The 72089-nt window shown below is 41.6% G+C and overlaps 1 protein-coding gene across 1 annotated transcript; it reads right to left on the bottom strand.

Annotated features, from left to right (window-relative positions):
• Positions 1-55604: 55604 nt before the first annotated feature.
• LOC147432937 (uncharacterized) lies at positions 55605-57999 on the bottom strand. Its single transcript, XM_086492680.1, has one exon. It carries the CDS (start codon positions 57934-57936, stop codon positions 56539-56541), a length of 1398 nt encoding a protein of 465 aa, XP_086348806.1. The 5' UTR covers positions 57937-57999; the 3' UTR covers positions 55605-56538.
• Between the last annotated feature and the right edge of the window lie 14090 nt (positions 58000-72089).

Raw genomic sequence — 72089 nt, 5'->3', positions numbered from 1 at the left:
TTTGACACTCCTCTTGAGATAATATCTGATAGGGGACCAGGTTTCAGAGGCCATCTGGTGGAAAAACTGATGAAAAATCTAGGCATTACACGCCGACATTCCACACCATACTATCCACAGTGTAATGGCCTAGTAGAAAAGGTAAACGGAGTGATATGCAAAATCATCACAAAGCAGGTGAATAACCACACAGGAGAATGGGATAAACTTCTCATGGCTGCTCTATGGGCCTACCGAACGACATTCCGAACATCATTAGGTTTCACCCCTTTCCATCTAATTTACGGAAAGGAGGCAATTCTACCCATTGAGGTACAGATAGAGAGCTTACGAGTCATGGCTAGCCAATTACAGCACCCAATTGTAAATCTCCGCAACCACATCCTGGATCTGGAAAGGCTCCAACTAGATAGGGAATATGCGATCAATCACTATGCAGCACAGGCAGAGCGACGCCAGCTCACCTTCAATTAAGGGCTTAAGGAAAAGGGCATGGAAAAAGGAATGCTAGTATTGAGATACGACAACAGATTTGACACCAGGAAGGACAAGAAATTTCAACCTCGATAAGAAGGACCATTCATTGTCAAAATGCACTATGACAATGGCAACTATAAGTTTATGGAAGCAGATGAGAGAATTCACAAGACTAGAGTCAATGGATGGAGGCTAAAGAGGTATTTCCTTAGGTTTGATCCAAAGATCATGCTAGATATTCCAGAAGAGGGAGAACCCTCCAACTCCACGACTAAAGAATCAAAGGTAGGGCTAGAAGCATGAATGCCTCTAGCTAGACGGGAGGGCTAATGTCGGCCAAGTTTCAAAACCGCGACCGCGAGAACCAAACCCCAAGAAGGGGAGAGCATATCAACAAGAAAAAAACGATAAAAAACAGTTTTTTTTTAAACATTCACCACCCCTCTAGGCTTAACCAATGGCGGGACGCCACCAATTTGGCCAGATCTCTCCATTATTGCCAGAAGACAGAGCCCTCTCTCTCTTGCTGCTCGGCTCTGCCAGCTCTCTCTCTCTCTCTCTCTCTCTCTCTCTCTCTCTCTCTCTCTCTCTCTCTCTCTCTCTCTCTCTCTCTCTCTCTCTCTCACCCTGCTTCGCCCAAGCGCATAAAACAGAGTGCCACTCTCTATATTCCCTTGGCAGGCCGCCACGCTTTTGTAAATTCTCTCTCTCTCTCTCTCTCTCTTTCATTATTCACAAGCTCTCTATCTCTCTCTCTCTCTCTCTCTCTCTCTCTCTCTCTCTCTCTCTCTCTCTCTCTCTAACAGCATCTCAAAACTGAAAAAACTGTCAAAACTTTGCGTTTTTGTTGCCGACTTGAAGGCAATGTCAGACAAAACTCGCAAGGGTGGAAAAGCCACACTCGCCATGGAGAATGATGCAAAATCTCCAAGGAATTTGGATTCTAATCCAACCACATCATCTACAACAATGGAAGCAATGATCATGGCTTACTTGATCTCGTTACAAGAAACCGTCAACAAACAAGGTGAAGAGTTGCGCGCACTTGCAATGGAGAATGGTACTTTAAGAGTTCTCGTTGTGGAGAATGAGCACCTCAAGAAGTTTCTTGAAATGCAAACAACACGCTTGATGCATCTTGAGAATGAAGTTCAAGAATGTAAACGCTCTCTTGTTGACATGAATGTATTGAAAGAGCGCTTGAGCAAAGTTGAGAGTGATCATGTATTGAAAGAGGAAACAGTAGATACAATACGACATGATGTATGTGAGATGAGAAATGCATCCAAATCATGGGCTGATATATGTAAGGATAATGTGGTTTCTACATCTCCTATCACGCAAGCCGTTGTCCAAGCAAAGAATGTAGAGAATGTGGACACTCAAGAATTGCACGAACGACACAAAAACGCTCAAAGAACATCGTCATTCGTGGAATCAAGGAGGAAGGCATGGAAACACCCCAATCTCTTGCAGTTGCTATTGAAGAGTTTTTTGCTACACACTTTGGCATGTCAGGAATCATGGCTTATGGTGCACATCGAGTTGGAAAACAAGGAGTCCCTCGCTCGGGAGAAAGACCTATTGTATGTACCATGGCTGATGAGGGAAAGAGAAAGATCATCCTTGACAATGGTTGGATCTACCTCAAAGGAACAGGTTGTAATGTATATGAGGATCGCACTATTATGCAACAAAATGTACGTCGCAAAGCATATGAGAAAAGAAGCAAGAAGGTTAAGGTATCACCTCAAGAAGAAAAGCCACTTAAGGAGGATGCAAGTCCACCCAACAAATAGGGACACATGATCTATGAGACCAACTCACGCTTGCGAATAAGCTTTTGGAATTGTAACGGGTATCCATGGAATGCGAGAATTGGCATTGATGAGCTTACCAATGACTCCGATGTGATACTTCTTGTCGAAACATGGGAGCATGATGCACAACGAATTCTTGGATTTGACAAATACGATGTGCATTCTTTGATGTGGGCCAAAAATGCAAAGCAACGAAGAGGCCAAGGAGGCGTAGCATGTATGACCAAAAAGGGTTTGAAAGATGTTTCCATTGTCAAAGAAGATAAGTATAAACGCTACTTATGGCTGAAAATCAGCCCACCAACTGGTCAAGTCATGTTTGTGGCCAGTTGCTACATTCCTCACTATGACTCCAACTTTTATGCTTGCTTGAATATGGATAGAGATCAGCCCTTTGTTGAACTAGAGGAAGACATTGCTCATTACAAGGATCAAGGTGAAGTCATTGTTTTTGGAGACATGAATGCTCGCACAAATATGCTACAACACGACACACAACAAGTAGACATGCCGCATGTCTCAAGAAGAATGGATGACTAATACATGTATAATCGAAGTTCTAATGATGCAAAAGAAGTGGATCACTATGGAAAGTCACTTCTACATATGTGCAATAGTACCGGAATGCTCATTGCAAATGGTGTATCTCTATGGCAAGGCACCAATGACTTTACATGTAGAAAGCACAACGGTGCTAGCGTGATTGACTATATGTTGTTCTCGGAAGCCACTCTAGAATGCATACAAAGCTTTACACTTGGTGAATGGAATCCGGAATCGGATCATAGGATGTTATGTATTGACCTCAAGTGTGGTAAACGGCCCGAGCATGTAGCCTCCAATCATGATGTGAATCATTTGTACCTACGTCTAGACTTCAAACGAGCACTTATATATGCTGATATGGTGGACCAAATGTTAAGCATGATAGAGCATCAAGAGAGCCCAACATTAGAATGCAAGTGGAAAGTTTTCAAAGAAGTAATTTTCTCTTGTGCGAAGGAATGCTTTTCGGTGAAACACATGTCTTGCAAAAGGTCTAAAAAGGGTAGCACCAAGAAGAAATGGTTTGACATGGAATGTAGTCAAGCCCGAAAACACTTGCTAAGATTGGATGCAATCAAAGACAAGGAAGTTTACTTGGAATGTTCACACACATACAAAGCACTTGTTCAAAAGAAGAGGAGAAGGTGCGAAGTCGAAAAACAACTTCTTTTAGCACAAGAGAAAGCACATGCATGTGGCAAGTTTTGGCAAAATCTAAAAGGCAAGCGCGTTGAGAGCTTTGGTGACTTGACTCTTGAGGATATGTATATGCATTGTAAGAATCTCTATGAGCAACCCAATGTTGATAAGATGGAGTGTTGTAGCTCCCTTCCGTTTATGTCTCCTTTCTTTACCATTGAAGATGTATGCCGCGCGCTTGAGAAACTTGCTACTCGCAAGGTAGGTGACCTTCAAGGTGTCAAGGCTGAAATGATTAAATGGACAAGCAAGAAAACACAATATTGGATATGCGATATGTTTAACCTTGCACTTCAGTATGGCATGCCTCATGATTGGAGTGCAAATTGGATCAAACCTTTGCACAAAGGAGGAGATGTAAACAATGTGAAAAACTATCGCACTATAATGGTTGGTTCTTTAATGGAAAAGTTATTTGGATGTATCATGGAGATGAAGATAAGTGAATGGGCTGAAAAGAATGGCAAACGTGCACTTGGCCAAGCAGGTTTTCGAAAGCATCATAGCACTATTGATCACCTTGTCACTCTTCGAGTTCTTATGGAAGCGTCTCGATTGAAAGGAAAAAAGTTGTATTGTTGCTTTGTGGATTTCAAGAAAGCTTTTGACATGGTACCGCGAGGAAATCTTTGGAGACGTATGCAAAGCCTTCAAGTGCCGAGAGAATTTATGCATGCAGTCTTTTGCATCTACCAAAAAGTGATATGTCGATTACGTATGGGAGATGGAATTTCAGAATTTTTTGCAAGCACTATTGGTGTCAAACAAGGATGCCCACTTTCCCCAACCCTCTTTGGGCTACTCATTGATGAATTGGAATGCATGGTTCTTGACTTTATGCAGCAAGAAGGCATAGAAGAGGTTAAGATTGGAAATGCGGTGATCATGCTTTTGCTTTATGCCGATGATGTAGTGCTCTTGGCACATACCTTAGAAGATGCACAAAAGCTTATGAGTGTCTTGGAACGCTTTTGCCTACATAGCGGGCTGATCGTGAATGGATCCAAAACCAAGGTTATGCTTGTAAAGACCCTCAATGATGAAAATCCATGCATTGTATATAACAATGAGAAACTTGAAGTGGTAGATCACTTCAAGTACCTTGGCCTTGAGGTTCCATCCAATCATAAATGGAAGGATTGTGCAATGCGTCGCTTGGAAGCCGGAAAGAGGGACTATTATGCATTTGAGAACATGTGCAATGCAGGAGAGATCAAGTGTTGGGCTCTCAAAAAGTACCTCTTTGACACATTGGTGACACCGGTGCTTCTTTATGGAGTGGAGGTGTGGGGTGGAAGCATCGGGAAGTCTACTTGGAAAGAGTTTGAGAATGTCCAAAAGCGTTTTCTCACCAACTTTCTCCAAGTCAAGACACAAACACCCTACATGCTCTTACTTCTTGAGTCCGGATTGCTTCCCGTTGAGGTCTTGGGCATGCAAAGGGTTGTGGAGTACATGCGTAAGACACAACGTAGCCCTTTGCATCGACTTCCTAGAATCGCATATGAAGCAAGTCAAATGGTTCAAAAGACATGCAAGAGCAAAATACTAAGTTCGGGGTGGATGCTTGATATCAAGAAATGGTTTGGAAGATGGAATGCATGTCACTTGGTCAAGGATGCATCGATCGACTCCCAAGTTAATGAGGCCTTCTTACAACGCCAATGTATCACGGCTTGGGAGAAATCCGAAGGTTCTCGCTTCAGCCATTACACCACACACGTTGCCCCAAACTACAAATCTCTCTTCTTCTCGGAACGAGGTCACCGAACCCATTCCTACATCCTTGAGCCCATCCCGTTGAGTGCGATCCGCACCATTGCCTCCATTCGTCTTAGCTCCCATTCTCTACGCTGCGAAACAGGACGTTGGGGCACTGGCGAGGAGTGTCATCGACTTTGCACCTTATGCCCTCGTCAAGTGCGAGAGAGTGAGTACCACACACTACTTGAGTGCTCAGCTTTTGACCACATTAGGTCCTCTTTTCCCCATATATTCAGCCATGATCTCTCCCTACATACCTTCCTCTCCCAACCACGATGTGGACTCTCTATTGCGACGCTCATTTCAGCCATTTTTGAGCATCGAGAGTCACTTATGAACTCCACTCACACCACGTGACATGTTCATTTGGTCCCATAGGTCATATTTGACCTCCCAGGACGATAACAAAACTATCTCTCTCTCTCTCTCTCTCTCTCTCTCTCTCTCTCTCTCTCTCTCTCTCTCTCTCTCTCTCTCTCTCTCTCTCTCTCTCTCTCTCTCTCTCTCTCTCTCTCTCTCTCTCGTTGAATGGTGAAGTGATCACTTCGTTTGTATCCGGATAATCATTGATACGATCTGGCACTGAGACTGCATTGCACGTTCTTTGGCAGCAGATTTCAACAGCACGTCTCCAGCCGTAGTTCCTTGTTGGTGACGAGCACAAGATATTGTGAAGTTAATATGAAAGTTTGAGGATTGAAATCTTTTTTTTACAACAAACAAAACAGAACTTATCTTTTGTCTTCAAGAATCTTTTGCTGAGATAGCTTCGTAGGCCTCCAGGATCAAAAGTGGCGACTCGAGGCTTACACCCCATAGGGCAGCACAACAATTTTGGCTTACACCCTATAGGGCAATGCAACAAGGCTTACACCATATAGGACATCGCGTTTGCGATTGTTTGATAGCCCAAGATACTTGCCCTCTCTCGCAACAGAGTCTCCTCTCTCTCTCTCAATCAAGTATGGCCCATGAAAATAGCTCTCTCTCCGTATGGTCGGGGATGCCCTCCTGGCAGCAAGAGCTTCTCTCACTCTCTCTCATTCTCTCCTTTCTAGGTTCCAACAAGAGAAACCCTCTCTCTCTCTTCTTTATCTCAACGAGAGAAACCCTCTCTTGTTCTCCTCACCACCGAGAGTCTCTCTCTCTCTCTCTCTCTCTCTCTCTCTCTCTCTCTCTCTCTCTCTCTCTCTCTCTCTCTCTCTCTCTCTCTCTCTCTCTCTCTCTCTCTCTCTCTCTCTCTCTCTCTCTCTCTCTCTCTCGACTTGTAGCAACAACAAATCGCTCTTTCTCTTTCAATCCTCCTCGATTCCCTTCCTGTGGGAGCACCCCTTAGTTAGCTTAATGAGATTTCTTTTATTTATTTTTTTCGATTCCCTACAGAGAGCAAGATCAAGCTCTCTCTCTCCTCAATTTACTCAGAGAGAATCTCTCTCCCCGGCTCCTTGCTCACGACAAAGCGGGCTCTTGGAATCTCCTTTTCTTGCTCATTCACAGCAAAGCGGGCTCTCTCTCTCCTTGCATCTCATACTCAGGTCACCCTTAGCACCACGCCCATTCATCCCCTTCTCCCTTAGCCTTAGTAGCACGAGCAGGTTGTGATCTTCCCATGATCTCTTCCTCACTAACCCTCTACAACTGGTGGTCTTGCGTCTCTCAATCGACTGGTCCAGCCACCCTTCACCTACTCCTTAAAAAAAACACCAAAACACTTCCGTTTTTTCTTATTTAACCAAGACTCTTCAAAGCCCTATTCACACCCTCCCCTATTTTCGTCCTCACTGCATACCCCGGCCACCCTCAACACGGCGCTCTTAAGCATGGCTTTGGCCCGGTCTGGCTTGCCAAAATTGCAGTGTCTCCCCAATCCCAATTGACACACCCTTTAGGTAGTCTTGCCACCCCTTGACATTGCTCATTCAAAAAATCCCTATTAAAACAACTTTTTATCAATTTAACAAAGGCCTCAAACTCCAGTTCACACATGGAGATGACATCGTCCGTGGAAAGTAGCATATAAAGTATGATCATTGCTCGTCGATAATCAAAGCAACATGCATCCTTCATTGATGTCTTGCAACTTCTTTAGGACCACTTTCCAACATTTCATTCTTGACAGTTAATCTTCTTCAAGGAAAACCGAGTGAGAGTATTATCATGATAATGTTTCATAAAATGATATTTCAAGCTCGCAAAAGCACATAGGCTGTCATACAAATGCTCCTTCCCACTCAAAATCCCCATGCTCTTGGCCAAAAAAAAGTGCAACAATATGGCTGCGGCAACATAGGGCATAGTGGTGTCGGATGATCTCCTCCACATGTTAAACATCACCTCAAGGGTGGTATTTTTTGGTTTAGAATTCCCAACTTTGGCCCCATTCTTCTTGAAAATTCTTCCACAAGCTCGTCGATGTTCATTGACGTTTGTTGGCATTGTGTTGTTTTTGTAATGCTTGGTTCACTGGCTGCTGATCTAGAATCTGTTGATCCTACATCCACATCCCTTGACACTTCTCCATATATCTAGTAGTTGTCGGCTAAGTAGACGGCTTCCTTCATAATCGCATCTAGAGTCCTACACTTTTTCAAATGTAAATCCTTCTTGAGGTGTTTGTTCTTAAGCCCTTCTATGAATAATACTACGTGGCAATCTTCTTGAGGTTTTTCACGTGGTAAACACCTCTCGATGTATTGCTTGAATTGCAAAGCAGCTTCTCAAACTTTCTCTCCCTCCTTTTCTTTGAAGAAATGAATCTGTGACACATTATTGTGCTTGATTCCCCTCATGGAAAACTCTTCCATGAAATCTTAAAGCAATGCATCTATATTCCCATAATCTTTCTTTTCCAAAGGTTGGAACCAATTGAGTGCAATGCCTTCCAAAGTTAATCCAAATCCTTCAAACGAGATGTGAAAATATTGTGACGTATGCAACTCTCAACACCTGTTTGGAAGATGCTGAGTGCACATGGGAATCCCCTGATCCATTGTATTTTGAAACCATGCATTTTGCAACTTGGGATGGCCGCATGGGTCTTGTCTCAGTGACATACCTCATCATTCTAGGAGCTCATGCAAAAGCTTCCTCATAACGAGAGGTTGTCATTCTAGGTGTGGCTCTAGGTTCTTCCCTGATATGTACATCTGGCCTTGCCCTCTCAATGGGGTGTGGTTTACATGACCTTGTAACGGTTGTATGACCACCTCTAATAGGCTCTGGTTTTAAAAATCTACCTCTTCTCATCCACGGATCTAGAATCTCCGTTATCTGTCCTACGAACACTCTCTACATGGGGTGGAATTTCGATGACTCGATCCATGAAACTCACCTCTTTCTCTCAATTGTCTTTTTGAGGGCACTTTGATACAAATAGATGTCAGAGAATTGTTCTCCCCAACAAGAAAGATTTTCCATTTTTTCCATATATGCATACCTATACTCATGTCCGTTGTTGTCTACCAAAATAAGCCGTTTCCCATGTCAAGATGGTAAACATACATGTACATCCGCTTGATGTCAGTGAGTTCCCTCGAGCCCTGATGTAATAGATATCCCTTCTTTGGTCACTAAGTTGTATAACCCCACTTGAGGGTCATCTACAAACATTTTCTCTAGCTCTTTCATCGACACAAATATCGCTCTTGGGTCATTCTCCAAAGAAGGTCTCTCAATTCCCTTGTAAACTTTATCCTTGGTTCCAATCATCCACATAGCATCACCAAGGTTAGGATTATCCATCCTAAGATAGGCAACCCCTCTCTCATCGATACATTGGTCTTTGTAGTCAATAGCCTCAACTACTTCATGGAACTCAGAGTTCCCCAAGTCCTCTTGAACATAACACTTATGATGGTTGTCTACATAAATTCTGAATCCCTTACCATTAGTGTAGCTGTAGTGCATGTTTTATGTGAGGGGAGTTCAGGCTTTTGTGAGGTTCCCTCTCCATGTTTCTCACTGTGGTAACTCATTTCAGGTGCTTTCTCTTCCATAAGCACGATGAAGACTGGCTCAAAAGAAGTATCTGAAATGGCCTCCTCCTGCACCGTTGCTAAGGGTTCTATTGTTCACTTGGTTAACACTCCCTTCAATGGATCCCCTACTCACTTGGTCTCTGGGTTATCTGACACTTGATCTCTTGATCTCAAAAACATGAACAATCTAATAATTTTCAACCCTGACCTTTACCTGGAAGTGTTTAAATTCTCTAGGCTTCCTTCATTATTCCAACGTCTCTCTTGCAACAATCATCCTTCTTGTACAAGGCTCAATAAAAACTTGAACATGGAAATAGTTAAGTCAAACCAAGAATTGATGCACACACAAAATTTGTCAATTACAGGGTATCATGCACAACTTCAACGATTACAGGGTATCATGCACAACTTCAACGATTACAGGGTATCATGCACAACTTCAACGATCTTTAGACCTAATAATCCCCTACAGGTCTTACTCATAAGGTGGAACCATAGTTAATTGAAAATTTTAGACCCTATCATTATGTGGGCAAAAATCATTCTTCTTGCCTATAGTCTTTTGAGGTGGTTTCCCTTCCAATTGTCTCAAGGACTTTGTACCCAGTAAAAACAACTGGTATTGGTAATATATTCAAGGTTTTTTTTGTTTGATGGTCTTAGGAGTCCCTTGATCTCCTCTTGGCCTGGTTTCAGAGTGGAGTTTATCCTATTCTCATGCTCAAGAGCGTAACTCTAGATTTGGCTATGCAAGTGTGCTACGTACCTTGAGGACTTCCTCTAATGCAAATATGGCCTCTTCAATCTAAGTGTGCTTAGGATCAAGTGCAAAAATCATGATTTTTGGACCCCCAAGTGGAATAATGCACTTTTCCCAATTCTAACCTTATGGATGTCTTGCACTTCTTAAGAGAAGTGCCTGGTATCAAAATTATCCAAAAAATCTTCCCTATTAGAAGTTGATGCAAAAACTATGATTTTTGCATTGACTCGTGCTTTTGGCCATTTTTTTCAAATTTTGACAAGTCCCAAGTGATCTACCCTTCTTCAATAGTTCTTTTGTTCATTTTCACCACAATTAGGCAACTAAAATAGTCTCAAGTCCTATTTCAACACTTTTCTAGCAAAAAGACCAAGTTTTGCCTCCAGACTCACTTCTTGCTGTTTAGTTTGTACCAAACTTCACACACTAGCTTAAACACATTAGTCAAAGATATTGATGAGGTATCATGCGCATTCTTGACTTTTGGCTTCACCTACAAGAGAAAATCACAATTTTCTCTCACGGATGCTGATTTAGAGTATTTTGGGTTTGAAGAGTCGGGTGCTCCCACAGCTTCCATGTGGCATGGTATAGTCTCACATGCGGGAATGTGTAGTAAAACATTGGGCTATAAAGCCTAGAACATGAGCCATTTGGAGGTCACAAGAGTGGAGAGAGAGGAGCTCCTTGCTCCTTGGCGATGGCATCCTCCTTGTAGCTTCTCCACATTAGTGCCATCTATTGGCATTGAAGCCAGTGATAACATGGCAATTTGGTAGGTAGTGTTCCCATGCCCAAATGGGTGCATCATTTTTTATTGAGGAGAGGGAGTCCCACCCCTTGTCATGGCGCCATGATCCCACGTGTGTTGGAGCCCAAGTTGCTGAGAATAGCTCTGATGCACATGCAAAAGCAATTTAAAAAAAGGGGGTCCATTTTTTTGTGGTCCTTTGAGATTTTTTTGGACAAGCTTGTGGGCAAACAAGGGCACCAACAGGAGGAGTTTTTTCTAGGCCTCTCAATGAGGAGATCCTCACAAAGGTTGCCAAAACTTTTTGGGCTCATCACCGCGTGATCGTATCAACGAAGCCCCAAGACCATGACCCACTACTCCGCTTCGGTGTAGGTCACCTCTCCAGGACTTATTACCCTACTTTCAAAGTAAATAGGTTTATAGCTTCTTCGCACCTTCTGCAACAATACTGCTCCAATAGCCATTGTACCTACCATCATGGCGTCATGGAAACAAAAAAATCATCTTCTCAATTGGGAGGTTACACCATCGGCAGCTGACTTCAATTTATGCACAAATTGATGCCAGGTCTTGAGCATTTGAGGGAGGCTCCATGAAAAATAGAGCCTTAACCTTTTCTGGATTGGCTTCAATTCCATTCTGCGACACCACAATGATGCTCGAGCCTGTGCTAACTTACACTTCTTGGGGCTCAATTGACCTCAATCTTCATCAAGCCTCTGAAAACATAGCCACAGATTCAACAAATGATCCACCCTTGAGATATAGCACCCAACTTCATCCATGAAAACTTTGATAAACCTCCCCAAGTAGAGACCAAACACCCTATTCATCCAATCTTGAAAGGTGGCATAGGCATTCATCAATCCAAATGGCATCCTGTGGTAGGCAAAATACCCCCATGGAGAAACAAATGTTGTCTTTAGTTGGTCCTCAAATGAAATCCCTATCTGAAAGTACCATGAAAACCCATCCATGATGGAATACCTCTCATGACTAACTACCTGGTTTAAGATCCCATCTTGAAATTGTAACGGGTAGTGATTCCTTTTGGTCACCGCATTCAATGGCTTATAGTCGATGCACACCTGCCATTTCCCATTATTTTAAGAGTGATAACCATTGGGGGAACCCACTCAAACTCCTTCACAGGGTATATACTATGTGCATCTAACAACTAGTTGATCTCATGTCAAAGGGCTTCCTTTTGAATTTCTCCCAATCTCCTTAGCTTCTGCGCTTTTGGTTTGTACCCTTCCTTGAGGATAATCTTGTGCTCACTTGGCTCCTCGCAGATCCTTGTACTCCGTCGTAAAATTTTTTTGGAAAGAAGGCACACAATTGGACATAGAATTATTTCTCTGGCTTTGTCAAATCTTCGCTCAACATATTGGCCACTTCTTCCACACCTATGCCATGAACCTATGACTGCACTTCCTCCTTTGCATGGGAGTCCTCCACAGTGACTCCAAACAAATTAGCATCAATGTTTAGCATATCATCCTCACTTTCTTCCCCTTATGTATCCATATAGACTTCATCATAGGAAGTTTTAGTCTAATACTCATAGCTTGTGTCATCCTCGTCTCTTGCCGCCATAGGATAGAAATGGCTCTCTTTGGTCTTCAAATCTAGCACCACCTATCTTACTCTCTCTTTATTAGAAGAGGTGAACACCCTGCTTTCCCAATCCTATTTAGCACCTATTGCAAGCAGCTACGCCCTACCCAAGATGATAGGGTATGCATTATCACCTACTTTCATTACAAAAAATTTGATTAAGGATTCAATGCCCATCACCTTTACCCTTACATTTTGAGCCACACACAAACACCTAGCTTTAGCATGGTTAGCAACTACTTTAACACATGTTTCCCTCATTGCAGTTTCCGTCATGATGCAAACCTGTGCCCTACCATCTATATAGGCTTGAACCTGCATCCTCTTTCCAATGACAGCATCCACCAAAGGAAGAACATTGGGCTACCCACCCTGAGTGCCATATTTTGCACTGCATGCACATTGCCCTTAGCTTCTCGTAGCCTCATGTTCACACTCATAGACCAATGTTTCCTTAGTTTAGGCTCAAAGCCAAATAGCTAACCAAAAGTTATGCTAGCCATTTGACCTTGCACATCACTTATCAGATCATATTCGGGGTAGTCGTGCTCTAGTTGGAAGTCTGCTTGCTTGATCTTGCAACACCTTCTCTTCTTGCTAGTTTTTGGCTTCTCTCTACCCTCATATACTTTCTCTTTGCCTTAATACGCTCTAGTCTCCCACTCAATTCCTGTTTCCCTTTCAAATCTTTCCCTTTTGTTGGCCAAAACTTTGACATCCTGCTTGTCCACACCTATGATGTTCACCCTAGAGACTTCACCGCCATCCAAAGGAGCTGGCTGCACTAGATTCCCAACCACTTGATCTCATGGGCCATTAAACTATGCTTGATCTCTTCCCCTACCAAACAAAGGGTAGATACCACCTCTTTCCCTTGACAGATGAGGACAATCCGATGCATAATGCCCTTCTTCACCATAATTATAGCACCTGCAAGGCAACGACATTGCCCTGCCCCTTGCTCCTCTTGGCTAACCTCGATCCATCACGCTTAGCCATGATTCCTACATTTTCTCAAAAAAATCATGTACAGTTTGCACCCAAATCTGTGGCACAACTTCTACACCGTGGTTCCCATGGTTTGCCTTGTGAGAAGCATCCCTTGGACCCTGTGGTTGAGTAGGAACCACTGCTTCATAGCCTGAAACTCCCTGCTCAATCTTCTTCTTTATTTTCTTGCTCTTTGCCTTTGCAATTTCCACTTCACCATTATAGTTCTCCGGGCTTTCAAAATCTACTTTTTCCCTCACTTTAAGATGTAGGCACGCCATGAATTTGTCCAGCTTAAAGTAGTTGCCATTATCCAACTGCATGGCTGCCGCTAACTCTGCTCGACAAGCTTCAAAACGATCCAAAAACAAACCAAATTCTCCACCTACATCTTGTTTGAGCACCTTCAGTTTGGCATCCATTTCAACGGGGGACGCTTCCTTGCAGAAATCATGTACAAAACGCGCCCGTAGAGTGGGCCAAGCAAGCCTTGGCTAACCTTACAACACTTTCTACATACTTCTTTGCAGAAATCATGTAGAAAAGGCGCCCGTAGAGTTGGCCAAGCAATCCTTGGCTCACCTTCCAACACTTTGTACCATACTTTTGCTTTGCCGCGCATCACCAACAAAAAAGTCTGCATCTTGTTATCCTTGTTCGGCATCCGTACCAAAAACATATACAATTTGAAATCCACAATCCACTCGTCTGGACTCTCGTCACCTGTAAAAATTGGACCATAGCTCTGAGATGCCATCTTTACCAATGCGACAATCTATTTCTCTTCACCGAATCAAGAGCAATCAGTGTCATCCTCCATGGGGCACCAGAAGATGAAAAGGGGGAAGGGGGTACACATCCAGAACACACAATGTGCACCTCTCTATAGCCCAAGGTAAACACAGCATCCCAATCCATTAGGATTGCACTTCAAAATCCACACAATTTCACCTGTACACTCATTTTGCCACTCCAACATGCGCACACACACTTCACGGGAATCTCCTGTACCTGTCACATACCCAACACCTCTATTCCACACTGCAGACTCTACAAACCTCCCTCTCTCTCTCTCTCTCTCTCTCTCTCTCTCTCTCTCTCTCTCTCTCTCTCTCTCTCTCTCTCTCTCTCTCTCTCTCTCTCTCTCTCTCTCTCTCTCTCTCTCTCTCTCTCTCTCTCTCTCTCTCTCTCTCTCTCTCTCTCTCTCTCTCTTCGTATACTCGGACCTCGGTTTAGGGTTGCACTCAACCACACCGCAACCAGAAACACAAGCAAAGAATACGAGTAGGAGAAGGGAGGGGGAGTGGGGAATCAGCACAGAGAAAGGGGGAAAAGGAGAGGTTCTCCTTGTAAGAGCTTACAAAGGTTCCATGGACTGCACAAAGGAAAGCTCATTCACTTGCACACAAAAAAATTCTGGCAAAAATCCCTTTACAATGCTTTTAAAAGTCCTCTTATAGGGAGGCTTTTTTCAATACAACAGAGAGAAAAGTGGGTTGATCTTGCCCGTTTAACCCAAGGGGCCCTCTTTCTTTCAAGGGGGGTCATTTGATCCACTTGGGGGTACCCTTTTAGCACTTTTGGTGAGCTTCTAACACCTCAGCACTTCTCCCTCTCACACACTTTAGAGCTCCTCATTTGAGTGTATTTGGTTTGGCATGACTTTGACTCTCCCTTTGACCTCAATAAAAGGTTTGTCTTTGTGCCCTTTTGAATGCACTCTGGCACGGCTCCTAGAAGAGCTACCACATCATCATCTAACTCATGCAAGTGATGCCGCCCAAATGGCCACTAGTGCCACCATCAATCGACAGAACCACCGTTCAGTGCCCATGCAGCACCCGTAAGTGCATCACCATATACCCACGAGCTCGTGGAGCTCTCTCTCTCCCCACTTTGATACCATATGAGAGCCACACTCTTAGACTTATACCCCATGGTCCAAGATCACCACATCACATGTGGGTTTACTGCACACCACATGGAGATCGTTGAAGCTCTCCCACTTTTAAGGCCCCCAAAATCTCACACAATCCCTATAAACTTAATAAAAATTGACTTTTTCTCCCTAAGTTTAGGGTATGGCAATTCCTTGCTCACCACCTACTCAATTGCTAAGCCATAAAATCCCATCGAAATCTTAGGTTCCTGACTTTGAACTCCCTTGCCTGGGCCCCCTTTTAATCTGAACGGGCTTGTTAACCGAGGCCGCCAAAAATCGAGAAAATCACTTTGGCAACTCCCCTCCGTCTTTTGACACCAACCTTCAACCACAATATCTTGGCCCTCAAGATTCCTTTTGGTGAGCTGGCAATTTTGGTTAATCCCATACAATGCACATGACAATCCATATCTTATTCAAGGCCCAAAATCTCTCAGCAAGCAAGGCTTCCCAATGCAAGCAAGCTGACCCATAACTGGCCCCCGACAAAAACTGGCCATACCTTTTCCCCTGGAGCCTCAATTGACAATCCGAGAATATCAGCATGCTCCACAACTTAAGCTCTTCAGTCTTATCCGCTAATACCAGCTTTGGCCATCTATCATCCCCATTTGCCCTACCTGTTGGGGATCTGCCAAGCTTTCTAACTTTGAACTTCAATATCTTTAACAACGGGGCTCAAACGTTTGAGGAGCCGTCTAGACCAGTTTCTAGAGCACTTTGAACACTACATTCTTGAGCACCTTAATGAAACTTTAGACACTTGGACCTACCTTCCCAATTGACCTTTCTTGGAGCCTTCTTGGCCCAAAAACCACATTATACATGCATTTCCTCTGGCCCTTACATGCCCAGGCCTTACATACTAGCTCAAACCCTTTTCTCGGCATCTTTGTGCACCCTTTGCAAAAGCAAATTTTCTTGCACCAACGTATCAAAAACTTATGCACAGATCACACTTAAAGGAACAAGTCAAAGATAGTCAAATTGGCCATGCAATGATAATAGCAAAAAATGGAAAAGGAAGGAGATATGGGAGTTATCCTCTACAACGAGATGACATGGATTGGAAACCATAAAAAGAATGTATGGAAAGGGTTTGGACAACACCATTGCAGACTCTACTGTAACTCTAGCTATAGCAAGATCCAAACACAAACCTTGATGTATGAAGAAATTTTGATGTAATTTCAACTTTTTGAAATGTGAAAGATGGTTGCAAAAAAATAAAATACTTTGAAAGATATCTGAACAAAATGTGAAAGATATTTGCGACAAAATAAAATACATTGAAACAAACTATGTCACACTTTGATTCATAAAGAATATACATTCTGATTTTTCTAGGTCATTGGGAGATGTTACAAAACACTCCGGACACTTGGCCTTGTTCAAAGCTCCCTCTTCCTCATGCCTTCATCTCTTTGAGAAACGTGTCTCATTATCAGTATCTATCACAAGCATATTGAAGTCAAAAATTTGTCTCTCCTCATCTTCCTCAACTTGTGGGTCCTCGTCTATAAGTTGAAGGAATTAGTTGTTTATGTTTGAGCAGATTGCATTTTTCATAGTGTGGCAACTCGCATGGGTCTCTGATTCCACAAGTCAAATCATACATAGCATGGGTCAAAAGTAGTAGCAATTGCATAGGACATAGATGTCAGGTCCAACATCAAACATTGAAATTGTTGCTTGCTTCTTACATAAATCACCAATCTGACTCAATTGTACACTGCATCTCTAATATGACGTCAAAGGTGCAATAGAAAAGGTAAATTGGATGACAATCAAGTCTGTAAGTAGTAAAGAAGGACTCTCTTTATCCAGGGTAGCCATCAAACCTTGAAAAACCCATTATCAAAACTTTTCTAAATTAGCCCCAAACTATCGGTAGCCCACTATGTGTACACAAACTAGAGAATCCCATCCTCATATTTGACTTTCAAAAGCACAATACATCACATAAAGAGGGGATCTATCAAACCTCCACCAACTTTGGAGTTTGTTTGCAAAAATTTATCCATGCACCCATTTTGGTAGAGAGAGGTAAATTCGAACTCCTTAAAGGGCACCTTTGTGAGTTCAAATTTCACTTAATGTTTACAGCTTTCCCTAAGGATAGACCATTTAGTTGAACTTTCAAGTAAGATAAACCCTAATTGAAGTGTCACAAGTATCCAATATTCAGTGAGTTTCCCCAAAGAAAATATGCTAGTGTCTAATACCAAGTTTGATACAACCATCTATATATTTTTGGGTTAAAGATGAATAAAGACTACCCAACCAAAAATGGGCAGCATCTTGTTTGTATTTCGATGATATTCTCAAAAACCATAGCTAATGCCATCTCTCAACGAGACTCTCCATGGGAGGTTTGTGGCTTTTCTATTTGAGGAGAACCAAATCAGTTCCAAGATCATAGTTGTTATGGGAATGCCAAAAAAAAGACATCAATCAGCAAACCATTGCAGTTTTGCTCAATGAGAGTATAGTTCTAAAACTATATACATAATCATGGTCAAAAAGCAGACATCCTTCCTTCTATACCTTAGATAATCTAGTAAAACCCTTGTAAGTTACTTTTTGGCAGCCAAAACAAATATATATTTCAATGATTACATTATATTCAAGCTACCATCAAAATATTATGATGTAGAATTCACAATTTTGGTTCATAAATTACCCAAGTAAAAGACCCATAGTTCTTTCCAAATAACCAGATCCTTAACAAAGCATAATTCTCATGCTCTTTCAATTGTACAATAAAAATCAAATTTTGGCAATATTCTATCTAATGCATGAATAATCATTATCAAGTTTTCATACACGGATGTACAAAGCAGATTAGAATCAAGTACATTACTTGGAAACACATTTCAAGTAAACTACTTTTGAATCAAGTTAGCACACTTAGAATCAAGTAAACTATTTTTCATGAATAATTCATATCCCAATGTAAGGTCATGCATAAACACAGAAACTATTCTAACCAAAGGAGACCATTTCTAAGTAGGTGCCAAGAGCACCTACCTGAGTCCAATGCTAATCATTACTCATCCGTTCAAAACCAAGTGTGTAAGACCCAACTGAGCCTGCACAATGCCAACAATCATTTTGACATGCTGTCCATGCCGTCCAGGGTTGATATCTAGGGTTGTGATTTTTTTAAGGGCTTCATGCAATCCTCCACTCTCAAGACCCACCATGATTTTAGAGAGAGAGAGAGAGAGAGAGAGAGAGAGAGAGAGAGAGAGAGAGAGAGAGAGATTATTGAAAAGGCCAGAGACATACTTGATTGGTATCCTGCGCTTGAAGCCAAGATAGCTGAGGGAAGGGAAGGCCTAGAGGAGCTACCAAACAAGGATATATACATTATTGTGTGTGTGTGTGTGTGTGTGTGTGTGTGTGTGTGTGTGTGTGTGTGTGTGTGTGTGTGTGTGTGTGTGTGTGTGTGTGTGTGTGTGTGTGTGTGTGTGTGTGTGTGTGTGTGTGTGTAGTGGGTATTGCATACCATACCTTGCTAGATGAACATAGATAGCGAGAGGAAAATGATCCACATGGGCTGCCGATTGTGGACCTTCAAGATAGCTTGTAGATAAGAAATTGTAAGGGGATCTTGTACGACATTCAAGAAGGTTTGCAAAGAAGAAATCTTGAGGGGATTTTGTGTATAGCCGGATACGTAGGCAAAAAGGGAGAGAGCAAGAAATAGGACATGGCTTTGGTAAAAACACAAAATACCAAGTGAAGTCTTTTCTTTGGAAAGGGCCGAGCTGTGTGTGTGTGTGTGTGTGTGTGTGTGTGTGTGTGTGTGTGTGTGTGTGTGTGTGTGTGTGTGTGTGTGTGTGTGTGTGTGTGTGTGTGTGTGTGTGTGAAAGAGAGAGAGAGAGAGGGAGGACAAAATCAAATCAAAGATGGAATTGTCTCATTCAATAAGTGCTATTGAAAGTAGGTGTGGCTTGGCTGCATGTAAGCATCCGACTTGGCGTGTATGAGCACCAAAGGAAATAGTTGGCAAGTTTTTTTTTGTACCATCTGCCAGCTGATGTTAGGTAGACATTGTTTATTTTTAAATATCCTTTCTTTTTAGAAAAAACTTATCCAGTGAATTCTTTCCATGTATACCCATCAAACCTAGGTAATCGTCGATGCATCCCTAATCAAGAAGATATGCATATTTTTTGATGCATGGGGGCCTGTGAGCCAAGAAGTCATTTAGTGGATTACCAAGCATAGGCTCACCCAAGAGGTGTGTTTCACAAGAACACCAAAGTAAATACTTTAAACAATAAAGTTCACTTTGCATGTGTGCGTGAGACAGAAATGGTATGATAGATCTTCATACATTTGTGTGATGGATCCATGCAAGAAGAAAAAACCATGAGTGTGTGTGTGTGTGTGTGTGTGTGTGTGTGTGTGTGTGTGTGAGAGAGAGAGAGAGAGAGAGAGAGAGAGAGCAACCCAAATGCTGATAAACTACATACAATATTGAATTTTGGGATAAAAGCGCCATGACTTCCTCGGGGTGACGGACACGCACCTATGACTGATCACACACTTCATACACATGATACCTTACTCTTTGATATAGAATAAGGGGCTGTCTCACACTTGGTTTGAGAGGTGCTCCACCCACTTCATGGGTCTACTTAATTTTCTCCTTCCTCAGGGCACATACACATTCCATATGACTGCTTGCTCTTCAATTGGTATTGGAGATTGGCTCAGGCAGTTCTCTCCTTTCACGGATGACCTCCCTCTCCAATCAAAGCTAAGGCTTGTAGCATTAAGTGAAGTACACGCAGAGATAATTGAAATAAAAATCTATTCTATGTATTATGGAGAGAGTGTAGCAAGTGAATAGCTCACAAAGCAAGCAATTGGGAGACACAAGGAGCACATCGCATGTGAGCTTGAGAGTTACACATTTTTGTCCGCGTCCATGTGTGCGCACTTCAAAGTGGATTTTGGTTCCAATTTCCATGTGCTGCACTTTGAAAGTCAATTTTGGTTCCAATTGCTATGGGAGCATGCTTTTCATCCAAGGAGTTTTCCCACTAGGTCTCTTGAAAGGGGGTCTTGGGGTTTTACCCCAATTTTGACGACATTTGCACCCTTAGAATATCAATCTAAGTAGAACATCAAAAGATAGATATTTTGGAGCTTGGAAGAGCCTATACATCACTCGAGAAGGAGGCAAAGATAAGTTCTCTGCACCACTAGATACACAGTCAAACAGAGCTCACAATGTAGAGTTTGGAGAATGACACTAAGAAGTTTGAGACTTCCATCTAATGATGGAGGCATGACATCAACATATGACTCTACTCCACACACACATAGCTTCTGTCACATCTAGAGAGAGCATAGAATGAGTAGAGTCGGATCAAACACTTCTTGAGCACACGTAGCTTGGAAGTGCAATTTTTGGCATTGACTCTACAGGTGGACTTTTGTTATCAGCTGACAAATACTTTTTGGTCAAGGCGGCATAGATTTATGCATCCATGTTAGAGGTGGAGTCTTCAGACACAAACACACACACAAGCATGTAGGCAATTTTTTGCATTGTTTGCACATAGATTCTGCTCTTATCATTGTTGCTTTCAGAGAGGTCTTGACAACCATATACTCTTGGCTTATGTATGCTTGTTGTGGCTTGGTGTATGTCATGTGTGGTTGATAGCTTGAGCCACACAAGATCGTGGCAAGTAGCAACTGCTGGAGAGTAGATGTTGTTTGTGCCTACCATACAAGTGGGGATTTCCTTACACATAGGCATATGTATGGTAGCTACCAAGTTTAACCACATGAGACCGACACCAAATGAGACCAAAATATGTATAGGATTGAGAACATGGGGGAAGAGTGGGATGTGTCATCCCGTGAGCAACATAAGATGATAGTACATAGGGTAGAAAACATAGAATTGTAATTACAGACTTTGTTGCTGCTCTAAATGGTCTCAAAGATCAAATGACCAAATTAATTAAGTACTTACAAAAGGGAAAGCAGCCAATGATGCAATCTTTTGTGCCACCTGAACCAAACATGTCCTCCACCTCCAAGGACGGTGGAACCATGTATAGAGATATTGCTATACCTTCTCTTGATACCTAGTCAAGACCTAGAGAAAACACTATCCTCAAAAATATGAAACCTCCTCAATTTAATGGTGAAGAAAAGGATAGAAACAAAGATGTTATCTATACTTTCCTGTAGAAATGGCAAGACCTTCATAGGCTAGAAAATACCCCACCTAAGTACCAACCATTCAATTATTAGGGCCAAAAGCCTACAAATTATGGATGAGCGTCAAGGCGCGTCAGGAAAGTTTCCTGAGGATTATGCCCCATTTGAGAGCATTTTTGTGAAATATTTTTTTCTTGATAATAAGCCAAAAGAAATTGGGAGGATTGGGACAAAGCTATGCAACGGGGTAGGCCTTTGCTTAGTTACATTGCAAAGTACAGAGAAATAATCCTTAGGCTTCAAGGTATAGATGATTTTCACAAACTAAGAGGGTTTATATGGGGATTAGATAGACATTTTAAGTGAGAGGTAGAAATAAATGCACCAAAAACTTTAAAGGAAGCAATTAAATTTGCACAAGTCTATGAAGATAATACTCGCTTCACAACTTCTAATTCCACTCAGACAGAAGGCCCCAAGTCCACAGATACAGGGGTATCATGGCCTTTTCTAAATGGGAAAATAACTAATCGGGCTATTCTCACCGTCATAACCGCAACTCACTAATGGTACACAAGGGATCATGTGATATGGCTCACCTCTATCTGGGGCTATGTAGCTTCTTGATGTATTGTGTGATCCCTCAAGGCTCAATACAAGCTTGAGGCATTTACATTTCTTTATGGAGAATTTTATACATCCCACTCACAATTGTGAGTTTGGCCAAACAAAAAAAAAGATGCCAACATGAGTCTTCACCTCCCCCCCCCCCCCCCCCCCCCCGGTCATACACACACACATTGTTGCGTCACACTCAAAACACATGACAATGAACACACATAAGAGGCCATGCACAAGCATCTCTAAGTAAGAGAGAGAGAGAGAGAGAGAGAGAGAGAGAGAGAGAGAGAGAGAAAGTCCACAAAATCAATCTGTGCAAAAAACCCCTCAAATTAGTCAAAGGAAATAAAGTTTCATTAGCCTAAACTATGTGCTTGCAAAAATACTATTTCACCATTTTACCTTAAGGTTTTCATCATCTTGGTTTAGTTTATTTTCTCTCTCTCTTGGAACTTCTTTGCCCATGTATTCAATCTTCAATGTTTTCTGAATTTATTGGAACTCCTAGCTTTGAACAACATTTAGTACATGCTCTCTAGCATGGGATTGATCGATAAATTTTTTAGATTCTATATCAAGCAATGAAAATGGGCATGGTATGCTCTAGTCCACAAAGCATTTATCATGCTCTTCCCACTCTGTCAAAATAGAAAGGAAATAGTCCTCTGTTAGATCAAAGAGATTTTGTATAATGTAGCAACAAATAATCCTTAGTGTTCATCTTGTGGGTAGCCATGGTTGTTGTGCATCACAAGGGATCAAGCTCTTTATCTAGAATATGAATGAGCTCCTCTACCTTGTTGATGATCCTTGCCTTGAGCTCTGTCACATCCAAAATCTCTTTTCTTTGAAGCCTCCAAATTTCCTCTCTGAAATCTTCAAGTATTTCCTCCACATCTTGGTCATTCACATCTATTGTGTTTTGTAGAGATTTGGACTCTCCTCCCTCTATTGGAATAAGAGTTAAAAAGAGCAAAAATGGAATGTCTTCAATCACAAGCTTACAACCATGCTTTCCATGCCACTCAAAGGGATTATGGATCTTCTTCCAATCATCTTGGAGTAATGCCAACTTCTTGGAGCCTATGCTTGGTGTTAAATTACATGCTTTAAAAATACAAAGTGTACAGAGTTTCCAACCTGTCAAGAATTTCATTGTAAAAAAGCTCTCCAATTCAAAGGGAACATTAAAAATTTCCTTGGCATATGGAAACTAAGAAACCTTTTTGACTTGGTAGAGTAGATCCATCAACCTGTCATCACTTGTCTCCTCAACCTCTCCAATGTCTACACCCTCTAAACTCTTCCTGCGCATATTTTTTGCACAACAAGAAGAGGAATAAACCTTTAAAAATGCTATATTTGTGTCGTCCTTACGCGATTTTAGAAGGTAAGGAAGGATGTTCGAACACATATATTTTACGCAAGAAGGACATATATTAAAAACAAAAAAAAAAAAGTATTGAGAGTTGTATCATGCTAACGTGATTTTTGAGAGTCCAAAGGATGACAAACTTTTAGAAAAAAAAATGGAAGTTTTCATCCCTACACAAAAATAGTATAATCGGCCATGCGTTTGGCTACACTATTTTTGGGCAAAGAAGATAGTATGCTATAAAAAAAGGTGTGTTATTCCTATGCAAAAATAGAGTACTCATACGCATGTCCAAGTACTTTATTTTTGCAAAAGAATGACGTGTTTCCTTTTGAGTTCGTGTCGCCTTTGTGCAATTTTTGAGTTAACAAAGAGGCATCCACCACCATTACTTTTGTGTAGGGATGATGCACCTTTAAACATGCATAATTTTTTTTCTTTTAAATGTACTATCTTTGTGCTTCCTTAGCATCATTTTGAGCTTTGAGTTCCACTCAAAAATCTTAACAAAATACAAAAGATCGATTTGGTAGCTATAAATAGTATGCTAATCATGCACCTCAAATATCGTGAACAACGATCAAATCCATGCAAAATGGTCAAATTCATGTATGATTCATAATTTGTGCCAATTAAAACTTTGCGTATGCTAATCATGCACCTCAAATATCGTGAACAACGATCAAATCCATGCAAAATGGTCAAATTCATGTATGATTCATAATTTGTGCCAATTAAAACTTTGCGTAGATAATTGTGCACTACTATATATAGAAGAGTTCCCCATTTTTTTGACAATTTTCTCTCATCAACTCCTTTTCTCTCTCCGCACCATTCTTCCACCATCTTTGGATAGCACACAATTGTGAGCAATACATTCACTTACATGCTCAAGAAGGTCAATTTGAACTGAATTTTCTTCTCTAGGAGTATTTTCTTCTCAATTTCTTATTCAAAGCATTTGCTGTTGTGGAAATACCTATGTAAGGTATATTGTTGAATTGTTATGTGTATTCTTTGCAATTTTTTTTCATACGAATGTTTTTTCAACCTATGTCCTTCCTACACGAAAATAGAGTAGCTAAACATGCATCTGAGTACTCTATTTTTGCGTAGGGAAGACGCTTCTTTTTTTGAGCTTTGTGTCTTCTCTGCACAAAAAATAGTGTAGCTGGATGCATGTCCGACTACATTATTTTTGCATAGGGAGGACACTATTTTTTTGTGCAACTTTTTTCAGGTTGTTTCCTCCTTAAGTGAAAAAAGAGTAGTTGGACATGCCTCCGGCTACACTATTTTTGCGTAGAGAAGACACTAAGCTTTTGAGCAACTAGTGTCCTCTTCAAGCAAATATAGACTAGCGGGTCGAGCATCCGACTACACTATTTTTGCATATGGGAGATACTATGTGAACAATGAGGAGTAAATTTAAGATAGTGTTTTTTGAAAGTGATAATATATAGTGGCTCTATATTTTCTTGTTTTTTAGGTATAATCTTCAGATATGGCAAGGACCAAACAAATTGCAAGGCATGTTCCTAGAGAAAATGTCAAATGAGGAGATGTCAAAGGAACACCCAAAGATATCAAACCAAAAGATAAATTTGAGAGCTCTAAAGGAGATAAAGGTGAGAGCTCAAAGGGGGATAAAAGTGAGATCTCAAAGGGAGATAAAGGAGCAGCATCTTTAAAGCAACCAACCAAAAAGTGAGTTACTATGAAGCTCCCACCTATAAGGAAAAGGAGACATTTTCAGAAAATGAGCTGATTTAGGGAGATAAGGAGAGCACAGAAAGCTCTTACTATTGCAATTCCTAAACTTTCTTTTCAAAGGCTCTGTAGGAAAATAGCAAAGCAATTTAAGATTGATCTGAGGTGGACAAGAGGTGGCTTGGCGTGTATGCAGGAGGCTGCTGAGGACTTTCTAATTGAGATTTTTCAAGATGCATACATGCCACTCTCATAAGTTCACACTTATGGACAAAGATATGATTATCTTGAGGAGATTAAGGTATAATTTAAGAAAAATTCTTGAGCTAGTACCTCTTCAAGATGAGAAAACCTTCAACATCCTTAGCATACCCCCATCGAGAAAGGCAAAAGAGTCTGAAGTGGTGATTAAGGAAATCATAAAGGAGGAGGATGTTTTGGAAGAAGGGAATCACATGAAAGTTGACAGGGAGGAGCTGGAAACAAAGGGGCTAAGGGAGATTGAATCTCAACTCCCTTTACTGCTGAGAAGTGTCAATCCTAGTCGCTTTAGGGTGGCTGCCTTCTTGGAGGATGATGTTCTTCAAAGGAAAGATTATATTTCCTTGGATTTTGAGTCTATTGACATTCTCGAAGACTAGAAAAAAGATATCAATGACTATATTATCATGTCATCCTTGAGGTTTGCCTCCCATCAACATTCTATGTGTGTTTTTGTATAATGTTGATGAATAATAAGTGTTCTTTGTATATTTTTGTAAATTATTGATGCGTGACTATAAGTTTGACGCCCAACATATGGACATGGTTTATCCAACCATCTCTGACTATTTGAAAGCTAATTTTGACATAAGGAATTGGTAGCCAATATTGATTTTTTCATGTTTGAGACTTTTGACAATGTCCACTGATCTTGCCACAACTCACACCAGAGTCTTATTACAATTGATATCACTGATAAGACATGTTTCCTATTGAACTCTCTTTAGGGCCACCATGGAATGCCCATACAAAAATTGTGCGAACAATATTGTGTGGAAAGAGAGTATTCACTTGTGGACGTTGGAGAATCAAAATAGAAGCACCTCAAAGTTTTTGGTAGAACAACAACCACAATTGATGGACAAGGTGTGAAGATTTGCAAGCCAAGAAGCGAGTCAGGCAAGTCTTTGGAGATAAAGTGAAGGACTATGCACTCTTCTCATAGTTATATACACTCTCTCCATGAATGCTCCACTCTTTTCCTACCTTGAGTTTATTTGCACTCTGTTATTTTTTCACGCTAGTGTAGTGATACTCTGTGTAAATCTTCATTCCAGAGTAGCACGTTGATTTCTTGAGTTGTATTTTTTTCATGATATTTGTAAAGGTCCATGTGAACCGGCCAGTGGCCATTTAGAAATCCCTAGGTATAAAGTTCAATAACTTTAATGTGAAAGGAGGCTTGTTTTTGGAAGAGAAAAGAGCTCTGTTGTACGTACGCTCAAGCGACTACAAAGCTCCAACTTGTAATCAGCGTAACTAATGATTGGGTTATCCATTTTCAATCTTGAAACTTGCATTATGTTCCTCTCTCTTTGCTCTTTCATTCAAGTGTAAGAATTGTCAATTTAATCGCAATGAGGCAAAAATTGCATTGTTGTGTAAAGAGATGGAGTCGCAGATTATGCATAACAATTTTCTTGTTGGTGTGAAGGATATCAATGAGCAACTTATTTCTGCAAGCAAAAATTCCCTTGTGTAGACTGTTCTTGATGCGTTGTCAGATTCTTACCAGACTTTTGCCAGTACTTAGAGACTTATGACCCAAGAAAATCTAGAAGTTGTCAAGTTTGAAGCATTAGGCACATTTCTATTGCAAGAGTCACTTTCCAAGAAAAATACGACTAGACAACCTCCAATTGAAGAGGCCTTTATTGATGCTCAAAGAAAAGGTGGAAACAACAATGTAGCCACTTCTCATGGTTCTTCTGCGAGTGGTAAATTGCCTATTCCTAGTGCTTCTATTGACATCAACTTTTTGTCTAGGAATTTTGGTGATAAGGGCAAAAACGAGATGCATTGCCATTATTGTAAAGCTAATGATCACTTGATCAAGTAGTGTCCTAAGTTGAAGGCCAAAGAGGCTAAGAAGAAAGATACTTGTTTCACTACAAATGCAGTTATTGTTGAGTCTTCTATGAAAAGAGACTGTGATGTTGATGTTGATGTTGATGCAGAATGGACTTTTAGTGCATAGTGCACTTATGATCCTTATGTCCACGATGCATGTTTGTCAGTTGTTGCAGATGCTCATGTGTAGTACTTTGATAGTGGTGCTACAAAGCAGATTACCTCCCATCGTGACTTGTTTACCTCTCTGAAGGATGTCGACACCTCATGGAAATTCAGTCACTTGTGCCAACAGTGTCTCTTATCTGGTCAAGGGAGTTGGAAAGATTGTGCTTACTGCTACAAATGGAAATTCTTTCACACTCATTGATGCCTTGTATGTACCTGGGATTAAGAAGAATCTTTTGTTTGTATTTGCACTTGCTAGACTTGGTCTTCTAGTCAAATTTGTGGATGACAAATGTACAATACATGATCTCAGTTTTGGTGATGAAATTGTTGCATCTGGCATTTTATGCCATGAGCTGTATAAGCTCACTTTGTATCCAGTGTGGGCAAAGTTTTGCAAATGTAGTTGTGGATTTTAAGGCTATTTTAGATGCAAAACTTCGGCATGCACGTTTTGGACATCTAAATTTTGCCATTTTGCTATGTTTGCAAAATTTTGGTATGGTTGCTTCTTTGCCGCCTCTCGAAGCACCTACCAAACATGTTTGTGAAGGCTATATTTTGTGTAAGATATAGCGTTCTAAGTTTTCAAAGGATGGTTCGGTTAGGGCCACATGCAGGTTGCAGCTTGTGCATAGTGATGTTTGTGGGCCCATGCAAACTCCATCCTTGGGCAACTACCTTTACTTCGTGACTTTCATTGATGTTTACTCCAAGCATGCATGGGTGTATCCAATTAAAGTAAAGTCCAAAGTGTTTATGTGCTTCAAACAATTTTTGGCTATGGCTAAAAATATCTCAAAAAGTACTATGCGCATCCTCCGTTCAGATTGAGGGGGGGAGTATATGTCTCATGAATTTAGTGCATTTTTGGATAGTTGTGGGATAAAACACCAATGTACAATGCCTTTTACGCCTCAGCAAAATGGTGTTGCTGAGCGGAAAAATAGGTCACTTATGATGTATGGTCAAAAGTCAAGCTTTATTGCATTTGTTTTGGCTTGAGGCCATCATGTGTGCCACTTATGTATTGAACAGGTGTGCTACGAAAGCTTTGCAGTCTATGACTCCTTATGAAACATGGCATGATAGAAAGCCTTATATTGAGCACATGTGTGTATTTGATTGTTTGGCATATGCTTTGGTGCCGCAAACGTAGCACAAAAAATTGGATGATAAGGCTGCTAAATGTATTCTGTTTAGCCCTTGCTATCATGTACTAGAGACAGTAATGTAAGCTCGCATGAAATTTATGACACTTTATTGCCTCTTTTCAGTGGTGGAAGTTCAAATGTAGATTCCAATGAGGCAAATGTACAACCTATGGGGGTTTTTGAAAATGTTACAAATCAGCCTTTTATTGATGCAAATGTACATTATGTATTTGATGAGGAAAGGGTTGAGAATGAGCAAGCTAGAGGTATGCCTAAATGGCTGGCACTGGTTGCCATGCAATGAGAATATAATGCACTTATATAAAATGACACAGGTACTTTAAGTGATTTGCCTCTTGGCAAAAAGGCCATTGGTGTACGAAGTGGGTTTACGAGTTGAAATGCAAGCTGGATGGTAAGATTGATCGCTATAAGGCTCAGCTTGTTGCAAAGGGTTATGCATAGCAAAAAGGCATAGATTATGAAGAGACTTTTGCTTCCACTTGTCGTATGACTATTGTGCATTTTCTATGTGCATTGGTAGCTCATTTTGGTTGGGATGTAAATCAGTAAGACATTGTGACTACTTTCTTGAATGGTGACATATTTGAGGAAGTTTATGTAATGCAACCTCGTGGTTTTGTCAAGAAAGAAAAAGAGGATAAAGTGTGAAAATGTAAGAAAGCTTTGTATGGGCTGAAGCAATTTCCTCGTGCTTGGTATGAGAAGTCTGACACTCATTTGGTCAAACGAGGCTTTTGTAACATTCCAACAAAAAGCACATTGTATGTAAAGCATGAGGGTGATGTACTTCTCATTGTTGTTATCTATGTGGATGATTTATTAATCAGTGGACCAAATGAGAGACATATTTTTGAATTTAAGGCTAATTTGAATGCTACTTTCAAGATGAAAGATTTGGGACTGTTGCGTCATTACTTGGGGCATACAGTTTAAGCAATGTGATGGTGGTATTGCCTTGTGTCAGACAAGTTAGATTGAGACATTGCTATGTTTGAGGATTGGAAAACTATGGCCACTCCCATGAAAATAGGTTTGAAATTGAGTCTTCATGATGCTGGTGATCTTGCCAATGTCACTCTTTACCAAATCGTTGTTGGCTGCCAAATTTATGTATGCAACACAAGACCAGTCTCACAAGTCAGCTTATCCCATGGTCTAAGCATTGACAGGTTGTCAAGAGGATTTTTTGTAACTTGAGTGGCACTTTACATCTTGGCTTGTTTTATCCCAAGGGGGGATCATTGCCATCAGATTTACATGCCTTTTTGGACTTGGATTGGGCTGTTTGTTTTGACACACGAGTGGTTTTTATTTCACGCTCGACAGTTCATGCATATCATGGTTGAGCAAGAAGCAACCTATTGTGGACACTTCCAGTTGTGAGGCTGAGTACACGGCAGTCTTCACAGCTATAGTTGAGTGTATATGGCTCAAACGCCTTTAGGAGTTGTGAGGAACCCCATTTTTTCATGCTCGCACAAAGCACATTGAGGTGCATTATCACTATGTCAGGGAGAGGCTCTCAACAAGATATCATCTTGGCTTATTTGCCAGTATAAGACAACCTTGCAGATCTTTTCACAAAGGCATTGTCTCGTGAGAAGTTTGAAGCTTTCCGCAAAACCTTGGGCTTACTCCCCTTTGTGGACTGATCATGTCCTTAGGGCATGGCACTTCTCTATACTCTAGGTGCCAGCTCTCGTTCACCACATCACTCCCAGGGGGAATTTGTTACCATATACATGTAGTAGTGATGTATGTGAACACACTTAGGATTGTCGAGGCATTTTTTCCCTCACTAGGAGGTTTTCCCCCCATGCATTGTATATATGCCCATCACTCTAGGGCTATCTATCTTTCCATTGCACACTAAGTAAAACACTCTCTGTTGTGTGCCTTGTGTTTCCTTCAACTTCTTCAAGCTGTGTGTGTTTTCCTGCAATCCTAATTTCAATAGCATCCAAGCAGAGGTAGAGGCGTGTAGTATTAGAAAAAAATTGGGATCCAATGTATTTTAACCAACTAAAATTGTAAAATCCCCGCTAGATTTTAATTGAAGAGGGAAAGAAAGAGCATACACCATGTCATTCCTCAGGCCGCTTGTCGATTGGTCCCTCCCACATGCGCATGCCATCCAACAATTAAATGAGGGCTCAAGAGGGGTTGCAGAACCTTTTTTTTTAAATTAAAAACAACAAGATCAGGTGGGCAAGATGGTGAGCGTAGGGATCAAGAGGCCGATGTGCCTAGGTTTGAATCAGTGTTCGGAAAAAATGTGTCTCAATTCAATATTGTACCATTTTCAATCTCAAAAATGCCGGTTGAGGGCAAGGAGGAAAGGAGAAATTTTGCCCCAAAATAGAGAAAAATAGTGTAAAAATTTGAAAAAATAACCTAATTTTCTAAAATTTCCTCTTGAAAAAATCAAGGAAAGGAATTTTGTATGTTTGGAAATATGATTTTTCCCAAACAATTGTTTGAATCTACAGAGGGGAGCTTTGTTGTTGTGCTCTTCTACCAGAAGAAGCACCAAAGGAATCGAGGAAGATTCCGTTCCATAAAATCAAAAGTAGTGGGTATGTGCAATCAAAAATGTCTGCCAGCATTAGTGAAGTACAACTATCTTGTCTTCTCTACCATTGTTAGAAGAAAACCGGGGTCCAATGTATTTAAACCGACTGAAATTGTAAAATGTCCATTAGATTTTGAGCTTGCCTTTAAGAAAACTGAAAAATTTACACAAGTTTAAGTTGTAACTACCGGCAAAAGCTTCAAAATTTGACCTAAAAATTGGGAGAATTTCAAGTTTTCCCTTATTTTGACCGGTTTGGGAAAATGTATTTTTCTAGCCCTGTTCTCTAGTTCTTCTTGATGGAGCTTGGGAGACCTCAAGACATCCACGTGTCATCCACTTTTTTGTCTTTTTGAAGTGTCAAATTTGAAGGGTGACCATAGTTTTCTTAATGAAGGCCATTGAAAAACTCCCCCTTTCTTTCTACATCTACACAAATAGTTCTCCTCGTTTTGGTATGTGTAAAAAAACATTAAGTTTTCAGTAATTTAAATAAATAACAGTGAACATTGCAAAAAAAACCTTTTTTTTTATACTAAAGTCACTATAGAAAGTTTTTTGAGACAAAAAGTCCAAATATTCTTTAAAAATTTACATGACATTCCACTAAAAAAACAACACTTTCACTTACAATCCATGAATTTTTTCCATTAAAATTTGTGTGTGTGTGTGTGCACGCGCACGTGCGCATGTGGTGAACCGAATGTGTGTGTGTGTGTGTGCGCGCGCATGTGGTGCTCCGAATGCCAACGCTCTCACCTGAGATCTCTCTCATGGGTCTCATCCCTACAAAAGGTAGGAAGCAGAAAATTCGAACAGAGGCAGATACGCAAGGCAATATCTAGAGACGCTACCGTAGCCAACAACCCAGCATCGACATGATGTTAACCACGCCACCATCCCATGATTATAAAGAAGACAGGGCAGGAGCGACGCCATGTTAACGCGCCCACAACTACTGGCTTCCTTGCGCGCGGCCGTTTCCGCCCTTGCTGAGGTCTCCTCCTCTCGCTTGCGGGAGTTTTGCACTGCCCAGCTCCTCTTTGAGCGCCTTGTGCGACCTTCTCTCACGCTCTCTGCGCTCTGAAGCGGATATTCTCAGATTTTTTCATTTTTTACAGAGCTGGGTACCCCCTACTTCAAGCAGGGGGAATAAAGCCAACGATTGATCCAGAGAAAGAGAGAAAGGGGAGAAATTGAAAACCAATAAGACAAGGCAAGATATAGCAAAATGACCATTGCACAAGTCCAAATTGAGACATGACACTTGTTGATACTCACAATATGATTGTCAGACAGGTATACAAGTTCCCTGCATGAAAGGGAGACCAATGAAGTAAATAGTATTATGTTTCCTACAAGTGTCCTACCCATAAGGTGTTGGCTTGAGTATTGGTTTTGGCTATGCTTATTTTTTAACTAATTAAGTGCTTGAGACTTCAGTCTCACAGGTGTGGCTAGGAGAGAGTGCCACCACCCTCCATAACATTTCTCGAGATGATTTTCATACCAGAATCCTAGATTCTTTTTGGAAATATTTGAATGATTTACCAAAGTGCTAACATTGACATGAACCCTAACAACAGTCAAAATGGTAAGCACACAAAGGCAAACAAGTGTGACGGGGCTTCACAAGGAGGAAGGGCATCACCAACGACATCCCCATCAAGGCTTGAATTAAGGGTGGAGTTAGCGAGTTCACTAGAGAGGACTTACAATTAAGTGTCAAGCTATACAAGCTCTACAACAAATAACATTTTGGAGCAAATAGCATGGATTTTTGACATGGGTATGACCCTATACCATGACCTTCAAAGGGTAGCCCATAGCATTTTCATCACTGGCAAGAGCAAGGATAAGAGACAAAAGAAGAGCTTTTTCAATCTAACACTAGCTTTGACAAGAGTAGTGTATGCCACGCTTGGCCAAGAGAAGAACTTACTACCACCCAGTGTGCTATCGATGCAATATTTCTAGAGGAGTCCTAAAAGAGGAACTAGATCCAAGCCTTCTTCTAAAGAATCACATGTCCAAGGAAGAAGTATCTAAAGGGGTAGACAGCCAATAAGGAGCAAGCTCCTCAAGGCAAAATAAAGGTTGTTTCTGAGTAGCTAAGAAAGTTTTCTGGAGAAGGATTCATGGAAAATTTTTCGAAAGGGGGAGAATTTGAATCCCATGAATACTCCAATCACTCCAAGCATTTTTAGGAAGAGGGAGAAATTGGCAAGCTGCCCACAAAGGATGAAGTGTCACCAACCAATATAGCCAAGTCTCCAGTAGAAAGCCCACAAAAACCATTGAGCAAAGGAGCTCAATCAGTGTGGGTAGTGCTAAAGTTCTATCTTGTATAAATGAAGACAAAAAAGATAGCCTTCTAGCACTAAAAGACAAGCCAGATTTAGTTTATAAAAGGAAAAACTCACCCCAAAACTGCACCTCCAAGTAGCTTACACACATTCTAGCCTTCTAGCACTAAAAGACAAGCCAGATTTAGTTTATAAAAGGAAAAACTCACCCCAAAACTGCACCTCCAAGTAGCTTACACACATTCATATCAAACTATGGGAATGAGGTGGAGGATGACCTGTCCAAAGGAGGATCCACAAAGGGCAAGTCCCTTGCACCACCACCAAGCCCACACCCTAGAGATGGAAAGGAACCTATCAAAGTCAAGAGGGAAGCCCAATAGGAGCCAACCAAGGAATCACTAAGGAGTTGCCCGGATTTGGCCAAGTTGAAGGTTCTAGTCAACCACCCACAACCACTCAAAAGGATAAATGAATATCGATCCTTACCCACCATGATCCAAAGAAAGAGGCCCACTTCAAGGCCATCACAAATAAAGAAATGCAAAAACTATTGGATAAGATAACGAAACTACATATTTGGATCCAAGAGAAACAAGTGCAAGATGGTGTAGGAGATTTGGTATCCAATGTGGCATAAGAAAGCTCCTAAAAAACAATCCTTGAAGAGCTCATACTAGCCGAAGAGGTGCTCCACAAAAAGGAATATAAGAGTCTCTGAAGGATACACAACAAGAAAACTCAAGACCGTTGGGGGTAAAGGCAGCCAAACAATAGAAGAGTGGGACCCAAGACTACACAAACAACTACTCCTATAGTGCCACCCTCTTTAGAACAACCATCAACCACCCCGGATACCACTCCAAACGACAAATCAAAGCTAGATTATTTAATGCCAATTTTCATGATCGGAGTGATATAAAAGGTCAACAAAAACCCAAAGTGCACCCTGAAGAGATTGAAGAACTAGAATTTGAAACAAGGATAGGCAAAATCCCTCACATGTCCACTTGGAAGAGGCACTAGAATTTCTAGTGCACCAATCTTAGAGTCCCAACATTGATCAAGAAGATTGCCAAAGCCATGAGGATGGTGGAAAAGCAAAAAGGGGGGATTCTCTAAACACCACCATTTAAAAGAAGGGCCATGAATGTGGCCAAAGGCAAAATCAAGCTAGCCTGCATAGACATGGGTGCTACCCTTCGAGACCTACTGCCATATGCTCAACCACGTGTGGAACCATCAGGCCGAACTTTCCCCATACAAATACAATAGGCTAGTGAGGACAATAAGTTTCCCTTACTTTCACTTTTCCCAAATATGTGGTGGAGCCTAGAGCTAGAAAGGCTACAGATGGAGGGCGAGGCATGCCTTTAAAATACACAAAACTACATGCTACCATGAATAATTCAATAGATCTTCATACCTCACAAGTCGCACATTGATTTGAGAGAGGTAGAGAGAAAGATAGAGCATGAGAACACATGTAGGTGCACCTCTTAGAACAAAGTGCTACACTGGCACGAAGAAGAATGACACAGACATTGGGTGCAATCTCCCCCCTGCAAGAGTGAGCATTTTTCTCTTGCACCTATTTATTTATAGATTGATCAATGCTCAAAAATGATCATAGACTGTCCACAAAGTGATCATAGCTCATAGAAAGCACTTTAATTACAAGATACACATAGATTTGTTATCCTTTGGAATAGTCCATCACTTTTGCCACTTTTCACCTAGCTAAATATCAATTTTCACTACATATCTCTCCATTACGAAGCAACTATCCTCAGTTGCTAAGATGAGAATTTGCAAACCATACTTGTAAAAAAAAATCGGTAGTATTACGTGTTAACACCATATTAGAGACTTTGAGACTTTAGAGCCAATGTGGGGACTACCAACATCTCAAAGATTTGGCAATATGGACAAATGTCAAAGTGGTTTTTACGCCCAAAGCCTTCCACAAGATAGTACTTAAAAAGATCTTTCGGGCCATGTTCTCAAAAACTTGGATAAGATTTGACCATGTGGTCAAATTTTAAGCTCTTTTTGAAAGTGGGAATTGGAAAATTCCCGAATTTACTAATATGGTGTTTTTTAGAAATATCATGTATGAAAATAAAAATTCATAAACCTAAATAAACACATTTGCTTATAATTGTTAGCATCACATACTGTATATTCTAGTGTCCCATACCACAAAAATAGGCAGTATATGCCATGCCCTAATTTATCAGGATATCATTGGTCACACTCATCTTTCAATCGTCAATTCTCAAAATCTCAAGTCCAATTTTATAAACACTGTCACGACAAAAAGTCATCATAGAGAATCCCAATCCAAATCCAAATCCAAATTCAAATCTCTTCCATTATATACTTAAGCAACAAAATCATACTAGTGACAGTGGTAGCAGCATGATTTTGTGATCAGTGGTGCCTAAATCGACAAATTGACACAAATGAGACATGCTGCCTAAATTGGCAAATTTGCACTTATGCTGCCTAAATGAGCGAGTTTGCATTTGCTATTGTTTAAACTAGTGAATCTGATATTTCCTGTCGTGCTATCTAAATCGACGAATCTGTACTCGTGCTACCTAAATCGACGAATCTGCAGAGTTACTAGTGGTGTTGATTAAATCAACAAATCTATGCCAAGATGAACATATAGACGCTGCCTAAATTGGTGAATCTATGTGCATGTGACCAAAGGACTAGACAAGGCATTACAAAAAGCAAAATATTTACTACCCGTTTGACACCAAATTGGAGGATGTTTGAGTAGCAAAGTACTTATAAACTATTGTCTATTATCTCAAATCACCTGAGCTTATATGAGTAGCTATATAGCTTAATGACAAAGCATCTCAATAAAATCATTATTTTGTACAAATACAAGCCACGATCCTAGAGATCGTTGATTTTACAACTCATAAGATAATGTAGGTTAGAGAAAGAGTATTGTCTTCTAAAAGTGTGTGGTGGTATTCTCCCTTGTTGCAAAATTTCTTGAGTGCAACTTAGAAGGAAAAGAGAGAGCAACTTAGAAGGAAAAAAATAGAGTGATCATTGATCAATGTGTTTAGTAAACTGGGAGATTTTCATTTAAGAATATATTGTAAGAGATGGTGTATAATATGGAGATCTTAAGCAAAACAAGGGAATATAATTTACACTACGACGGTACATTATATATGGAATTTGGGTCTATAAAGAAAACTCAAATGATTGAAATTTGCAAAAAACAAAATAAATTTAAAAGAATGAGATGAATTATTTGGCTGCTTTTATCCAAATGTGCTTATTGTTAATGGTATGCATGCATTAAGCTCAGCAAGGTAGGGCACATTATGTTCTACATAGCTCTTTGTGAATCGTCAGATTCTAAACAAGTTGGTTACAATGAAGATCAACAACAAAATCATCATTTGCTTAATCTCATTCATGATAGGCAATTGGATTAAAACAAAATTTTGGATGTTAACCACTTCTACTGCAATCAACAACTAGAAAAATATAAGAATGAGTCATTTAAATAGGAGAAAATCCAAAAAAAAAATCTCCATAGATTTTTAAGTGCCACAATTTGTAAGTTGTTTATAAAAGTTTACAACATCAATTTATGAACAAGTCGTACAAAATTCATTTAAGGTAGCTTAGCATCAAATAGGAATTACAAAAATGGTCATAAAAGCAAGATTATAGTAAGTGGATTTGCAAATAGAATTTTCTAGTTGTCTTGATTAAAAGAAAATTAACTAGTTTCAAATATCATGCTTTTATAGATGTTGTTGAAAGGAGCAAAATATTCTTAAACATCATATTGCATACTACCTCAGCTAGCCTAGTATTTGCCTTTCATAGTACACATTTATATTTTCTAATTTTGAAACCTTGCTTAAGGGTTTTATGTCTCTAACAAGCTGATCATCTACTAAGGCTAAAAGATAAATACAATAGTAGTTTTGTTAAGAATGCCTATTTTCAGACTAAATGAAGATGAAGGTGCTATATTTATAATCAATCACAACATAGCTATGTCTAATACAACAAAATTGTAGCAAGGTTGTAAGAAGGGGAAGTTCCCAAAGCTCAAAGCTGAAAGTACAAGTTGTAGATTTGTATCCTATTGTGTCATTGTTAATATTGGTTATTGAATCAAGTACAATTTCCCATTGACTATCCAACCATAGCATGCATAGTTCAAGATATGGGAGAGGCCATGGGATTTATAACTTATAAGCTTCACGAAGAGGGGTTCCATTGTTGTTATTGGCATATTGAATAGCTTTGGGATCTTTACAACTCCTCCAGTCTTCATGCATTTTTTAGAGTCCTTCGGTCAATGTTCATGTGGCTATGATCCCTCTATATTCATCGGAGTTGCCATGGTCTTCGTGTCTTTTTCTATCCTTTGGAATAGTCCATCGCTTTTGCCACCTGTTGGTTATGTCTACTATGAGCTCTGTCACCAAGTCTTCTACATCCCGCGATCACGTTGACCATCGACTATACTTCCAAGGTGGGCCTCTTAAGTTGGACAAGGTAATTTGACAATGCTATGAGAGTAATCAAGAGGATCTTATCATCTGAGTTTGGTTGGGTCTTCAAGGTCCAAAAACATCATCGTGCTCTCAATGCTGCTATTATGGGCCTGGTTGACCTTAGCTTTTCCACCGACTATGATGCCACATATTAATTGGGCAAGGGAACGATTGGTGGTTGGAAATCGACTTGGAAAAGCAAGTCCAAGTTCATCATCTTTCTCAATGTCATGGAATTGAAAAGCCAATATGACCTAGGACGTCGAGCAACAATCACATTTTCTATTTAGTTTGGAGCCCTCCAAGATTTAGCACTAGGGGATGCTTGGATGTAACTGGCAAGCAATTGGATACACAAAAATCTTTCATTTGAGCTATTTAATTGCTCTACTATCTCTCCATGAGAGGACTCCCATAGCAAGCTAAAACCATCTTCTCTCCTATTACTTCACATTTAACTACACTTGTTCATGGTCAGCCTATGTGGATCCTCACTAAGAGGAGAGAGGATCTGTATGAATGTCTGAGAGAGAAATAGCCCAAGAGGGAAGGTAGAGAAGGGCCGAAAAGAGAGAGTTTGTGTGTGTTAACGAGGGAATCCTTCTCCAGTTTTACAAGGGCTGTGAGTGTGTGTAAGTTGGTTGGATGCACTTATAGGCCAACCCATTATCTTGCATGGTGACTTTCTGAGGAAAATAAAAATGTGTGGGTGGATGGGTTGTGAGGTGGAAGGGTATGGTTAAGGTTGTTTCCATGCTAGGAATAAATTACTCATACAATGATGGACGTGGACCAACATATAGGCAAGGTAATCTGATAATGAAAGATAAATCTTTTTGGTGCGTGTCAAAAGGCTTACCATCAACATGGAGGGGTTGAAAGGAAAGCACCACCATGCAAAGAAGCACTGTGCATGGAGTTTGTGGGATGGTGTTGATGCCTTGTGCATGTCCCAAGGTAGGGTTGGACGGTAGAGTGTGTTGTCGTCGCTATCACAAGTACACCTTGCCGTAGGTAATTGTCAGAGATGTTGTCCCCTTCCCTTTTATTCTCTTATTTTCATGTGTCCTCCCTCGTCCCCCCTCTAATGACTTGATAGACCTCCACAGCTCTTAGAACTTAGCTCACAGGAAGACATTGAAATCAAAGTCTATCATGTTACAAGCACAACAACTGCTTAAGAAGAAAGATTAATGAACACTAAAAAGAGTTTTTGAATGTTGCAGCATTCAGTCACACATAAACCAAATGATTTTGAGCAAGAGCTAGGTGTCACATGCCAATAGACTCATAGCCCGGTGTTGTGTGCTTGTTGGTTTGGCTATCGGCAAGCTATCTCTTTGCAGGGTAGGGAGCAAACATATTGTTTCTCGTGTCCTTTGCATCCCTTCGATGCTGTCGTAGTGCAAGGAGTGAATGTTTAGATGTTGCTAATGTTATGCAATTATAGTTACTATATGATAACCCAACAAGGAGAGATTATCAAGATGCTATGTTATTTTAGCTAAGAATGATGTCCTCTTTTGTTAATAGAGCAGGAAGAAATTGAGACATTGTGCCCAATCTTGTACTAGGGAATGAAGGGCTTTGTTCCCATAAAGTAAGAACTTCTCTTCTCTTCATCTTCTCCTCTAAGCCATCAATATTGTGGGTCCACTTCCTATGATGTTAAACCCCCTCTACTTCTTATTAATGTGCTACACTTTCTCCAATCTCATTTCCTTTCTCTAATAGGAGGTAGTATGAGCCTTCAAATTATACTTATACTTTCATAAGAATCACTTTTGTATATAGAATTACTCTTATCAAAACAACACCTTATGGTGCTAAATTGATCACTCATACCTATTATTTTTCTACTATTTCTACTTCGCTACCGATTGTCTACCATGCTTGCTAATCAAAAATCAACCTTTATGTGCTCATTCAACTGGTAATTTGAGATTCACATTCCAAGCATTAATTTCCACCCAAAAAGAAGAGCATAGCTTGATTCATCGTAGCTCTTTCCTCGCACATATCCATGCTTTCGTAGCCATTGCCACAATTCCAAGATCATTTCCAAAGCTTTGATACCACTTCTACAAACAGAAGGCAAAGCGTGCCTGAAAAATACAAAAAACTACATACTACCATGAATAAATCAGCAGATCTACATACTTGGCAAGTCACACATACACACAATCAAGAACCATACACGATCTAAGAGAGGTAGAAAGTGAGACAGAACATGAGAACATGTTTAAATGTACCTCCTAGATCAGAGAGCTACATAGGCACGAAGAAGAGAGAGGAGAGTGAAGAGAAGAAGAATGACACAGACACTGGGTGCAATCTCCCCCGGTGCAAGAGTGAGCATTTTTCTCTTGCACGTATTTACTTATAGATTGATCAATGCTCAAAAGAATTACAGACAGTCCGCCCAAACATAAAGTGACTGTAGCTCATAGAGAGCACTTTGATTATAAGATACACATAGATTTGTTATCCTTTGGAATAGTCTATCACTTTTGCTTCGTTCCAGCTGCAAATAAATAAGTAATTATCAATTTTCACTACAAGACATAGTAGTCAAGCTTATCAACAAGTGTCTCAATGGTTGCATGTGGCTCAAAGATAGGCAATGAAAACAAACAAAGTTATTACGAATGGCTATCTAGAAGAACAATAATACTATCATGCTCCTTCACACTCAAAAAGAAATTTCTATAGCAAAAATTGAAAAGAAGGAGGCTAAGGGAAGAAAAGAAAGAAAACAAGTTCGGTTCACACATAAGAAAATGCACACGATCAATGATGAATGCCAAAAATTTAAAGGGCATCAAAAGAAAATCATGTTGGTTCTTTTTTAACATACCAAAGTTTGCTCAAGGATGCCAAAGAGAGGTCAAATCTGAAGAAGCTACTAGAAGTGGCATTATACCTTATAATACAATTGACTCATCTTCTCCCAGCAAGCTCTACTCAAGGCCATGGCTATGCAAAGAGGAGGAACACCCTGTCATTGCCTTCTTTATCGATGGTCCCTCCAAGCGAGATTTTATCTTTGCAACAATAAGTATCTACCACCACCGAGGCCCTCACCATGGAACCACAAGAGTCTTCAAGGGTTCAACAAGAAAATGAAGAGCTGAAAGCCAATCTAAGGGACATGGAAGAGGCTTTGGCTACCAATAAACAAGAGGCACAAAGACGGCACAAACACAAATCATACGGAACACTACTAAAGAAGCCCTCTACAAGATGAAAGCTACTACCAAAGTTATTGACACTGAGATAGAGCCACAAAGACTCGCTAGAGTGTGAATGCCGAATCAAAGAAGCCAAAGAGCTTAGAAAAAAGATAAAATCTAATTAATTATAGGCAGGATCAAGAGACCTTATCCTTATCCTAGGCTTCTCACTTACATAAAAGGACCCTTGGACCTCTAATCAGGGGCTGATAGATCACGGAGGAGGATAGAGAGCCATGGAAGTAAGTAAAAATTACCTTCAAATCTCTTTTGATAGCATGGAAGAGGCACAAAAGATTGTGGATACTATGAAGGATTTATGCCTCTACCAGCTTGATGATAACGTGCTTTACTTGCCATGGGCATCCTATGCATGAAGATCAATAAGCAGTGAGAGCATTGGGACAGGGAACATGCTACTCCCACTTATAGTGGCTACGAATGACTGAAGGATCCCGCAAAATGGTAATTCAAGAATTCTATGACGGCTAGCTAGAATGGAGAGTGCAATGGTTCATTGTTTTCTCGAAATATTGCCAAATATACTATGACTCCACTCAAGAGTAGCATGTTGACCCAACATAATGGCCCACTCCCCACCGCCATAAATGGAAAGAACTATGAGTGGGGTGTTAGTGCTTAAAAGGAAATACCCGCTAGCTAAAAACGTTCTCCAAGTCTCTATCTCAACCATCCAACAAATCATTGAAGATGATGGGGCAGGCTATGGTGGGTGAAGCCTTTGAGGTGCAGGAGGACTCATGGCGAGGAGAGAAAGAGAGAGACAGAACGAGAGAGGAGAGAAAGCAAGATTTGACCAATAAAAATAATGCTATTGTTATTTTTCTTTTTGTTACTTACTTACAATATATAGAACTTGAAGCTTCCCATGCAAAAAACTGAACTGCAACTGTTCTTGTAAGTGCATGACTATAAAAGCCGTTTCCCATGGGTGTCAACAATCTGGGCTTGAAACCCAACAGAAGAATGGTTTATGGAAGCTGCCTCCAATTCGATGTGGACATACAATGTCGTATGAGAGTTTGAAATATAGCTAATGCTTCACAAGGCCTTCACTTTACCACAACGAAAGATTGAACCTACAACGAAATATAGCTAATGCTTCACAAGGCCTTCACTTTACCACAACGAAAGATTGAACCTACAACAAGTTCAAGAACTACATGGTGGAGAGCCTATAGTAAAAAGCACATAGCAAAGTAGTAGCCACTGCGAAAGGATTAGGGGCATCCAAAGATGGAGTGCCAACTCGGTAGGGGGGAGTTGCACATACTCAAAATTCACACAAGAAGGAATGCATGCCAAAACTATATGAAAACCTTTAGCTAAGGAGCTCAAATGCCCTTTGTAAGTCTACTCCACAGGGTTCCACGCGGTAAAACAGTAGCAAAAGATGGAAGAAACGAGCTAAAGGGGACATGAACATCCAAAGATAAACACCAATTTTGCACCATTTTTTTTCGGCACACCACTATGTGGCTATAACTAGTCAAATCCATTTATTCAATCCCTTGTCATTCTAATTATGTGAAATCTCATTTTTAATATAGAAAGCTTTAGGAGTTGATCAAAAAACTTAGTAAATTTTCTTGCAATGATTTAGAACTCACAAAGACCCAAACAGAGTACCGGGACTATAATACGTCAAATCGGAACCATAGTTTTTTAGCTGCATTATGATAAATAATTACTTTTAACTCATTTTGAGGGTTCCAAAGTTGAAGAGCTAGTCACATCAAGCTCGCGTTTTGAACACCAAGGAGATTCCAGAGCTTCCTCATCCACTTCAAAGGAGCTACTTACTTGTATTCTTTTGCTCCATTATGTATATGGTTGAGATTATCCTTTTTCTTTTGCTTTATGCAAGTGTACTTGAAGTAGTTAATCAATTTTGCTTCACCATTTTGAGTCCTTAATCATTGTGTGGTGTTTTCTGATTGATTTGTGGTGCTCTAAGGTGTAACAAAATAACAACATAACAAAACAAAAAAATACTATGGGATCCTAGATTGGTCGATGTGAACTAAGCAAAATGGGCGGTTGGTTGGGATAGCTAAATCATAGGAGATCTAGCATCGAGCGTTGGTGGATCTCATCAATCTCCTCCATGGTCAGTAGTTTGACCGGGCGTCATGCATGCCTGGCCAAAGTCCTCTGAATCTTCTAATGAAGCCTCCGTCAATGATGTGTAGTCCTCCGTAGTCGTGGGCGCCTGGATTTCCCCAGCTCAATCGCTCAATCGATCAATGTGCCTCTGGTGTGAGACGAAAGTGTGTTAACCCTCACGGCTCACGGACACCATATCACCTACGACAGACGTTGTATTATTTACTTGGTAGAGTCAGGTATCGGGCTTGTCGATCCAATAGGAAAAGGGTAAGAGTGATCGCCGATGAGAGGCGCACTCTAACTGGAACATTCAAGGGATTAGTTGGCTAAGCATGGGCGCTCAAGTGCGAATGGGGTGAGCTCATATAAAATTCAACTAAACCTAAAATTCACTCATTCTCTCATTTGTGCAATTGAAGAGTGCTCTTGCTCCATCTCCATCTTCTTCTTCTTCATCTCCTTGTGTGTGTGTGTGTGTGTGTGTGTGTGTGTGTGTGTGTGTGTGTGCGCGTGTGTATGTGTATGCGTGAGAGAGAGAGAGAGAGAGTGTGCGATCGAGCATTGCGGCGGCACGACGGCGGCGAGGCGGTTGAGCGCGGCGTAGCGGCGTCTCCCTCTTCTTCGCGGCGAGGAATCCTCCACGAAGCAAGCGTAGAGCGGTGAGTGACACACCATCGTCATCTTTTAGCTTACTAGTTTAAGCTTGTTATGTGCTTGGAGCCATTTGTGGCTCGCATGCGGTGTATCGGCAAGTTCCTTGCATTGACACGTGCGACATACGCGCACATTTTTGGCGCCGCGCCGGGGAATTCCATACACTAAGCTTGAATGGCCCTCTGTGCTTCTTTCATGGTGCAATTTCAATTGTAGGAAGGGTAGGGAAGGAGTGTGTGTGTTGAGAAGAGGGATTTGGTGTTATACTGTGTGTGTTTTTTGTAAATGGAGTTTTCAAAGGTAGTGTGTTTATTCTCAGTGTATTCAGGTTGTTAGTTTTCTTTGTTAATGGAGTTTTCAAAGGTACTGTGTTTATTCTCTGTGTACTAAGGTTGTTAGTTTTCTGTGTACAGTAAGTAGGAAGTAGATCTGTGAGAGCTAATAGAGTGTGTTAGTGTGTAACAATAGGTGTATTAGTTAGAAGTAGGTAGATAGAGTGTGTGTGTGTGTGCTCTCGCGCAAGCCGCAGCGACCTTATCCTTTTTATTTTAAAAAAATTAAAAACTTTTTTTTAAGGTAGGACCGGGATCGGGAATATCTCCTAAACCCAAGCCCAAGCTCACGCTCAGGCCTAGGTCTCAATCGCCTTTTAAAATTACGAATTTTAGCTTCACACGTAGCTAAAAATCAATTTTTTGAGGACCAACGAAACTTCAGATGCCTGAAAATTGTGTTGTAAAGCACACAGCAACCCTCTAAGTGATACGCTCGTTTCGAGCTATCACACACTTTAATCAAAAAAATCAAACATTAAAAAATATTTTTAAAAAAACATTAAAAACGTAAAAAACACGAGGGAAAGCGGACGCTTAAAAAAGGTAAGCGGTTAACCTTCGAGGTTCTTCGCCGACGCTTGTAGGGTGCCAAAGGCACATGCATCTGCGCTATGGTCGGGTGCTAGAGACGGAGCAACTAGAGAGAATTTCGACTTACGCGAGTTCTCAATATCCACCTACTTTTAGGTTCCGGACCCTCGGCGGGGACCCAAGGTAGTACAAACCAAGACCGGAACATAGCGGCTAATGACTCTTCCTCTGACTACGACGTCATGGAGGGTTTCCCAATGCCTAATCCCGATAGCTCAAGCCAAGACATGCATGCCATGGGTCCACGGTCCGGGTCGAGCGTGTTTAGCCGCCTGAAGGAAACCTTTAGTAGAGCCACTCGCTCCGAACATGGAGCTAATGATGTAAATGAGGGGGGTGGGGAAGTAAATTCTCCATTCATGACCAACGTAGATCCTATGTCCTTAGAAAATGTACATGTGAACACTGCACCTCTTGACTCTTCAGAGTTATTTCCCTCCGAGGTCATATTACCCGATGGTAGAAGCCTTGCCGAAGTGCAAGAGGTTGAGCGATATATCCTTGCAGCAAGGGAAAAGGAAATTGAGAGCTTAAGCAAGGCGGAGCAACGAAGAGGGTTAAAAGCGAAAGCCCCTATGTCAATATCCTTGCTAAGAGAGAAATCAAGTGCTCTTGACTTAGCAACCGCTAAGGGCCAACCCCTAGAAAGCCACATTGCATCTAGCTCAAGGGACACCCCTAGCACCTCAATCCTAGATGGAGTGTTCTTAAATGAGAACTGGGAGTACGAACTACAAACGAAAACTCTGACCGACCTATACACAGGTCACACCTATCACGTGGGTTGGTTAGATGTCCTACAATCCACAATGGGTGCTACTAGTGTGGAGGATCAACAACAAAGAGTTTGTGAGGTCATCCATAGGGTTATCGAGTTAGAGAGACAGAACAAGGGGATCAACATGCCTTCAACGGGTCTCATGAGATTCTTAGATATAGGAAAGGCTAAACAACCGACCTTATCGCAAATGGAGACTCCCTCGATAAGTCCGATGGATCCTCCATATGTTGTTTCTCCAGGGGTCTCAGTGCAATATGAGCCCACAAGCGATAGCTTCACCTTTCCAAGTCTATCTCATCTTTCCTTTGATGACACCACGGCTACCATGCCTACCCCAATGATGGGCATGTCGAGAGACACGCCATGGACCTCATTTGTTAGTAAAGCACCGCTACATGGTACTTCAATGCGTGCAACAATACCTACAAGTGTGTACCAATCGTATACACCCATGGGTCCTCGTACTCATGTAGTCTCTACCCCTCCCATTGTTTCAACTACCTATGCTCCACAACCACAACACCCAAGTTCTTATTTCCATGAGACTATACCGGCTAGCATTAGCATGTCACATCCGACGTCTGCTATGCCTAGGGCCACACATATGAACTTTGGGCCACCACATGGCACAACATCGTACCCAACGTGGAACCCAAGGGCTTCCTATGCGCCAATCCCAATGCCAATACCTACTCCACATGTAGTCTCTAGAGCGTCTTCATCCATGGTGCATGTTTACTTAGGTGACTTGGCAACATTTTCTCAAGCTATCTGTCGATCTATTGCTGAGAATATGCGTAACGCGCCTGATAGAGAGCCTAGAAGTAAGGCAGTACAAATAGCCAAGCTCACACAAAAATTTAGTGGAGACGGGGATGTGAGAAATCATATCAAAGTGTTTGAACAAATATGCGATTCTCTAGGAGAACACAATGACCTACATAAGAGCAATGCTTTAAGCCTAACCTTAAGTGGAAAGGTTGGGGATTGGTATAGAACCCTAAGGGTGGAAGAAAAAATGACTTACCCTACTCTTAGGAGACTGTTCTTAAAAGAATACATACGAGAGGGAGTACTTTGGGGTGTAGCCTCTCAGCTCCAGAAAGCCCAACGAGAGGAAGGAGAGTCGGTGAGAGACTTTATTAGTCGCTTGAAGCATTTGAATTCTCGATGTAATCCAAATGAGCGCTTCAACAATAACCAATTGCTTGATAGATTCATTAGGGGATTACGACATGAGGATATCTACAATGGACTAGTCATTAGAGGTATCACCACTTGGGAAGCAGTCACCACCAATGCGATCCAATTGGAGGATAATTTAATGATTCAAGGAGAAAGAGTGTCTGTTGAGTCTAAATCTATTAGCTCACAAGCATCGGGGCATCAGCCAATGACCCTAAAGCCTATTGCTAAGGAGCCAAAGATATCTGAGATAATTTTATCAGATCTCACCAAGGCTATTCAAGAGAGTCTTAGAGACAATCTTGCTCCGCAAAACAATCATATGTATCCAAGAAGGGAGCAACAATGGTGCTCAGTATGCTATGGACCGCATAGTACCAGTGAATGCCCTACTTTTAGAGTAAAATTCAATGGGAATAGCAATGCATGTGGAAGTTTTGGTCATCAAGCTAAGGATTGCATAGTATTTAAGCACGCGATGGCCAATAGACCAACCTTAGCATGGACAGACACACCTCGAGTGCCTGCATTGATGTCGGCCCCACCTCTTGAACAAACATCACAACACATGGTCCCTAGGGCCCAAAATGTTGTTCAAACAACACCTTTACCACCTCCAATGCTAGACCGCAACCACCACATCCGAGAATCACTTATGTGAATCAAGTGGGTTGTGAGTCATCTATTGCTTGTTTGGAAGGCTGTGAAAAAGATATAGATCCTAATATTGCCTATGGGATGGATGTTCTTAAAGAAATTCCACAATACTACATGGAGGACTATTGGGGACAAGTCAAACCTGTATATCAAGTAGCTGCTCTTGCGGCAAGAGGTCAAAATATCAATTACATTGCTAAGAGACCACCTCTTTAATGCTATGAGTGTGGAGGTCCACATCATGTAGCCGGGTGTCCTATTAGGCTACAAAAGAACGCCACACTAATGCAAACCAGTCAAGCGAGCACGTCTACAATGCCGATACTCATGTGTAATCGATGTGGCATAGATCATTTGATTGCCCAATGTCCAAATAATCCAAAAGCACCGAAGATCACGCCGTTAAACTTGATTGAAGTTACCGAGGAGCCATCACAAAGTACACCTGTGGTACCAGTAAACGTACTCACACGATCGATGCTCCAAAAACAAAATTATATTCTTGAGGAAAGAGACACGGCATCAATTGCCCAATCTCAGAAAAAGAAGAAAACACGAAGGAAGAGATCGCAAAAAGCAGCGAAGTCAGACCCCAGTTCAAAGACCAACATAGGGACTGGTGACGACTCCGTATATATGAACGACGCTGAAGAGGATTCTGATTTAGGTGAAACCATGGAGACCAAAACAACCACTAAGATAGAAACCAACAAGGAAGATCTTCATGAACCACAATGGCAGGGATCCAAAAAGAAGATAGGAACTTACCCAAACCCTACAGAGGGGATTGAGCAAGTCAAGCAATTAAGGAGTTTGGTAGAAGATACCCAAAGGGATCTAGAACCAGCACCTAGGAAGATCCAGATTACAGACACCGTGTTCCCTATGCAACAACAACCTCACCAAGACCATAGACCCTTAGCCATACCTAGTGTCATCCAAGAAGAAAGTGACTTAAAGTCATGGGAAAGTGTGCGTACTCACTTCTTGATGGAAAGAATGTTTATAGAGGGACTACCTGATCCTATCGAAGAAATGGAGATCCCATCTTCCCCACGTCAAGGGACTGAAGTCCAAAAGGTGCCGTTAAACATTACCAAATTGATGGATTTCATGTCTTCAGAAGTTAGAACCACCATCATGTCCAAACTATATAAAGACCCTGAGCTAGTCTCAGCTCTTCGAGCCTTCCTCAATGGAGAACTAAAGTTTGGGCTACCACAATTTGCCAAGATGGATGGATTTGGGGAGATCCCAATAGAGGAGGAACACATGGATCCACAACCCAACCTAGATGAGAACCTTGTTATAGAAATACATGTTAACAAGTTGGGTCAATACTTTGAGGGTGATGAATCCAATGAGACCATACCAATCACTACTAAGGGATTAACTGTGAAGGGAATCCTTGATGGTGGCGTTGGGGTTAGCATTGTGACTAAAAATTGTTGGGAAACTATGGGAAGACCTCACCTTGCGACCACAACCATAGTAGTGAAGATGGCCAATGGGTCTATTGTTAAACCTATTGGGATGCTAGAAGATCTCAAGATCAAGGTCTTTGGACATAAAATAAGAGTTACCTTCATTGTTATGGATTTCTCCAAGCACACTATGGCATCGGAGATGATATTAGGACGTCCTTTCATGAGGGAAGCAAAAATGGTGCATGACTGGTCTAAAAACCATGTCTACTTGCAGTTCCAAGATTCTGTCATTCGAGTGGATCTTGTGACTGGTCGAGCATATCCTCTAGGAAACAAGTTTATAATTGATCATAGATCTGACACAACAGTTCACTCGGCCCCATTGCAATATTGTTACACGTGTAAAGCGGACACTGATGTTGGGGAAGATTCTCCTTATATGGATGTACTACCTGGGATGACTGAGTCGGACAATGTGGATTGGGTCCACCTAGCAGCAACCATAGACACTTGGGGAAATAGGGAGACGACCTGGGTAACACTTGAGGGGGATGAAATGCACGTTCTCTTAAATATGCTAGAAGCAATGCATATAGCTTCTGACAAGACTCATCCTAATATAACGAAGAAAACATACAAGTGGGTCCCTAAATCTTCTTTAGCGACCATGGTTGATGCTAAAAAACAGAAGTCTTGTAAGAAAGGTCCCACTCGCTCCAAGAAATGTAAGGAAACATGGCGTTGGATTCGTAAACGACTATTGGAAGCCCAAGGCTACTATCAAAGAAATGATCAAATCTGGGTACCAAAACATAGATTGTGTTCTTACTTGTCATCTAACCCATGTGAGCCCAATCCCGTAGCTCCAAAACAAATCAATAATCGCGGAAAGAAAAAAATCACAGAATGTTACACACCCGCTCCAGAGCTAGTTTGGGTACGGAAGAAAGAACGATTTGTTCCACCTAGCTCAGGAAGGGGGGAGTCCCATGAAGCTTCTAGCTCCTCATGTAATGCATCCATAGAGGTAAAAGCTTCTTCACAGGCTCCACCTACAATAGTGGACCTCCATAAAGCTACAAAGGAATCCACACCTCCCAATGTTCAAGAATCACACGATGAACCACTTCAAGTTCGATGCTCGGAGAGTACCTTACCACTCTTACAACTCGACGAGGCACCTAGGGTAACAGAAAACTACTGGCAAAAATCCTCACATATCACCAACTAGAACAATTGGTTTCAAAGGGTGACGAGCTCATTTCAAATGGTATGATCTACCCAAGGAAGGGGGGAGTGTTTGCTGACAGTCATCATTCACTTGCTTTCCTCTCAACCTTCCTCCCTGACCTCTCAATCTTAGGGAATGTATATATAAAGCCTTATACCCACAAAAAACAAAAATAATAAAGAGCAAGAGCAATTAGCAAACGAGTATGCACAATAAAAGTCAAAACATTGACCCAGACCTACACATTCACATCCGGTACACTGAAACAGAAACCTATGTCATAGGACACCATTGATCCTCATCACTCGAGTGATGGATGGTAAGATTAGTACGATAGGAGTGTTTCTGTTTTAGAGTTGAGTGATTAGCAAAGTTCCTTTTTCCCACTGATGTGCCTCCTAGAGGTATTCTTTGTGTTTCATCATGTGTACAGGAACGTGTTGCTGTGGTTAGGATTTGGACCTTCATGGAATCTTTCTCTCGTTCACACTTCAAATCAAGCGCGACCATCAACACAAACAGGTGTTTCTTGTCCATTAGCATTGCCCCTTATCTTTATTGCATCTATGTTTGTCTGCTTTGATTGTGATTGGTAGCATAATATTTAGTACATTTGTTTAGCACCAAACATTAAATTCAATGTAATTTTTTGTCATAATCACTTGTCTAGGTTTAAAAATCAAGCAGTCTGACTAAGCTAGTTTGACCAAGTTAGGTGTTAGAGATCTTCTCTTAATACCATGGAAAATGCCTTCCTAATAATCAATGGTTACTTAGGTTCTTAATCCGATTTAGGCAGCATTGTGTGAAATGCACTAGGGCTTTCTAGTGGGCTTAGTCCCTATTGACCTTTAGCTTAAGTATTATAAAGGGAGTTTACTAGTGTGATGAGCTTGGGGAGGTGTAATAGTGTTATATGACCCTACAAAATTAAAATGTTGAAAACGAACCAAAATAAAAAATAAAAAATCAAAGTGCCACAATGTAAAATCTTAAGCTGAAAGAGAAATCTCAGTTTGATTGGGTACTTCACTCACATGTATCGCCTATGCTACTAGAGCCCTAGAGGTTCCCAGTGTGGGCGCTTTTCCTTGAAAAGCAAAAAACCCAAGGCATACAAAATAAGCACACACATCAAAAGTAAATCAATGTGAAAAAACTTTTGGGGAGTCAAATAAAAGGTAATCAGTCAGGCGATGATTTCATGAGAAATTCCTTTTTTCGTAGCTTAACTACAAGGTCTTCTAGGTATAGCCTCTAGTCAGCCCTCAAACATGAAATACTTTGCTCTCGCGATTAAACAACTTAATTGACCAGAGAAAATTAAGAAGCTTACCTATGGTATTAATAGTCGATCTCTAGTGCCTTTCGACCGTGAAATTAGCGACCCCAGACTTGTTTAATTTTTACCTTTACATCTGTTTATGCATTTGATTATATTGCAATTTAATCTTTATTGCTGACAAATGGTTTAAAATTATGTTACCAATCACATTGTTTGCCTACAACTGCATATGCTTTTTAATTGCTTATGAGAATGCAATTACTGTGCCAATGTTGTTTGATTTTGCAGTGAAGAAAGCTAAGAACATTCATCTCAAATGCTCTTCCACCTCTACAAACGAGCTTCAACTCAATAGCTTCCGAGGACGGAATCTACATCAAGAAGGGGGGCATGTTAACCCTCACGGCTCACGGACACCATATCACCTACGACGGACGTTGTATTATTTACTTGGTAGAGTCAGGTACCGAGCTTTTCGGTCCAATAGGAAAAGGGTAAGAGTGATCGCCGATGAGAGCGCACTCTAACTGGAACATTCAAGGGATTAGTTGGCTAAGCATGGGCGCCCAAGTGCGAATGGGGTGAGCTCATATAAAAGTCAACTAAACCTAAAATTCACTCATTCTCTCATTTGTGCAATTGAAGAGTGCTCTTGCTCCATCTCCATCTTCTTCTTCTTCATCTCCTTGTGTGTGTGTGTGTGTATGCGTGAGAGAGAGAGAGAGACAGAGTGTGTGCGATCGAGAATTGTGGCGGCACGACGGCAGCGAGGCGGTTGAACGCGGCGTAGCGGCGTCTCCCTCTTCTTTGCGAAGAGGAATCCTCCACGAAGCAAGCGTAGAGCGGTGAGTGACACACTATCGTCATCTTTGAGCTTACTAGTTTAAGCTTGTTGTATGCTTGGAGCCATTTGTGGCTCGCATGAGGTGTATCGGCAAGTTCCTTGCATTGACACGTGCGACATACGCGCACAAAGTGAGCTCTGCTGTGGTAGTAGCTCCTGCGGCTGTCCGAGAGAGAGAGAGAGAGAGAGAGAGAGAGAGAGAGAGAGAGAGAGAGAGAGGCACATTGATATGGACAATGTGGTGTGTGTGTGTGTGTGTGTGTGTGTGTGTGTGTGTGTGTGTGTGTGTGTGTGTGTGTGCATATGTGTGTTTTTGTGTGTGTGTGTGTGTGTGTGTGTGTGTGTGTGTGAGAGAGAGAGAGAGAGAGAGAGAGAGAGAGACGATATGGATGGGCAACACCTTCCTGGGAGGTCACCCATCACAATACAATTCTTGCACATACCCTTATTGAATTAAATATTCATGCCACTCTACAAGCGGAGGAAAGGGAATTTTTTCCCACAAGTATTGTGATGAAATGTCACCATCTCATTTCCAAAACCACCAAGGACAAAATTAAAGCATAAACATTCACGAATTGATGATACGATTGCAACTCCTAATAGACTCATTGTACAACAATTACAATATTGTCGTAGTCTACTTGCACATAAGTATTTTGCATACATATTGTGATTTGCTTGCCTACATGCAATCTTTACTCTACCCTGCAAGCGAGGTATAAAGATGGCTTCCATGTTATCGTATGTCAAGATCTCTTCATTGGCATCAAGTGTGATGAGGCCAAATTTTAGTGACTATTGGTCCATTTGCTATTGTGATGCTTGTCTATAAGCGCTTGTGTCTCAAGCTTGTTAGAACCTTTCTAATGACAATGCCATGCTTTGTAGTGGATACAAGTATTATTAGGTTGATCTTGCAATCTTTGAAATAAACATTTTTATTTGGTGGCATCATCTTCATGTTTATATTATTAATATTGTGATTGGAAAATACCACACTTATATTTTGATTCTCACAAATTTCATAGTCACATTCTTATTCTCTATAGCAAAAAAAGTGGTGCTAAATAATAAACATGGGCATAAGCAAAACTAGGTGTTTGATACTCTTTCTTTCCATCCACATGTGGACAAGTCAGGTTTTTGATTTCATTCACTTTGAACTTTGCTAAAGAAAGATCTACTATCCTCTCGGGTCGTCATTTTCTTGGAAGAACTCACTCGTGCCTCGTTACCTCAGGTTTTTGATTCCATTCACTTTGAACTTTGCTAAAGAAAGATCTACTATTCCCTCGGCTCGTCATTTTCTTGGAAGAACTCGCTCGTGCCGTGGTAACACTCTCTATTTAAAGACACTCAAATATGTGATATATCTTGAACAGAAAAAAGTCAAAAAATGTATATGGGGGGTTTATCTTTACAGCTCATGATATGGTATACTCTAGAATAGTGACTGCCCAGTCATCTACTAGATCTTTCTGCCATACAATCCTCCTTTTGCAGACTTTCACACCCGAAAGCTCTCTGTGTAACTAGAAATGAGCATTAGACATAAACTTTAGTGGCTGCTAGAGTAATGGCATCAAGGTCCTCTCTCACATTCTTGTTTACATCTCTATTATTATAATCCTTAAACATATATCATTTCTATAGCTACAATCCTTGATATTTAAATATATAGCATCCATTTGCTAGTTAGATGCAATTGTATCCCTAAAATTGGATCATCTCTAGCTATCAACTATGTCCCTAAAGTTGGATAATATTTAGCTATTAGCACATGAATGGCCGACCAAAAATGACATCATCATTGTACTTTTTACAAAAATCTACCATTACAAATTTATGGTTGTGTTTTATTCCATAGGAAGTCTTTGCAACCTTCTCTCGACCCATCCATTGTTCAGTGTAGCCATCTACGAGCTGTAATTTTAATTTGGTCTTTCTAAGGGTTGGTTTTCTGAGATCTTTTTGGTTGCAATAGCAACTCCAAATCCATCTTTCAATATAGCTAACCATAACCGTTACACTTCAACATAAGCATACCAAAAAAAGAACAAAAGAAGCACTTAGCTTCAAGATGTGCATTCTATTTACCCACACACATAAACATCCTTATTTTGTTTGGTTCCCCCCTTTTTCTAAATTGTGGTTGACGTTAATGGATAATCACAAGTATGCATCTTTTAATACAAATATCCTTATTTTGTTTGGTTCCCCCCTTTTTCTAAATTGTGGTTGACTTTAATGGATAATCACAAGTATGCATCTTTTAATACAAATTCTTCATTAATTCTTTAAAGAGTTTCGTATTTCACATCGTTTTGGGTTTTTCGGGAGGAAATAGCCAAAAAGATTTCATAGACGTTTAAGGACAGATTACACATTAACTAAGAATTTATACATATTCATCGAAAACAAAATGCAGAGATACGAGGTTTTGGAACAGTTATTGGAAATGAATTGAATGCAACTAGAAATTTAGCTTGGGTCAATAGGAAACCATGCAAATACAATACCAAGCTAGCACCCAATCAATGGTACTAAAAACCTAGCTTTCATGTTACCTCAAGTTTTGAAATTCATCTTTCAAGTTTGAATTCAATTTACATTAAAAAAAATTGTATGTAGTTTTTCAACAAAAAGAAAATTCAAGCACTGGGTTCTCCTATGATGATGACCGCGAAAAAAGGGCACCTTGAAGAAAACAACTTTTCCAAGCATTGGGTCACCCCATTTGCATTGATCAATGATTGCATAAAAAAGGCACCAAAAAGAAATATCTAAAGAGATTCTTCACTAATTGAGCTGTTAAGGGGGGAATATGTCAAGCTCAATGACAGACTTGTAACACTTTGGACATTCCTAAGAACAAGTCCATGAACTAGTGTTTGCCTTGAGTGTGTGCATGGGCTTGTAAAAAATGCTTTTGTGGCTAGTCATTGGAAAGAGAAAAAATATCACCCGTCATCGATGCCAAAAACTTGTACCAAAATATAAAAATGAGGGGGAACAATTCCAATCTTTCAAACTAAAGAAAAACTTCAAATGTAAACGGAAATTAATTTTAGAAAAAAAAAACTTTTTACATGTATAGATTATTAAAAAATTATGGACCGAGATAATCAGAAGATTGTATAATGAGTATGAGTGATGAAAAGCCAACCACAGAGTAACACAATAACTGTTCTTCAGCACGCTTATCGTTCTATTGACAAAGCTCACTACAGGGCTGAAGATCTGTCAAATAAGTAAAAGGATGTGAGAATACTGAAGATGTGAGAAGACAATTGTGACCCCCCATTTTTTTATGTTAACACGGAGATTTCTAGAAAGTATCGACAAGGTTCGAACCCACGACCTTGGACTGTGAGGAAGAGATACCACAGTCAGAATCTGCAGCGTGGCCTTCTACACCAAGCTCTCCTTCCAATCAAAGAAGACCCAACCTCAAGACTCGCTGTCTCCAGCTCTGAAGTGTTGGGAAGAGAACCCTTTGTTCCTTGGTGCAGACATGGCTGCTTTAGGTGCCTTTCTCTGTCCGACCTCTTTACTGGTGCATACCAACGCAATGTCTCATTAAGCAAACAAATACAGGTTCCCCCCTTTTCTTTCCCAAATACCACAAAAGCACCACACGCTCCTCTCTTACTTTTTGCTCAATGTACTTTTGCTATATTTGATTTCGGCAAGAGATTTAATATGCTGTCATCCTCAGAAGGCCATTCATCAGACAGCGGCAGATGATGCCCTCTCCACTTTCCAGTCATACATCATGAGTTATCGAGCACGCTTTCAAGCTGACAAAAAGCAGAAACTTCTGTCGACATGGTAGTCATACCAAGCACAAGCTTTAACAACTTGCTCTGCAAGCATTGTTGCTGATCTGGCAGCCGCTCTGGGTGTCAGGCTAGCGTTAAATAACATTTGTAACGAATGCCCAGAGAGCTTATAAGCTCATCTTCTTCTCATCATAACCAATTGCAGTGCCATGAGTGACTACTCTTCAGAGTTGAAGCCTACTTGCCAGTTTCACAAGTTATCTATCCTTGGCCTGTCTCATCATACACCTTCCTCTTGTTTGCATCTCGGAGAACCTCATATGCGGCTGTGATCTTTTGAAACCTAGTCTTGGCCTGCCGCTTTTCTCGTTCATCCAAAAATCTATCCGGGTGGTGCTTAAGCGCCAGAGATCTAAATGCTGACTTGATTTCTTTCTCTGACGCACCAGGTGGAAGCCCCAGTGTAGCATAGTAACCCTTTGGATCTCTTTTCACACTTGTCTCTTTCTGCCCAAAACTTGACCAATCAAACCCTTGCCTTCCCTTATCCCTCGCCTGCTCTCGGTGTGCCTGTTCTTGGCCACTTCCAACTTTCCATGTGCCAAAGGCCCTAACATACTCCTCATGCCACATGGCTTTATCCCACATACGCTGAACATGAGTCCGCTCTTCGCTTGCTCGAAACCAATTTCGCACCTTGAGAGCGACTAGAGGATATACAAAAGCTAGCAGGAACCCAACAGCTGCTGCTGGAAGTAACATGCGTGTAAGAATCACGTCAGCGGTAGGAAGTCCACCCCCTCCCAAAACAGCAGCAGCAAATGCAGCTACCGTTGCTCCAGCAATGGCAACAACTGGCGCATTGTACAATCTCTGTCCTCCGACAGCAAGTGTGCATCCATGAATGAACGTCAACACAGTCTCTCCTAAATATCTGCCCTCAAAGATGAACACTGGCACATAGATCGGGGACATGGAAAATGACAGATATTGCAGCCTCAAATCCACAAATCCAATGTCATCTGCACCATACTGTACCTTAAGCCGCATCCTTGCTTCCTCCTTGGCATCACTGAGAATAGCTTCTTTTGCCATATCCAAAGCTTCACTTGGCCTCATTCTGAACTCTTCAAGGCCTCGCATTCTACCCAGACGATGTACATCCTCGACCATCTCTGATGTCAGTCGTTGAGCTCCATTAAATGTATCCCCGCTTCGGATTCCATTGACATAGCCGCGAGGATACTCAAAGGATGCATAGATTTGCATGGAGAGGTGAGATGCAGGTTGAAAAGATGCAGTCCACTTAGGAGAGGACTCCGAAGTCCAGGTGTAGGGTTTGTAAACAACAGAAGTTCTGGACTCGTACCTCTTGGTCCGGAAGTTGTAAACAGGATGGGATCTGATGAAGCCAAGCTCTGCGGATATAACTTCCACATGTACAATGCAGAAAACAGCCCAGAAAGGCAGGAAATTTTCGCGAAGAAGAGGAGCGCGGGAGGGTCGGTACGAGAAAATGCTGCGGTGGTGTTGGTTGTAGGCAGACATGACCTCCTCGACGCTGCGTATGAAGGGTACCGCCCTCAGCTTCTCGTCTAGGGAGGCACGACTCCAAGACCGGGTGAGAAGCAGCTGCCATGGGGACCTCCATCTGCTCATTCCCAAAGAGCAAGAAAGGCAGGAATGGTCATGTAGAGCATAGAGCTGGTGTTGTTACATATGTCGAATCACTGTCCACTGATTTTTTTTACAAAAATTGGTCGTGCTTTGCACGAATTAAATTAGATCCTCAGTGTCAGCTCTTAGAGGGCCCACATGGAGGCGTTCATCCCCAACCTTGGGCCAAAAAAGAAAGGGCGGGGTGGGGGGCGGGGGGCACATTTTTTGTCGGCACGCTCAACGGGTCTACACTGACCCATGGCACTAATTGGCTCTCTGCAATTGGGATCAACACGCCACGGTTCATGGTGCTCGATGATCCACTCGCTTCACTAGGCTAGCACCTTACCATTAGCCAATGCTCACGACTTGATATTGAAAGGGCAGCTACAAAAGATAAAGTAAACAACAGGTTTTGTTGCTCGCGCATTTCACACATGGTTCACGTGAAGCTCAAACATAGTTGACACACCTTGTGTAACTCACGTCTAGTTTACACCATGATCACAACAGCAATGCAAAACCGCGATCTGACGTCGCAAATGAACGTTGATTACGCCTTTTGACATCACCCATTGGTCCCCTTTGGGAAGGTTTGTATCAATTAGTCTTGCGGTTCTGTGTTCACTTGTGTTAGTGGGTCACATTTGTGAACTATTGTGATCACGATGTGCACTATAAGGATGCGACCACAATGTGATCTTGTTATGATCATGACGTAATCTAGATGTGAGCTAGACATGGTGTGTGAACAACATGTGAATTATGCGTGAACATGATGTGAACTACGTAAACGACAAAACCTAATGTTTACGTCATATTTTATTGTTGCCTTTTCAATATCAAGTTGAAAACATTGGCTAGATGGTAAGGAACTAGCCTAGCAAAGTGGGCATTGTGAGTTCAAAGCCCAGTCCAGATGGCATAATTTATGTGCTAATACAAGAGCTTAAGCTAGCATTAGTTTGCAGCAGGTGTGGTGCTTTGTACACATAGATCACTTGTTGAGCCATTGGGTTATTGTACTATTCACTTGATATTAATCAAGCTCTAGTCTTTTGTGTCATTGTCTCTATTTGCCTTGTCTTGATTATTCATGTCTTTTGCCCTTATATCAAGCTTTTGTTCTGTTCACACTTGTCTCATTAGCAGTTAAGTCTAAGTCACACCATCACCAAGAGGTCATAGAGTTAACCATTGTTGACGCTGAAATCAACCATGAACTCCCTTGGTTGACACATTTGCACTTTAAATACTCATCTCAATGTTAACATTTGGGGATCATGTTGGGGAATACTTAAAAAGCTTCATCATCAAAGGAGGCTTAACACATTAGAAGGCAAATTGTTGGGGTGTACGCCAGGTGGCCGTGGGAAACCACCCTTGTACACTTAATTTCATCTAATCAATATAGGGAGAAAAAGAGGTAGACTTGACTCTTCTCTTTCTTCTCCACTAACCCACACAGTGGCTGTCTGTGTATCATCACCTTCCCCATTTTCTTCTTCTCCTCTCTTGCACACACTCCGTACACGCTCACTCTACAATTGGTATCAGAGCTACGGAGATGAACCGCGCACGCGATCGCCCTCCGACGATCGACTCGGAAGCGATAGAGCTCGCCGGCTATGGCGGAGCTCGGAGCTTGTGCTTGAGCTTGGCGGTGGCAGCGGATCCGACACGGATCAGAGCACTCGAAGGAGATCAGACTGTTTCTCGGATTCTTGACGCGTGCTGCCCCTCCAAGGCGGAGCTGGAATCTTGAAACAAAATGTGGATTTGCAAATAGAGCTTGAAAAAAGCTTGTGAAAGGGTCTGTGTGTTGACCTAGTAGAGCCGACACTAAGCAAGCCGAAATCGGGCAAGGGCAACCATCCAGAGGCTTGCTCGCTTGGAAATTGCAAGCAATGCAAAGCTTGAAAGCTCCCGAGGTATGAACAAAGGAGACTGCTTGAAGCAATACAACCAGAATCGAGCTTAGAAATTGAAGGGGAATTGGGTGCAACAGCAGAAGAAATTGACAAGGCAACCTTTTGCAAGCGAGAAGCAACAGCAAAAAAAAAACCGGTACCGAGCTGCAATGCAGAGAGCACTAGGCGGTCTTGCGAAGAAGCCCGCAACAATGGCAGATGAAGCATGGATTGTCCTTGATCGAAAGGCACTGGGAACAATCCGGTTAAGCTTGGCGTCAACGGTGGCCTTCAATGTTTCGGAGATGAAGACCATGGAGGACTTGATGAAGTCACTTGACGACTTCTACGAGAAACCATCGGCATCCAATAAGGTATTTCTTATGAAGCGCTTGTTCAATCTAAAGATGGCAGAGAATGGTTCAGTTGCAGAACACCTAAATGACTTTAACACAAACATAAGTCAACTTCGATCAGTGAAAATCAATTTCAATGACGAAGTGCGAGCTCTCCTTATACTATCATCTCTACCGGATAGTTGGGACAGCCTTGTGATGGCTGTAAGTAATTCTATCTCTGGCACAAATACTCTTAAGTTTGATGATGTTGTGGGTGTTCTCCTAAGCGAGGAAATGCGAAGGAGAAGCACAGGAGAATCATCAAGTGCTGCACTATCAGTGGAAACAAGAGGAAGGCTTAAGGAGAGGTTCAAAAACCAAAAGGGTCGTGATCGCTCAAGGCGGAGCAAGTCACGCACAAAGTCAGTTCTTGAATGTTGGACCTGCGGCAAGAAGGGCCACGTCAAGAAGGATTGCTGGTCCAAGAAGAAGAAGGAGACAGAGTCTCAAGACAACAAGCCAACATCGGAGGCCAATGTGGCAGGTAAAGTAGAGCAAGATGCTCTAATTCTCTCATTAGACAATGTGTCTAATTCCTGGATAGTAGATTCCGGGGCTTCATTCCATGCAACACCACACAAGCAACATTTCCAAGACTACACCAAAGGTAATTTTGGGTATGTATACTTGGGAGATGATAAAGCTTGTGAGATTGTTGGCAAAGGTACAGTTTCTGTCAAAACTGCTAACGGAAATGAATGGAAGCTTAAAGATGTTAGGCATGTTCCTTCCCTTCGCAAAAATTTGATCTCTACAGGACAATTGGACGATGAAGGTCACAACATTGCATTCGGAAACAAACGGTGGAAGATCTCAAAGGGATCTTTGGTGGTTGCCAAGGGAGAAAAAGTCGGTACACTTTACTTGTGTACTGTTAGCACGCAACCTTCAGCTTGTGTAGCAACTACAGAAGTTGACAGTGCGGTGTGGCACTACCGACTTGGGCATATGAGTGCCAAAGGAATGCAAATCCTTCAAACAAAGAAGCTTCTACCAGGTTTGAAAGAAGTGGACTTAGAGTTCTGTGAAGATTGTGTTTATGGTAAACAAAAGAGGGTAAAATTTCAAAAATCAGGAAATGAAAGAAAAAATAAAAAACTTTAGTTGGTTCATTCTGATGTTTGGGGTCCTGCAAGTACACCATCACTTGGTGGCTCATTGTACTATGTAACATTCATAGACGATGCGACTAGAAAAACATGGGTTTATGTCATGAAGAATAAATCCGATGTATTTTCCATATTTCAAAGGTGGAAAGCCTTTGTGGAGAATGAAACAGGTACCAAGGTTAAATGCCTCAGATCCGACAATGGAGGCGAATATTGCAGCCAAGCTTTTGAAAGCTTTTGTGCTAGCAATGGCATTCGGAGGCAAAGGACAACCCCAAGGACACCTCAACAAAATGGGATTTCGGAAAGGATGAACAGGACAATCATGGAACGAGCACGAAGCATGCAGCTACATGCAGGCCTACCGCTTGAGCTTTGGGCGAAAGCTGTAAGTACGTCTGTGTACTTAATCAATCGGTCACCCTCAACGGCATTGGATGGGGGAGTTCCAGAAGAGGCATGGACAGGTAAAGCGGTGAATGATGCATTTTTCAAAGTGTTTGGGTGTGAGGCTTTCATGCACATAGATAGAAGCCTAAGATCAAAGCTAGATGCAAAGTCCAAAAAGTGTTTCTTCATTGGCTATGGAGCAGGAGACTTTGGGTATCGCCTATGGAATCCTGAAGATGGTAAAATCTTAAGGAGTAGGGATGTAATTTTTAACGAACAAAATATGTACAAAGATTACTTGGAAAGAAAACAAACAAAAGAAACAGGTGATGAGTACATGGAGCTTGAGGACGGTGAAGACTCAAGGACTGCAAACGGTGACAATGTGCAACAACGTCAACCAAATGAGGAGCCTCAACCTATTCCCCGAAGATCTACAAGAGCAAGTAGACCTCCAGAAAGGTTTGTTCCTTCCTTCAACCATCTCTTGATCTTAGATTCAGGAGAGCCGAAATCATACGAAGAAGCTATGCAACATGAATCCAAAGAAGAATGGACGAAGAGCATGCAAGTGGAGATGGACTCACTACATCGCAACCAAACATGGGAGTTGGTTGAGTTGCCTAAAGGTAAGCGGGCACTTCAAAACAAATGGGTGTACAAGCTGAAGGAAGAAGAAGGTGGGAAGAAAAGGTACAAGTCTAGGCTTGTGGTAAAAGGTTTTTCTCAAAAGAAAGGTATTGACCTCAATGAAATATTTTCTCCTGTTGTAAAAATGAACTCAATTAGGCTTATCTTAAGCCTTGTGGCTGCTCATGATCTAAATCTCGAGCAAATGGATGTAAATACGGCATTCCCTCACGGTGACTTAGAAGAGGAAATCTACATGCTTCAACCAAAGGGGTATGAAGTAAAAGGTAAGGAGAAAATGGTTTGCAGATTAAAGAAGAGCTTGTATGGTTTAAAGCAAGCATCAAGACAACGGAACTTGAAGTTTGATCGATGGATGTTGGATCATGGATTCACAAGATGCAACTCGGATCACTGCGTCTACACGGAGAATTTGGGAGATGGGAAATTCATCATCCTAATGTTGTATGTTGATGACATGTTGATTGCAAGTGCTAACATGCAGGACATCAAAGACCTAAAAGAGGAGCTGTCCAAATCTTTTTCAATGAAAGATTTAGGTGCTGCAAAGAGGATACTTGGTATGAAAATATCAAGGGACAGGACGAAGAAGACAATAAAGCTATCTCAAGAAGATTACATCAAGAAGGTACTAGAAAGGTTTGCAATGCAAAATGCAAAACCAGTTTCTACACCTTTGGCTGGTCATTTTAAACTAACGAAGGATATGTGTCCAAAGACACAAGAGGAGATAGCCTATAAGTCTAAAGTTCCATATGCTGCAGCGGTAGGTTCTCTAATGTATGCTATGGTCTGGACAAGGCCAGACATTGCACATGCAGTGGGAGTTGTGAGTAGGTTCATGGACAACCCAAGTAAAGAGCATTGGCAAGCTGTGAAGTGGATACTTAGGTATCTAAAAGGGACAACAACAAATGCTTTGTATTTTGGAGGAACTGATATTTTTCTAGAAGGGTATGCTGATGCACATATGGCAGGTGACAAAGATACTCGAAGGAGCACTACTGGCTATGTGTTCACGGTTGGAGGCACAGCAGTAAGCTGGGCTTCAAAGCTGCAGAAAGTGGTTTCACTTTCTACCACGGAAGCAGAGTATGTAGCAATGACGGAGGCAAGCAAAGAAATTTTGTGGCTTCACAGATTCTTAGAAGAGCTTGGATTCAAACAAGACAATTGTGTCTTGTACAGTGATAGCCAAAGCGCTATCCATCTTGCGAAGAACTCAGCCTTTCATTCAAGGACAAAGCACATTGAGGTGAGATATCACTTCATACGCACTCTTTTGGAAGAGGGACAACTAAAGCTAGGAAAGGTGCATACAAGTGAAAATCCTACAGACATGTTTACAAAGGTGGTCAACAAGGAGAAGTTGAGCTTTTGCTCATCTTCAATCGGCATTCAAGGATAAGAAGCCAGAATGGAAAGCAGTCACAGGTTTGGTTTGGAGATCAGTCTCCAAGTGGGAGATTGTTAAATATGGAGCCTGATTTACCCTTGTAATTTTTTGTGGTAAAAGCGCACATTTGTAAGGCCCCCATTATGAGGAGAAGCCATCGTGCATGAAGGAAAATCACTCACTGGAAACCAAAATTTTCACGGACAAGAATCAGAGGCAACTTTAAAGGCCTCGGGGGCGGAGGCCCTCGAGACTTTTTTTTTCGCCGGAATATTATGGCCGGACGACGGCCGGAAAGTGGTCGGAAAACAACCGGTCGGTTGGCCGGTGGCCGGTGGTCGGAAGTCAATGGCCGGTGGCCGGTGGCCGAATTCAAAAGCGGACTTGTCTTCTCAAGGGCGGCCACACATGGGCGGATTGGAGGGTCCGATTTGGACTTATTTGCACAAGGGCGGCTACACATGGCTCTCTCTCATAAGAGAGGGTAGCCCTTTTGGCCTATAAAAGGAGGCCATTTCTACACACATTTCATAGTGTGAAGTTGATGCAACAAGGTGAGTGTGAGGTGGTGAGAGTGAAGCAAGGCGGGAGCTCCATCAAGGGTATAATCCCTTTGTAAACTACTTCTTGTTTTGAAGTACTAAAGCCATTGAGTGGCTGCTTTCCCGTGGACGTAGCCCACATTGGGTGAACCACGTATATCGTGTGTACTCTCTCTCTCTCTCTCTCTACTCTATAATCTCATGTATATATATCTCTCTCTCCATTAAGTAATCTACTCAATTATCTATTTAGCTACGTCTTATTTCCTAACACTTGCGACATGCGCGGGTGAGGTACCTCTATCATAGAAGAGTGACACCCGGCATTGGCATCGAGCGCACCGATCGCCTTGTACGACACAGTTTACGGATACGACACCTTTGGCGGCTATTCGACTAGCATATTTCTGCCCGGTGGCAGAATTCGGCACATAGCGACACCGACACGCAGGTTACAGGCTACAGGGGGGGTTTTTCAGCCCATTCACTCACAGATTCTCCAGGTTACCAGACACAGTGCTTTCACAGGCGATTTGGCAGTCATTTCGACAGTAGATTCTCTGCGGACACATGCGTTGACATATGCATTTTTGTTGCAAGCAAACCTAGTGCTACTGAGCTCTTTTGAGAGCAGATATCCCCGCAGGGATCACTTTCACTGCATGCAGCAGTTCTTGGCGCATGTTTGAGCGCAGTTTTACTCATGTACGTTAAGTTGCGGACACTGCGCACTGTACTACGTGTGGAACCATTTTTCGCTATTTTTGCAGTTTTTCCCGGCCGTTTCTGAGACTCGGACTGGAAGAGCCCTTTCTGAGACTGTGGCTAGTTTGTGTCTGCATTAGCCTTTTGGAGGGTCGATAGCGTGAGGTTTTCTTTGAGCTGAGGTGTGCTCAAATGTTGAGACACCTTCGGTGATACAGGTAGCTGGAGTTCCCCTTTTCGGTACCCTCGCCATAGCATATGTATCTGGACGGTTATTTATGCTTTTGACGCCGAGTTGGCACTCACATAGCAGTTGTTTTGTGCAGCAGATGCCCAGTTAGTGCAATTGGCACATTTATACGCATTTTGACTGCTCATACAAAGGAGACTCTGCCGGATTTACTTCCCGCGAGTCGTGACTTCCATTGTTGGCAATTTTGAGTCTATTTCGGTTGAGATTTTACTCCCGATACAAAGGTTACTCTGCCCAAATTTCTACAGCTTCTCGCCATACTTTGGCACCTCTCAAACCCTCTTATCAGCGATGGCTTCTTCTTCAGAAAAGGAGGAGTATTTCATTCGAAAGTTAATCAATGGCAGCAACTTCACCATGTCTCTAAAAATGTAATCAATGTAACCTAGCAGCCGAACGTTTCTTTGTGGCATAGCCGGTTAAGACATATGTCCAAGAAGGGAATGGAAATCTTGTCTCGTTCTGGTTATTTTCCTGGCTTTTCATTTAATGATTTTGAATTCTGTGAACATTGTCTGTATGGTAAGCAAACACAGCAGCCACATAAGCATAGAAGCAGTAGAAGAGATACACAGTTGGCACTTGTTCATAGTGATTTGTGTGGACCTATGCCTAACCTATCTCTAGGGGGAGCTTCTTACTTTATGACATTTATAGATGATTACTCGAGGAAAGTATGGGTTTACTTTCTCAAGCACAAGGATGAAGCGTTTAGTGTTTTCAAAACGTTTGTGACACTTGTGGAGAACCAGAGTGGCAAGAAGCTTAAATGCTTACGCACTGACAATGGTGGAGAGTATGTTTCAAAGGCCTTTCAGGACTTTTGTGAGTAAGCATAAAACTTGAACTTACTGCTCCTTACAATCCTCCTCAAAATGGTGTTGCTGAGAGGATGAATAGGACCATACAAGAGAAGGTCAGAAGTATGTTGTCTAATGCACAGCTGCCAAATGGGTTTTGGGCTGAAGCTGTATCAACAGCTGTTCATCTTGTAAATAGATTTCCTAGCAAGGTTTTGCAGAAGGATTCAGTGCCAGAGATGGTATGGTCAAGCAAAATGGCCTCACACAAGCATCTCAGAGTCTTTGGCTGTGAGGCATATACTCACGTTCCAAAGGAATTTAGGAACAAACTTGAGCCAAAGAGTAGAAAGTGCATCTTTCTAGGCTATGGTAATTCTTGTGAGATGGGGTACAGACTTTGGGATCCCGAATCCAGAAAGGTTGTCCGCAGCAATGATGTTCACTTTAATGAATCCAAATATCACTCTAAACCAGAGAGGGTTGAGGAGATTAGAAGAGTTGTCTTCCAAGAAGATGGACCTACACGTGCAAGACAAAATGTCAGGGCTCAAGAGGAGCAAGGACAGGATAGTGTGGAACCACAGGTTGTGGCTGAGCCTGAGCCACCTATTGTGCGTAGATCTGGACGTGTCACGCGACCTCCTGATAGGTTTGTTCCATCTATGAAGTATGTCATGTTGACTGATTGCAATGAGCCTTCATGTTACAAGGAAGCAATGCAAATGAAGGACTCCGGGAATTGGCAATTGGCCATGCAGTCAGAGATGACAGCTCTGCATAAAAACTAGACATGGAAGCTAGTTAAATTACCACGGGGCAAAAAGGCTCTACCCTGTAAATGGATTTATAGGTATAAGATCACCGCTCATGATAGTCATCCAAAGTACAAATCAAGGCTTGTTGCCAAGGGCTTTAAGCAAGAACAAGGCATTGACTTTGATGAAGTCTTCTCTAAGGTGGTCAAGATGACTACATTGAGATGCTTTCTTGCATTGGTTGCCATATTAGATTTGGTGTTGCACCAAATGGATGTCAAGACAGCGTTCCTGCATGGTGATTTACATGTGGAAATTTACATGCAGCAACCAGAAGGGTTTGTTGAGAAAGGCAAGGAAGATCGGGGATGCCAGTTGTTAAAGAGTCTTTATGGCTTAAAACAATCACCGAGGGCATGGTACCATAAATTCCACAAGTTTATGCTTTCTCAAGGCTACAAACGTAGTGAGTTCGATCACTGTCTATATACAAAGAAGGCTAAGGATGGTAGTTGGCTGATCCTTATTTTGTATGTGGATGACATGTTGATTGCTGGCAAGCACTTGGAAGAAATTTCAGCTTTGAAGTCAAAGATGGCAAAATCGTTTGACATGAAAGACATGGGTGAGGCAAGTCATATACTTGGTATGCGCATTGAGAGAGACAGATCAAAGAAGTTGATTTGGTTATCTCAAACAGAGTATATTGACAAGGTTTTGCAACGTTTCAATATGGAGAAGGGAAAGGCATTGAGTGTTCCATTGCCACCATATGTGAAACTTAGCAAACAAGATTGTCCTGTGTCTGAGGAAGAACATGCTGAAATGGATAAGATTCCATATGCATCTGCAGTGGGTAGTTTGATGTATGCAATGATTGCTACTCGCCCAGACATTGCATTTGCAGTGGGAGTAGTAAGTCGATACATGTCAAACCCAGGCAAGAAACATTGGGAGGCAGTGAAAGGAATATTGAGGTACCTGAAAGCTACAAAGAGTATGCGTATATGCTATGGGAGTCAGGAGCTAAGTGTAAAGGGTTTTACAGACTCAGATTATGCACGTGACTTAGACAACTGAAGGTCTACGTCAGGGTATGTCTTTACATTGGCTGGTGGAGCAGTATCATGGCGTTCTAGATTACAAGATTGTGTTACTCAGACTACTACAGAGGCTGAATATGTTGCAGCATCAGAGGCATGCTTAGAATCAATTTGGCTTAATCGACTAGTAACAGATTTGGGAATCAAAGAAGAGATGCCTGTGTTATATTGTGATAGTCAAAGTGCTATACAATTGGCTTGCAATCCAGTTTATCACTCAAAGACAAAGCATGTGGATGTGAAGTATCATTTCATCAGGGAAATTCTCGAGGATAAGCAACTTCAGCTTTTCAAAGTTCACACCACAGAAAATCCTGTTGATCTACTTACAAAAGGACTTCCCTCAAAGAGCTTTGCGCATTTTCTCAAGCAGTTAGGTGTAGGGTAGTACATCACTTCTCTACATCTCTTGTATATTAGCTTGTATAGTAGCTTCTCTCACACTTAAAGTACCACATCGGACTTTAAGTGGGAGGTTGTTGGGGTATAAAGCCCAATATGGTCGCCCAGGTAAGTGGGCGGACCGCCAGGTATGTACACATATTCTTTTGTAAAAACCTAATAAGAACTCACTATGCTCTACACATTACAGTAGAGCGAGTTCACCATATCATCCTGCTCTTCTTCTCGCACTCTCTCTCTCGCGTCGCACTTCCACTCGTACTCCTTCAGTTTTGATAAAGAAAGGCCTCTCTATTGGAATTAGGGTTGCAAAGAAACACACACAGCTTGGAGAAGACGAAGGAAGCTCAAGGCACACAATAGAGAGTGTGTTACTTAGTGTGCAATGGAAAAGATAGATAGCCCTAGAGTGATGGGCATATATACAATGCACGGGGGAAAAAACCTCCTAAAGAGGGAAAAAATGCACCAGCGGGCCTGTGTGTTCACACACATCACTACCACATGTATATGGTAACAAATCCCCCCTGGAGTGATGGGGTGAACGAGAGCTGGCACATGAGTAAAGGGAAGTGCCATGCCCTGAGGACAAGATCAGTCCACAAAGGGGAGTAAGCCCAAAGCTTTGCGGAAAGCTTCAAGCTTCTCACGAGACAATTCCTTTGTGAAAAGATCTGCAAGGTTGTCCTGTGTTGGCACATAAGCCAAGCTGATCTCTCCTGCTGAGAGCCTCTCCTTGACATAGTGGTAATGCACCTCAATGTTCTTTGTGCGAGCATGAAAAACTGGGTTCCTCGCAACTGCCAATGCGCTCTGACTGTCAGTGTAGATAGTGTTGGCAGTGTCCTGTCCAACACCCAAATCAGCCATAAGGCGTCTGAGCCATACACACTCAACCGTAGCTGTGAAGACTGCCTGTACTCAGCCTCACAACTCGAAGTGGCCACAGTAGTTTTCTTCTTGCTCAACCATGATATACATGAACTGCCAAGCATGAAACAAAAACCACTTGTGAACACTCGCGTGTCAAAACAACCAGCCCAATCTGAGTCCGAAAAAGCATGTAAGTCTGGCGGCAATGATCCCCCCTTGGGATAAAACAAGCAAGGATGTAAAGTGCCACTAAGGTAGCGGAAAATCCTCTTGACAGCCTGCCAATGCTTAGACCCACAAACATCACTATGCACAAGCTGCAACCTGCATGTGGCCCGAACTGAACCATCCTTTGCAAATTTAGAACGCTGCATCTTACCCAAAACACAGCCCTCACAAAAATGTTTGACAGGTGCTTCAAGAGGTGGCAAAGAAGCAACCATATCAAATTTCTACAAACGCAGCAAACTGGCAAAGTTCAGATGACCAAAACGTGCATGCCAAAGTTTTGCATCTGAAATAGACCTTGAATCTGCAACAGCATTTGCAAAATTTTGTCCACACTTGTCATACAAAGTGAGCTTATACAGCCCACGGCACAAAAGCCCAAATGCAACAATCATCACCAAAACTGAGATCATGAACTGTACATCTGTCATCCACAAATTTGACTACAAGTCCAAGTCTAACAAGTGCGGATACAGACAAGAGATTCTTCTTCATCCCAGGTACATAAAGTGCATCAACAAGTGTGAAGGAACTGCCATTAGCCGCAGTGAGCACAATCTTTCCAACTCCCATAACTGGATAAGAGGCGTTGTTGGCACAAGTGACTGAATTCCCATGAGGGACTGACTCGAGAGAGGTAAACAATTCACGATGTGAGGTAATGTGCTTTGTAGCACCACTGTCAAAATACCACACATGTGAATCTGCAGCAACAACTGACAAGCATGCATCATGGACAACAGGTTTGTAAGTGCACTCTGCGCTAAATGGCCATTCTGCATCAACATCAGCAACACAGTCTCCTTTCACAGAAGACTCAACAATGGCTGCATTTGTAGTGGAACCAGCATTTGCAGTGGAACCACCCTCTTTCTTCTTAGCCTCTTTGGCCTTCAACTTAGGACACGACTTGATCAAGTGATCATTGGCTTTACAATAATGGCAACGCATCTTCTTTTTGCCCTTATCACCAGAATTGCCAGACGAAGTGCAGCCAGCAGAAGCATTAGGAACAGAATTTTTTCCACTCGCAGCAGAACCATAAGAAGTGGCTACATTACTGTTACCACCCTTTCTTTGAGAAGCAATAAAAGCATGTTCAACTGCACGCTGCGTAGTCCTATTTTTTCTGGAAAGTGACTCTTGCAACAGAAATGTGCATAATCCATCAAACTTGACAACTTCAGGATTTCCTTGGGTCATAAGTCTCCAAGTACTAGCAAAAGTCTGGTAGGAATCTGGTAAGGCATCAAGAACAGTCTGCACAAGGGAACTGTCTGAAATGACTTCACCTGCAGAAATAAGCTGCTCATTGATATCCTTGACACTAGCAAGGAAAGTGTCCATATCATCTTCCTCATACATAATCTTCGACTCCAGCTCTTTACGCGGCAAAGCAATTTTAGCCTCATTGCGGCTTGCATAAAGACCTGCTTAAATATCCCAAGCCTGTTTTGCAGATTTTGTTGAACGGATGTGAGGAACAATGGTGCGCTTCACAGACAACGCAATCAATGCATGAGCCTGCGCATCCTTAACATCCCAACGAGCTTGTTCTGCCGTAGGCAAAACAACTCTAACAGCTGCAATCCTTGCAACAAGACCTGCAACATCCTCAACATCGCCTACATCCTCAGAACCAAGACGTACATCAATGCCCTGCACAATGTTCGAGACACCCTTTGACACAAGAACATGTTGCATCATATAAGCCCACATAGGGTAGTTGTCCCCATCCAACCTGTCCTCAGCAGCAAACATCTTGAACACATCTGTGTTGTTGTTGTCATCCATGGTAAATGCTGGACCTGATGTGAAAACTGCCCGAAAATAGGAGAAATGGAGCGGGAACAACCTGTGCTATATAGCACAAACCGTAGAAGACTATAAGGTACGTGTTATGCAGAAAACGGCATTGACAGAAATTCTGCACAAAATGACGAAATAGCCTGTGCAGTACTGCCTGTAGTGGAAACGGAGGCCGCCGAATTGAGCCAAAGCTCACTGAAATCGGAGAAAGTGAGCAGGCGTGTGCTAAAGCAGTTGGCGACTAAGCCCGGGAGGGCGTGACTTGCTTTGATACCAATTGTTGGAATTAAGGTTGCAGAGGAACACACACAGCTTGGAGAAGACGAAGGAAGCTCAAGGCACACAATAGAGAGTGTGTTACTTAGTGTGCAATGGAAAGATAGATAGCCCTAGAGTGATGGGCGTATATACAATGCACATGGGAAATAACCTCCTAAAGAGGGAAAAAATGCCCCGGCGGTGCTAGTGTGTTCACACACATCACTACCACATGTATAGGGTAACACTCTCAGAACCGTTGAAAGAGCGCGCAGAGGATGATGATTATACACAAGCTCAGTGGGAGCTTTTGGATGCAAAATCCATGGCTACGATACGTCTACATCTAGCCAAATCGGTCTTCTTCACTATCATAGGGAAGAAAACAACCAAGGAACTTTGGGATAGCTTATGTTCAACATGGGAGAGCAAAAGTGCATCCAACAAGGTTTTTCTCATGAAAAAGCTTATGAAGCTCAACATGAAAGAAGGTAGCACAGTTTCCAGTCACTTAAATGAGTTCAATTCCTTTTTTAGTCAGCTGACATCTCAGGGCTTTAAGGAGTTT

The sequence above is a fragment of the Adiantum capillus-veneris genome, chromosome 20 (genome assembly GCF_014529385.1).
Source record: "Adiantum capillus-veneris isolate H3 chromosome 20, ASM1452938v2, whole genome shotgun sequence".
Classification (NCBI taxonomy): domain Eukaryota; kingdom Viridiplantae; phylum Streptophyta; class Polypodiopsida; order Polypodiales; family Pteridaceae; genus Adiantum; species Adiantum capillus-veneris.
This window is presented reverse-complemented; position numbering and strand designations above follow the sequence as displayed.

Bases quoted from the DNA above. Each gene is read 5' to 3' on its own strand.
- LOC147432937 (XM_086492680.1), bottom strand. From the start codon at position 57,936: ATGAGCAGATGGAGGTCCCCATGGCAGCTGCTTCTCACCCGGTCTTGG.